We start from the raw sequence: 72,089 nt of genomic DNA, 5'->3' as shown, positions 1-72,089 counted from the left end.
ATAGATCTCAATGGGCGTTTCTTCCTCGTCAATTTAGTTGTTTAAAATACCAAATATATATTACTGAAACTCTATGCCCGTAACAGTCCCTCTGACATTTTGGTAGAGCTGTCTCAGTTATTGTCTCAAAGGGACACTTCAACTTTGATAATAGGAGACAAATTTAATAAAGTTGCCATTTAGGATAAGTCTCCTCCTGCCGATATACCACTTTCCTAGTCCTGGCAACTTATATTTAAATTAAAGACCCTTCATAGTTTAGTTGACCTTTGGCATTTATTCAATGCTATAGACCAGCTTTACACTCGCCTCTCTACAGTTCATCGCTCGTTATCTCGCATTGATTATATCTTAGTGGCGAACTCTCTATTTTCTTTCTAGCAGGATGCGACCTTGGGTCATATTGTGATCTCTGACCATGCCCCAATTAGCATATCCCTCCAGCACCATTTTACTGCTTTGACTTCCCGCCTATGGTGGTTCCCTACCATTCTTTCTCAATCCGAGGATTTCAAGAATTTCTTGGACCTCAAATGGAAATGAATTGTTAGAAAATAATATACAGTATTGGGACGATTTGGTTCTTTTTTGAGAGATGTCCAAGATGATGATGCAAGGACATATAATTAACTATGTTTCCAAAAGGAAAAGGGAAGAAAAAGCCCATTATGAGTCTTTACATGAAGCTATGGCCTCTGCGTTTAACCTCTATATTGCCCAACCGAATGATTAATTATTTGACTCTTATAGGCAGGCCCGTCGCTTGTTGGAATCTTTCCTTTTATCTTAATCTGAATTTAAATTAGATCTTATTAAAAATAAGTATTTTCGCTGGGGAAATAAGCCGGGTAAATTGTTGGCTAATATGTCAGGGGGTTGGTGTATGTACATACTCTCAGGGACCCGGTCACACATATAGCCTGACTCATCCTAAGATTATTGCCACCCAATTTCAGCAATATTACGAACAACTATATAGAGCCAAATCAGTGGATTCTGTTCTCCAGAGCAATCTTTTGGATGAAGCCTGCCTTCCAAAATTATCCCAGGCCCAGAGAGAGCTTTTAGATGAAGATACTGTATTTCAATGACAGAATTAACTGAAACTATTTCTGGCCTTCATCCAGTAAGGCCCCAGGCCCAGATAGATTCCCTGGCAAATATTATAAACTATCGTACCATGATATTTTCCCTATTTTATTGGACCTTTATCGATCAATTCATAATGCTCATATTATTTTTTTGCCTAAGCCCAATAACGACCCAAAATTGGTGGCCTCTTACCGCCCAATTACTTTGCTCAATTTGGACTTTAAAATTATAGCTAAAATAATGGCCAACAGCCTACAGTCCATTCTTGCTGACTTCCTTACACCATAGCATTTAGATTTTGTCAAAGGATGACATTCAGTTAGGGGCATTCGATCAGCCATTGCTGCTACTATATCTTCCAAACAGGATTCTTCTTATTCCAACATGCTTCTTATTCTCGACTCCCATAAAGCTTTTAATACCATCCTTTGGTCGCACTTGTATGAAATTTGTCTCACAGTGCTTTTGGCCAGGACTTTATTGGCTTAATACGCTATTTTTATACTGCACCACTAATGTCACTCTTATTGCATTGACTGCGGGGAGGTGACATAACTACGAGTAGAGGTACTCGCCAGGTTTGCCCCTTATCTCCGTTATTTTTTAATCTACCTCTGGATCCCTTACTCTGTCTAATCCAACAGTCTCCGGTAATTCATGACATTCGGATAGGCAGCAGAGAGATTAAAATTAGGGAATTTGCTGATTGATATTTGCTTTATCTTTCCCATCTCCTGTCTTCCCTGCAATATTCTATGTCTTTGCTTTGGGACTTTGAAACGATTTCTGGCCTACAGGTTAGTCTAGAAGTATAATTTGCTTTTTACTTGAAATCAGGCTTTATATGCCCTAGTTGGCATGCTACAACTCCCTTTGAGTGGGGGAGAAAAAGTTTTATCTCTTTGGGAGTGCAAATTACCCAGAACCTCTCTTTAAATATTTTCAAGGCCTTAACATCTCTGATTCGGGATCTTGATGGGTGGCGTCATTTGATGGGTGGCGACCTATTTGGGTCAAGTCAGTATGCTTAGAATGGTGTATTTTCCCAAATTGATGTACTTACTTCAATCTCTCGCTCTCTGTAGCAGACACAAAAAAACTCAACACAACCTTTAGTAATTTTATCTGAAAAACAAAAAGGCATAAAACTGGTCTGATTAATTTACAAGAACCAAAAGCCCCAGGGGAATCAATTTTCCCAATATCACCAATTATAATAATGCAGCTTTGTTGCGCCACCTTTGCGATTGGTTGCAAAGTTCTACTGTCTACAACACACTGATACGGAAATGGAAGCCAATTGTTTGAATGAATGTAAGCTATGTTCTTTTCTCCACCTCCAGTTAAGAGCGAATACCCTCCTATGGAATACAATCAGGGTGTGACACTTATTGTGACACAAATCTGGGTTGAATGCCTATAATACACTTGTTCGCCTCTTATGCAATCCAGATTTAGCCTCTAACCCCTTACTTTGGTGGTCAGAGAAGGGTTTTACCTCCATTTGTCATTTGGTTGATAAACCTAATAAAAGTCCCTCAAATTCCATCAGATGGTGGACAAATATGAGTTCTTAGCTCCCTACCTCTTTGCATATTTTTAGAATCATCATAAAATTAGTCATGTTGTCTGTAATTTCTCTGAATTGGATTGGGATAATCTTTTGTCCTGTCCCTCGCCTAGATACAAAGCTATTTCCCTTCACTATGATTTTCTATGGGATATTTTAGATTATACCGAACTTCAGTTAGGCCTACCTCAGTGGCTACAACACTTCCTGAATTTAACAATTGTCTAATTGCTCAATGCCTTTGATGACTCCTGTCATCACCTTCCCATGAGTTCTTATAGGGAGTTATTTTTAAATGTCTTCAATAGGACATATATTAGCCCCCATCTGGGTTTTCTAATGGCTTCTTCCCTATCCCATAAAATGTCCTCATTTTGGGGAAGATAATGCAGAGTTGGATCATTGTATATGGTCTTGCCCTGTGGTTAGAGCCTTTTGGCTCTGTATTCGTAGGTTCATTTTGTAGCATTTGTGCAATTATTGTTCCCTTTTCTCCTTAAAGGGCTACACTAAGGATTTCCCCTTCGGGTCAGTGGGTGTCTCTTGGGAGTTGAAAACTGCGATGCATCCTGCCACTAATTGCAAGCATAACACCCATATTCTTGAAGAAAATCACAATAGATTTTTGCAATAGAAAGTTTTCTGGTTCTAGGACTCAAAAGTACTTCTGCGATACATTCAGGGACTTGGATGCAACACTGCTATTCTCACTGTCCCTCTCACCCTCTGTGGTGCGTGTGGCACTCGACGCATGAGCCACAGAGGGTGAGAGGGAAAGTGAGAATAGAAGTGTTGCATCCAAGTCCCTGAATGTATTGCATTCCGGAGCTTGGTGCATATGCGGAAAGCGGCCAAACTTCCTAAAACTTAATTTTCGTAGGTTTGCGGCAAACTCTGCATTTTTGCATCTCACACTTGGTATTTAGTTATTTTTATGCACTGGAAGTAGTTGCACAAACAGTTCTCACTGCATTAGTAAGGTGAAACCAGTTTAACCAGTTTATCCTCATTTTTCCTTTAATGGTCTTATGAGTTGCTGAGTTATTTTAGGGCCCCATTTATCAACAAGACATAACCCCTTTAGCTCTCACTTTTAATATTTAACAAACAGCAGTAAGGGGGGAGTACGCCGCTTAGGAGGGGGATCGTCACTAGACCTCGCCCGAGAAGTAAGTAATGTTAAATACCAGTGTGATACTAAATGAAATATGTCGCTAGTACTAAAGTACATTTTTAAAGGGGGCCCTCAGTGTGGTTCTGGGCTACAGGACTCTTAGCTCATGCTTATGCTCATGCTTAGCTTTTCAGCTTTGTACTAAGGTTCTGATTCAGAGATGGACACAGTGCCAATATTTGGGGAGTTGGGTGATGTTTTGCTATTGCTCATTTACAAAAAGTCCAGAAATCCTTTACTGTACATATGCGAACCCAGGTGTCCACTGATGTTCACTATTTTATATGGTATCACTCAGTGGCGTAAGTTCATCCCAGATGCTAGGAGGCAAGTTATAATTTGGTGCCCCCCCCTGTCACAGCCGCTGACACTGTAATGTAGCAATTCACATGCAGACAGGCTATAGATAGAGGAAGGCAGAAGCTGGTGGTCTAACACGGAGCTCTCCACTAGTGTATGGTGGCTTCTCAGGTGCCGGGAAGGGGTGCCATGTATTGGGTTGAATATTTTATGAATAATGGAGGAGGTACCCCTTCAGAGATGGAGCCCGGCGGCAGGCACCTCCATTGTCTCCCATAGTTCTGTCCCTGGTATCACTAACACTTGAGTAGGATTTGAGATACCTGGGTGTATTAGGGTGGAGACTGGGAGGTGACCTAAAGCGATCACAAAAGGGGCCATTTCATGGGTGTGTTATGGAAGGGTCTAGAGTGCTGATTTTCAACTCAAGACACACTATACAAGATTTTAAAATTGCCAAGGCACACTATCCGGCGATGCAGCGTAAACAAAAAAAAAAATCACACTGGCTCCCACATCAAAAAATACACATACTTTGGCCTCCACAGGAATAAAACATACTACATTGGCCTCCACAGGAATTAAAACACACTACAGTACAAGTGCGCTGAGCTGACTGCCGCGGCACACTTGACAATTGTTGGCGGCACACTAGTGTGCTGCAGCACAGTGGTTGAAAAACGCTGGTCTAGGGCATGTCTGGGAAAGCTGCTACATTCCCAATTGCAAACCAACAGCTTCAGAGGCTATGTTTAGTTGGTTTCGAGGAGAGTCGATATAGTAGACCCTAGGCTACCGCAAATGTCTACATTAAGTCCGATGTTGCGTCAATATCTCCATCTCAAATGAACAGACTACACATCCTGAAAGTGGCATCTCACCGCTCGTACAGCATGTGCATATTCCTACATCCACTATAATGAGAGCAGCTGCGAGTGTGGCTGAGCCAGCCGGAGACTTGCCCACTCTTCCGGGAAACCTGGAGTGCCACCAGATTTTCAGGAGCTGCCAGTCCATATGGAGAGTATGGAAGAATGTTGTATTACAGTTTACAGTTAGTACTGTCTTAATACACTTGTTATGCTATTATAAAGAGAACTAATAGAATGTTTGTTTGGTTTATCTTACAGATATTGATGAATGCCGCTCTGACTTGTACTGTAGAGGTATGGGAAGACGTTGTGAAAACACAGAAGGCAGCTTTAGTTGTGTGTGTGAGTCAGGTTATGAACCAGACACAGATGGCTGCAAAGGTATGTCTGGAATTTTGTCTGTCACATTACCAAGCCTGGTGTGTGCTCCACTCTGTTGTCTACATGGTTCCTACTCTGTCCACATGACTGATACAGTGGAATTTGCACCAGACAAATCTTGAGTATAGTGGAGTTTGCATCATACAAACAAAAGTAATTGGTTATTATACATATATTTGTCAAATCAGCAAATATACTTGGAAGTGGATTATCAATTAATAATCCTCTGGTGTGTCCCTGGTCCCCACTCGTTTGCCGCCCCCCCTTACCCTGGTCACGTTATCTACTTACAGGCAGTGAGTGCTGCACCGCAATTTTTCCCCCTACAGGACACTGCGGATCGTAGGTGGAGATGTCACCCACCAAGTTGTTTTAGGGGGGGACCAACAGGGTGGCACCATAGAGCAGGTCACATTTTGAAATCGAGCAGGGAACGGCGCCTTGCTAAAACAGCTTAGCAGGAATGATACAATGGGTTGTGACACCCAATCCAGCACCTATAGCCCCTTGATTTGTGCCACTGTGGGGGTCAGACCACTTGTCATGCCCCATTCTGGTCATACGGGATGCTAGCTCAGCACTCCAGGCAGTGGCAAACACAGGATTTCTAGAGGCGGGTTTCCAAATGCTTGATTTTAAAGCAAGTGTGGCCAGTCCATGAAGAAGGCATAATAAGTGATTACACACTTATAATATACATCATGCAAAGTACAGTATAGTGTATGTAATAATTCTGATATTTACAGGACCAACAATCATAGTATGATATTATATGTGGCACTAGGGCCATCCTGCCTGAGCTGAATATTTTGTTATTTTAGATGTGGGCTCCATTCCAGATCATTTCAGCAAGTACGGGTATCTGGGGGGCAGAAAAAGAACCTTGCCCTGCCCTGGACATATATGTACAGATTGGTCTCTTTATGTACTGGCTAGTTTATTATTATTCAGTATTACTAATTAACCCTATAGGTGGTATATATCAGTGCACCCCTAACAGTGCATGTTTTCCAGATCTCCTAGTTGGTGAACAAATGTATTCATTACTGGCTCACACATTTTAAAAGATCAACAGGTGGTGCTAATTATTTAATTTGCGACACTGAAGGGCTCTTAAAAACATGCAACTTTAGTATTATATGCTATTTCTATTGTGGTCATCATGGTGTGGGCTGGAGAGGGGGGTTTCCAGGCAACCGGAACCCCCCCCCCTGTGTATGCCCATGCCAGGAGCTGTTGGGCAGCTCCCCGCATCTCTGGATACGTTGGTGTGTGGAATGAATGAAGCACACCGCTCAGTGACACTATCCGAGGGGGTGACACCAAAATAGCAGAGCAGCTCTTCTAGTTTGGTGTCACCTCCTCGGTAGGTGTCACCTGGTGCGGTGCGAGTTAGAACAATAATACATCTGAAGAAACTTCGAAATTTTGAAGTGCACTTGGGGTCTGATTCAGAGATGTACATTCATCCATTGATGAATGCACATCTCCGATGTTTATGGGTCTGCTCCTGCGCAGGACCCGTTCTGTGCAGGGGAACCATGCGGGACTATGGATCCCACGATTAGGCAATGCCCCATCCCCTGGTCCCGGGCCACTCTCTGCAGGGCCATGCCCCTTGGTGTAAATCTAGGTATACTTTAAATTTCAGGTGTACGATGAATCCAAAGCCGTTTTTACTCAGCATAGTGGACATATTGCACTTAGTAAATAGCCTACCCTGTGCAAACAAATGTGTTGGATAGAAATATGTTGCGTTTATTAATTATTAATGTACAAAAAAAATCACATTGTACTGTACATTATTTTGTAATTATCAAAGCATACTATTTTATCAATTTCTAAACTGTGAATGTTTGACAGATATCAATGAGTGTGCACTTCCAGAGCTTAACAAATGCTCTCTATACGCTGTATGCTCCAATGTGGCCGGCTCATTCCACTGTGATTGTATAACAAACTACACTGGGGATGGTGTGAACTGTACAGGTAAGTGAAACCTAGTAAATGAAGATATATTATCTCTCTGTGTGTATATATATATATATATATATATATATTTATTTATAGCTAAAGAATTATAAAAATGATGTTACTGAATTTAGTGACCTCTCCTGTCTGCGTCAGTGATATCACTTCCAGAGAGTTCCAGCATGACACACATATACAGTTTTCGTACACCTCTATTATTTCCCATACTTCCCATCACATATCACATCATGATGAAAACAAATTCCTGAAAATCAACCAATAATAGCATCAAAACATTAGCCCCAACCAAAAATGTATAACAGTCTATTAAAGAAATAAGAGGAACACAGGAAGCCATAGACCGCATACAGAGAAGAAAAAACACTCTGTAGAGGTGAAAAAGTGTTGGACCACCCAAAAAGTACAATACAGGTTGAAGCTCCCATGTCCAAAATGCTTGTGACCAGGTGTATTTTGGATATCGGAATATTCCATATTTTGGAATATTTGCATACAATAATTAAATCTCTTGGGAATGGGACCCAAATCTAAACACAGAATGTATTTATGTTTTATATACATCTTATACACACAGCCTGAATGTGATTTCATACATTTATTGCAATAATTTTGTGGCTCAAACAAAGTTTGTGTACATACATGAAATTAATTTATGTTTCATATACACATTATACACACAGCCTGAAGGTAAATTTATACAATATGTTTAATAATTATGTGCCTTAAACAAAGGTTGTGTACATTGAACCATCAAAAATCAAAGGTTTCACTATCTCAGTCATGCTGAAAAATTCTGTATTTCAGAATATTCTGTATTTCGGAATATGTGGATATGGGAGACTCAACCTGTAGTATAAATGAAGAGATACAATACAATGATAAAGATAATCTATATAATAAAATGAAGGGCTGCAGTTCCAGGCACCCTGCTAGCCAGATGCAGGAGCCGTGTGTGAGCGGTGGTGCCGTCCACAGGGGTCTGCTCTCTGTTCGGCCACACCACTCACAAACCCCTGGTTACGGTCCTCATAAGGGGGAAGAGAGAGATGGATTAAGAGGGGAAGAAAAAGGAGGAGAAAAAGAGGGGAGATGGGGAACTGGAGTGTCAGAGGTAGAAAGTGACAGAGAGAAAGAAATCATGGCAAAACCAAGGACAAGACCTAATTATACATAAGAAAAGAAGGTCAAAATCTTTCAGAAATTCTTTATGTGCATACAGTACAGCAGTTTTTGACAGTTTGACCCAAACAAATTTTAAGAATAGTAATGATGGTTATTTATTTGTTAATTATAGTTATTGATGAGTGCACCTTAAACACAACATATTGTGAACAGATCTGCACCAGTTTTTTGGGTGGACACATCTGCAGTTGTGAGAACGGCTACACGGTGAATAAACAGAACAGCTCCAAGTGTGATGGTAAAAAAACTCATACAGTACTTATGTGCATTGTTCAACGTGTGATCCAGAGTGTAAATAAGATTGTATTACTGCTTTTGATGCTCATTACATTGAATAAGATTATTTTGGATGCCCTAATGAGTTACATTTTCACTGGACCATGTTAACCCAGTTGCAGCGCATCATTAGGGAATTACTCTTGCCCTGGCACTTTTATTTCAGCATCACTCTTGCTCTTCCCTTCCTCCACATCACAACAGAGAGGCAAGTATCTCTCCTTAGATACAGACCGAAAGTCAGACCAAATATTTGCAAGAAGATTTTAATATCCACAAAAGATGATTAAGTGGGGGACTTCGCTTAAATTATTAACTGGCCGAATTCCTTGTACAAAATATAATACAGTTTTAAAGAACAAAATATTACATTAACAGATACAACCACTTTAATGTTGTATTGATCCTTACTGCAATTAACCACTTCAAGACTATAAATAACTCATTACACACAATAAACTGTAGAAATAATCATATAGATCTAGTGTTTCCTAAATAAATATGCTACCGTCCTACTTAAAATGTACTACATTACTTCTAAGTATCTTATGATCATTTCTGTTAAACTCCAAGAATGTACTTTTTTGAGAATTGCAGGTTCTTAACTTAAATAGTAATGACCAGAACTCTATATAATATTGGAATGCTTTAGGTGGCTAAACGGTAATAACCCAGGTCACATTTTAATATTTGTGTGCACATTGGGGCCCTTAAAGTGTACAATGTAATTGTCTCCTTAATAGTGCCATTTCAGTGAAATATTAAAGAAACTATGTGGTCTGTTTACTAAGCATTGGATGGAGATAAGTTGCCAACCAATCAGCTCCTAACTGTCATTTTCGAAACACAGCCTGTGACATGGCAGTTAGGAGCTGATTGGCTGGTACCTTACCTCCATTCACTTTATCTCCAACCAAGGCTTAGTAAATAGATCCCTATGACTGCCTCACATAAAAAAGGTAGATGCTTGTCTGCAGATAAATGGTTTGATCTCACCAACTTGTCATCTGTGGCAGGGTGCAACCAGGGCCATAATTAGGGGTGTGCGAACTGTGCCATTGCACAGGGCACAGGACCCTAGGGATGGCACCATCTCTGCACCATGGCACCTGCGTGTGACTTACAGGGTGCCTAGAACTGCACCCTGCAGTCAGTGGTGCTACTTCAAAGTTGATTGGATGCTCTAGACAGGCACCCTCCAGCCAGCAGAGCTGCCCTAAGTGTCTTTAGGATACTCTGGGCAGTGCTCTACTTCCTAGAGCTGGTGACCTTGCCTCATAGGTATAGTGTCAAGAGTTTAGGGGGTGGAGGCAGCACAAGGCGCACTGCTGCCCATTTACAGTGCTAGGCACAACCTCCCCTCTGAAGGTAGGTACAGCTTACACTGGACCACCAGAGCTGGCTTTGGTACTGCAAGTCCCAACCCCCCATTGCTTTCTACAGCTTGGTAGTCTAAATCTTTCTGCAGTTTGGTTGCTCTAGCATGGTGGGTCTTCTCACTCGCTATGTCTGGCATCGCTGTGTCTCTCTGTTCTCCCTGCTAGTCTCTCAGTATGGCTGGATGCACTGCTTCTTAACAGAATTCTCAGCATTCATGCTGGTCTTCTCTCTCTCACAGCCCACCAGCCCTTAGGAACCAGAAACTACAGCTTCTCTCCTGGGCTCTCCTGAACTCACTCTGTCTCTCCACTTTCGCAAGCTTCAGTATCAGTTAGCATGCTGTCTCTATAAACGTCTCTCCTTTACTGCTTACAAACATTATGGGACTTTCAGTCTTCTGCATGGCTGCTGCTTTTTGGCACAAAGTGAAGTGATACTTAGCAAAATGTGAGTTATCACATTACCAACAATTTATTCACATGTGTATTGAGTTATTGACATACAATGTCTTGTTTTCTGTGCAGTATTGTAGACAAATTTATTAATCAATATATATTGAAAGTTTTATTATTCACAATGATAAAAAAACCATTCCATACAACTAGTGATAAAACCATTGCATATGATAATGGTGCTCCAACCAATCAGCTCCCAACCGTCATCTGTTTGCAAAAGATATTTGGGAGCTGATTGGCTGGATCACCATTTATCATACGCAATGAGTTTTTCCATTCGTTGTGAATAATAAAACGCATTCATAAATGAGGCCCTCTATCTTCTATTAAACAAACACACACACACAAACACACACTCTGTATATACACATATTATTTCTTATGTATGTTTTGTACTAGAATAACACCATACTGATTTTGTATTACAATTTGCCACAGATGTTGATGAATGTGAGAACGTGGATATATGTTCTCCATACGCTGAGTGTACAAATTTACCAGGAACCTATAACTGCACCTGCTTTGAGGGATATACTGGTGAGTATTCATAACTGTTCACTAGATAAAAAGATGGGTTTACATTCTTGGGACAGACATTTAAGCCACAATACTTCGGTCAAATGGTCATCAGAGAAACAAGTGTATTAAAAGTAATTTAGCGAATTGTACATTCATTGTAATCCAGACGATTCTATAGTAGGTCAAGCATCAGTCGGTGTTATCGTATATCAATAAAATGTTCTGTGCTCCTCTTGTCTTATGCTCACTAATGTCTACATTTTAATTTGTATACAGTATATACAATTATACAGCATATCTCTCTCTCTCTCTCTCTCTCTCTCTCTCTCTCTCTATATATATATAATATATATCTGGTTCAGGGGTCTATGTATTTGGTCGGGCTAATCTCTTGAACCACTGGACAGATTTTAATGTTTTTTTTTACTATTCTATATGGCATTGGTCGATGAAAGTTTATGTGTATGAACCATTCATCTGTGACAAAAGGGAGCTAAGCAGTGACATCATGCAGCTGATGGTAACTGCAATACAATCTCTCATCCATGATCCTCCTACCCTTCCAAGCACATCCCAGTGGTTGGGACCCAGCCAGCTGCAGGGGGTGTTATGGTGACACTGGTGAGATGCAGGGAGCAGGAGTAAGAAGCAGGAGGCTGTTGTAAGATGCAGGGGGCTGTGGTGAGATGCAGGGGGCTGTGGTGACATGGCATAGTTTGTACTGAGATGCAGGGGGCTGTGATGAGATGAAATTGCTCCCGTGTGAAGCCAGGGCAGGTAACTAGTATTCTATAAGTATTGTAGTTGTTTAATATTTCCACATATATTGTTGCATTAGGTTTATAATGTCCATAGCTCATAGGTTCACAAACGCGGTCCTCAAGGTGCCCCAACAGTTAAGATTTTAGAGATATCCATGGTTGAGCACAGGTGGTTAAATCCAATTGACTGAGGTACTAATTAAGTCACCTGTGCTCAACTATGAATATCTCTAAAATCTGAACTGTTGGGGTGCCTTGATGACCACGTTTGGGAACCTGGGCCTTAGCTCATTGATCAGACTGCATACAGTATGTATGTGGGTTTTATGTCTTTACTGCCTCTTGGTGAGGTCCTTAATCATTGCTCTCAGGGGCGTATCTATAATGGATGCAAGGAGTGTGGTGCACACGGGCTCCTGGGTCCAGTGGGGCCCACGACACACACCCTGCACCTATATAGTCTTATACTTACCTGTCCATAGTCTCCAGAGTGCTTCCCCAGGTGACTTGCACATGTGTAGTACTGCTGTCCACGGAAAAATGGTGCCCCTCCTCTCTTAAAATTCCTCTGGTTGTTCTCAAATATCAAGTTGATGCAGAGTATGAGAACCATTAAATGGTTGATATTAAGACAGTTATAACCTTTAAAGATATACAACATACTTATCTTCTGAAATAAAAAAACAAACAATGACAACAGGATTTGACTGCAAATTAGGTCAAATTTTATTTGATACAATTTTTTTTCAAATGATTAAAGTTGGTATAGCAACTCATCTAAACATCCATTTTTACTGGCAGGCCTCTAAAGCTGCAGCACTGCCACCATGCAAAAACTTCTACAGCAACTCTAAAATACCGCTAAATATGTCCTCAACTGTAATATACCCACCATCTGACCTATATAAATGTATGTCTTTATATCTGATCAACCTGTCCTCCATGGTCACACCTTGATGTGACTTCTTTCAATCTTTCAATCTGATAAACCTGTGCTCCACAAGCACGCCTTGATATTACACCGTGCAGTGAGAAATCATGGAATTGACTTGCCGTCAAGCTCCATCAATGAGTTTCTCAGATCGCCACCTGAATCAGGGTACAATGGCTGAACAAATAAATCTATATAAGGCCAAAAAAGTACTTAAAGTCATGTTAGGTCACTCATTGTAAAGCCAAAAATGTACAAAGGCCCATATCATTACCACCAAAGTGGCATAAATCAATTCTAGAAAATCATATTAATGAAGTTATTACAACCTCAAAATAAACTAATGCCATAGAAAAAAAATACACCACCAAATCAACAACATAGAGGTGGACAGTGACAAAAACTGACATGATAACCAGACCAGAGGCAAAACAAAAATCTGCTAGTGTATTTTCTAAATAGTAGTGTGGCAAAGGGGATACTTTGCCACATTCTGATGTACAGAACAGGACTTGTTCCCCAGGAAAAGGGGCAGGCAGGGTTAAGGATCCTGCTTTTAACTGCAGAAAGGGTTTTACACACAGGTGCACTACATGGGTGTAAGTGGTTTGGGATGTGTGGGGGAGAATAAAAGGTCTGTTGGAGTAGGTGGGCGGAGCTTCCGAAGCTGAATAGCAGCCCGATGATAGCTAGAGCTGGTGGGTTCAGCTATGTCAGGCAGCTTTGGAATGTTTAAAGTGTTGTACCACAGTGTAACTGTGTCTGAATAAGGAGCCATCTGACTAAGGAGACCTGAATGAGAAGTCGTTTGTAAACAGATTCGTAAGGGTAAATTTACTAAGTTTCAAGTTTGGTCGAGTTAGCATTCTCTGGAGAGTTTGGGCACTTTTTTTCCACTCTCAAATTTACTAATGTCAAACTCGGGAGAGAAATCTCCTTTGCTACGGGAAAATTCTGGAGAGTTAGCAAACTCTCTTCACTTCACCATCGGCTAAACTTGAGTAACTTTTCACTAATGAAGATAGGATTCAGGAATTTACCAAGATGAGAGTTTCTAAACTCTCATGAGAACGGACAGCACTCCTGTAAAAAATTGTGAAATCAATTTAGCTGACTGTGAGCTGCGAGTTCAGCAGAAACTTATAAGATCAGTGTGATCCATGTATGTTTCTGATTGTAAATAATAACTTATGGGTTAGTAAAAAATAAAAAAAAAGACGTAAGGTCCCCCCCATAAAAGACATAACCAGCCCCAGACTGCTCGGCTAGTCCTGTTCTCTAAAATTATGGGGAAAAAAGGTAGGGTTCCACTGTAATTTATCAACCAGCACCTGGCCAGTCCTAGTTTTAAATATAGGGAAGAAAAAATCCGTAGGGGTCCCCCTATATTTAAAACCAGCACCGGACTCAAACTGACTTGGGTGTAATGCCACAGCTAGGAGACCCTATCACCGGGTCTGTAAGGCCAAAGCATTAACACCCCAAGCTGGGGATCTCAGGGGAGGTGGGGACCCCCAAGAAGGTGTCCCCTCTCTACCAAAACCCCAGGCTTAGGCTTCCCCGCACCTCTGAGCTGTGGGTATGGGGGGGTAATAATGTGGGAAATAGTTCAAAACTATATTGTATTTTATAGTGGAATTACAGGTGCCAGCATTCCTCCCCTTTTTCATTTGTGAAACTACAAGTGCCAGCAGGCGGCTAGAACTCGTACCTCCATTGTAAATAAATAGTTAAAAAATCACAGTACACACACACCGTCTAAAGTAAAACTTTATTACACACCTACCTACCTCACTCACACATACTTACCTGCTGCCAGATGTTTACGTCCACTTGTCCCATAGAACACTTTTGGAGTAAATGAAAAAAAGATCTTATACTCCCCTCCATCCTCGTGCTGGTCTCCGTAGCATCCAGGGTCTTGGCAAAAAAAAACCAGCAACCCGATCCAGATACTTACATTAGCTATGTATTTTTGCGACCACATACACCGCTACCTGGCTCCTGACTGATCAGTGTGAACTGTCAGGAGCCAGCAACCAATCAGTGGCACTAACTGTAGAGCGGCTGCTGATTGGCTCCTGACTGACTGACCAGCCCACGTTTGAACTGTCAGGAGCCAGAGCCAATCAGTGGCTGCTCTACAATTAGCGGGCACTGATTGGCTGCCAACTCCAGTTCAGTTCCCACTGATCAGTCAGGAGCCAGTTAGCGGTGTATGTGGTCACACACATTACACCGCTAAAGTAAGTATCTGGTCCGGGTTTAATTTTTTTTTTTTTACAAGACCTCTGAATGCTACAGAGACTGACGCTAGGAAGGAAGTGAGTATTGTTTTTTTTGTCAGGTACTCCAAATGGATTCTACGGGACAAGTGGATGCAAACATCTGGCAGCAGGTAAGTATGTCTGAGCAGGGTAGGTAGGTATATAATAAAGTTTTATTTTATACAGTGTGGTTTTTTAACTATTTATTTTACACTGGGGGTATGGGTGCCGGCTGCCTGCTGCACTTGTAGTTCCACAAGTGCCAAAGAGCAGTTGTGCTGGCACCTGTAGTTCCACTGTAAAATACAATAATTTTGAACTATTTACACCATTATTACTCCCCTATCCACCACTCCAGGGGTGCGGGGAAGAGCCCCGGGCTTCAGCCAAAGCCTGGGGTTTTGGGAGAGTGGGGACCCCTTCTTGGGGGGTCCCCACCTCCCCTGAGATCCCCGGCTTGGAGTGTGAATGCTTTGGTCGTGGAGACCAGGCTGTGGCATTACACCCCGGTCGGTTTGGGTCCAGTGCTTGTTTTAAATATAGGGGGACCCCTATGCATTTTTCCCCCCTATATTTAAAACCAGGAGTGGCCCTGTAGCCAGGTGTTGGTTCCTAAATTACGGTGAAACCCTACATGTTTATTTCCACGTAAATTTAGGAACCAGGACCGGCTGAGCATTCCAGGGCTGGTTATGTCTTTGGGGGGAGGCCCTACATCATTTTTTTTTTTTACATTTAATGCTTTTTTTACAGGTAGACCACACAAGCAGCCTTCACATATCTCACTGATATGTGCAGGCTGCTTGTTCGGTTGAGTTTGGCAGAGAGAAAACACTGCAATCTCAGGTGAGTAATCTCATCCAAATTTACAACTCGGGGGAGAAATCTCGATCTGCTTCACCATCGGCCTACTCACTTTTAGCTAAACTCACTTCGTAGTAAATTTGCAAGTTTAAAAACGGTAAAATCACCCGATTCCGGCGATGCAAATCGAGTTAAATTAACAAACAAACTTGTTTAACCCCGAATCTTAGTATATTTACCCCCAAGATCACGCTAGGAAGCACATCTGTCTATAACAGCTACCCATTGTTCCGTTAGAATTAGACGCACTCAACGGGACTTAGGATGCCACCAGGTCTTAACCACCTGGTTAGTAGTAACTTATATACTTAACAGGATATCATAGAAGCTGGAGAAGATGGATACAGGACAATACTGAGGCAAGACTGAGACCTCAGTTGCTAGAACTGGTAGTATGGTCACAGGGGTTAATCACAGGTCTGGACTGAGGCAACAATGGAAATATGTAATGTAATAGACACATCCACTGAGCAGGGCTAATGCTCGCCTAGCCTGCAAGTGTTATATGCAGCAGAGGTGAATGGAGTCAAGGTAGCTCAGAGACTAAATAGCTAGCAAATAATAAATGCAACAGAAACAAGGCAAGAGACAATTCCAGTACAGACTAGGACAACCGGGAGAACTACGCACAGAGGGACACAGGCAATAGAAGGGTCCAAGATACAGAGTGACAGGAACAGGACCAGCAGGTTTCGCTGAAGTATAAACTATCTCCACAGGAATTTCTGGGACTGACTGCCTAATAACAGAGAGTAGAATCAATGGGAGTGAGGCAGAGAGACTGGTCCCCTAATGGCAGATTCAAAGCAGCTGACCTGCATCAGTGATGAGCCGCTGAGATGGTGGTTCATAACATAAGGGTTGCACCCTAATGACGTTATATTTTTTTAACACACAAGTTTTATTATAATTGCAACTTTTAACAGTGCCTAAACACATAACACACTGCCTCACAGTGCCCCTATTAATGGTGGCAACCTAATGAGGTTATATTTTTTAACACACAAGTTTTACACAACTTTTATTTTTTTTAACAGTACCTGAACACAAGTGTTATTCATTTTTTTAGAACACTGAGATGTTCATCGCTTCTAGTAATGGAAGCATGGCACCTACTGAACGTTATTTTAGCCTAAAGCTGAACACACAGAAGCTAAAGTTATTTAATTTTCTGATAAACACACTGCAACTCACAGTTCTTCTAGTAATGGTGGCATCTAATGAATGTTATTTTTTAGCACAGTGCTGCAGCCAACAGTCTATAGTGCCTCGTTGTTTTTTTAAATGACAGTGCCCACACAGTGTCCCTTTAAGATAAACACATTGCTCCTAATGGCATTTTTTATGATACAGTTACCTGATCCTGACTTTACTGACTTGACAAACACAACACAGTGCTCCAGCTCTAGTTTACCTAATGGCATTTAGTGCCTCTGAGTGCTGCAGCCCACAGTCCCACAATGACACATGCCCCTAAATTAACAATGAATACAGTGTCAGTTACACACAACACAGTGCTTCCCAAACCCTTTTCCTTAGATATCCTTTGTGAAATGGCACCCGATCACAGTGGAGGAACTTTTATATGCAATCCACAACATGTGAGATCCAGTGTCGGGAAGATTATGAGCAGGGGCTCAGTTAAACTCAGAGCCCCTAAATTCAAGTGTGTTCGGTTTCCACAGAAACTGAACTGCACATATCTAATCTGTACCCATTTATCAATTTTTCTTCCATTGGACAACACACACGGCTGTTTGTATTAGTGCTAGAGTTGCTTGATCTCTGATTGCTAATTAAGGAAAGAAACAATGGGTTTGCTTTCTCATTAGACAATTTTTGCATGTTGGTCTGTCAGTGTCACTCTCAGTATTTCCTGTCACCATTCCATCAAGAAGCTCCTAAAGGTTACAATACCATAGGTGGCTTAGCCGCCTGTGCCAGAGTCCAATAGATTGAATTGAATAAGAGGCCATCAGCGCATAGCACTCTCATGTGTCTAGGACATAGAGCTTTTGACATGGGGTTGCTGTTGTTATCACAGTCTAGAGATGTGCGCATACCCCCATTTTTGTTTATAATTAAATGTATAACATTTCTAAAAACAGCTACAATCATTTAATTTGGACTTGTCTTTATTTACTATTATTAACATCAATAACATTGATTTCTAGTAATATACAGTCACTTTTGACCATCTCATATCACCTGAAATTACAAGAGATCTGGTATTTAAATTTGAGTTCCAAATTTCAAGAAGACCCGAGCTGGAACTCTGTTCCACTCAGAACCCCAAATGATTCTAAACTGGGACTCGATTCGACTCGGAACACCCAAGTTCTGGTGTGTTCATATTTCAAGAAAACTACACCGCACATCTCTATCATAGACCCTCATTTTTATCTGCACAACACATTTGCCCTCTATGAACTTGAAATTGAATGAAACCTTTTTGTTCTAGGACACTTCTGGCAATGAGGTTTTGTCCCCACCATATCTGGTATGAATAACACATCTGGATTATATCAGTGACTATGTTCTCACCTCTTATTTTTAGGTGAACCGTGATTGTCTTGACTTTCATGACAGTAACGACCTTGCCTCCAATCTTTGTCACCTTTTCCTGTCACACTTCTTTTGCTGCCCCACATTTGCATCTTTCAATTTATACTCTGAGGCCTTGTGTCCTACTTTGTGACATACGTAACTACTACACATGGGCTTGGTATTTCTTGTGTGTAATGCAGTATTCTCAGCACTTAGTTCAACTGGTATGCATTCTTGGAAATGCAACAGTTCTATCCTCTCGATCACTGTTGGTAGCTTAGACATGTTAGATTATAAAGCTACTATTGGAAAATCAAATTCAAATGTTAGATTCTGTATCATTACAACCTCCTAGTTGTTAACTTTGTAAATCCACAGATGTTAACTGTTGAGATATGGCCATCATCTTAACAATATAGTTATTCATGTCTCGGAATTCACTCAGTTTAGTACCATACAATGTATGCCTCAATTTTATCCTCCTCATGAGACCTCTGTCTTCATATGCTTTCTGCAGGACTATCTACATGTTGTATGCTGAAACTTTCCAATCAATTATTGAGTACACATGTTTCTCCACAATTAAGCCTATGATCCCCATGGCTCTACTTCATCAAGATTAGGATTGTCACCTGGATTAGATGTAGTCTTCCACAACTTCTCACTCTTGAGCTGCATGTCTATAGCAAACTTCCATGTGGCATAATTTTCTGAGTTTCATGAAGTTAATGCTGGCTGCTGTTGGTGCTGCACAGTGCATGCAGATCCAAACACAGGACTCACTGTATGCTTCACATGCCAGGATTATCTGGCACCTGTGGTGCCTGGGCCCAAAACCTGTTGATACTGTAAAATGGGTAATTTGAGGCACATTGAAGACAATCTATCCTCATCCCCAGTGTGCCACTCAGTAGCTCTGTTCCTGCCTGTCCCAGGGAACTGAGCTACTGATTATTATCGTCATTCACTATTATTCAGATGTAAAAAAATCTTTCTATGGGTCTGATGCAATGTTGATGTCAGATGCAGTTGAAACCTTTTTTTATGCGCATGCATATAAGTTGCACTGCGCATGCATCCAGAGTCTGTGTGCACAGATTTGCAGTTGCGATTGAGACGCATGGCCTCATAAATTTCTTAAAAATGTATTAGACATTGCTGGGCAGCAGTGACTGGGAGGTGATAGGGAGGTAGTTAAATGGTTGGAGATGGTTCATTTTATGGGTGTGTTATGGAAGTGTTGCAGTTGTGTTGCTGATGTGGATGCATAATCATTACATTGGCCATACTCTGACAGACAATCTCCACCTAGCATGGGGCTGATTTAAATTTTGATGGTCCGATTGATGATTGCTTCTAAGAACACACCAATCAGTATTTGAGCATCTACAGACGCTCAAAGTGGGCATTTGAGTACTTGCACATACAGTACAGACCCAGGGATGTCAAGGAGGAAAGGACTTGTAGCTGTATTTGCATAAAGTATGAGAAGCTAAACTGACAAAAGACACACACATGGATGCTGCAGCGTCTGACTCAGAATCAAGCTCTACATGTTTCTCCCAATGTGTTTCTCCCCTATGTACTGTGCATTTTGAAAAAGTATTACAGGGAGATCAGGGCTGGGTTAAGGGGGGGCGACAGAGGCGGTTGTCCCGGGGCTCCCACACACCAGAGGGGCCCCCATCTCTGGAGCACGCAGGGGAGGGGGTTCTGAGTAGCTAGAAACCCCCCTGACGGACCAATTCCCCCTGCTTCGGTGGCCGGAGGGGGCGGAGCCAATACGGCAAGCCCCATCCCCAAACAACCCGTGAATTACGACGCGAGGGGACGGAGTCTAAGGATGTGAGCAGCAGCTGCATAAAAAGTAAGTGTGTATACAGTGTGTACTGTTTTATTCTGTGTATATGTGTTAATGTTTACATATGTGTTGTGTTTGTGTATGCTGCTGTGTGTAAATGTGTTAGTGTGTATGTATGTGTTTATGTGTGTATGCTGTATGTGTGTGTGTGTGTATGTATGTGTGTATACTGTATATGTGTGTGTGTATACTGTATATGTGTTTGTATGTATGTGTTTGTGTGTGTATGTATGGGTTTGTGTACTGTATATGTGTTTGTATGTAGGTGTGTATACTGTATGTGTGTATACTGTATGTGTGTGTATGTATGTATGTGTGTATACTGTATATGTGTGTCTATGTATGTGTTTGTGTACTGTATATGTGTTAGTGTGTAGGTATGTGTGTATACTGTATATGTGTGTGTATGTATGTGTGTATACTGTATATGTGTGTGTTTATGTGTGTATACTGTATGTGTGTGCATGTCATACATGCCGACATTCAGTTCCCTCCTTCCGGGAGAGAGCCGAATGTCTGTGCACAGCAGGGGTGTGGCCGGCAAATGGTGCGATTTTAGAGGCGGAGCCACATGATCGCATCATCGTGGCTCCGCCCCCTCATCACAATGCCGAAAATATTGGCATTGTGAAGCAGGGGGCGGAGCTACAATGACGCGATTCAGCGCGAATCGTGTCATCGGGCCCCCCGCTGCGGCGGATTCTTGTAGTAGTTGGGGGGTGGGGGTCAGGCGGCAGCCGGGAGGCTTACCTGCCTTTCCGGGGGGTCGGGAGCGGCATCCGATTTTCAGGAGGCTCCCGACCAAATAGGGAGGGTAGGCAAGCCTGGTGTATATATGTGTGTATACTGTATATGTGTGTGTGTATGTGTTTGTGTGTGTATACTGTATGTGTGTGTGTATATGTATGTGTTTGTGTGTGTTTACTGTATTTGTGTGTATTTTATATATATTTTATACGTTTGCTGCATATATTATATATGTGTGAGTGTGTGCGTGCGTGTGCGCGTGTTTAATATACACGTGCATAAATAAATAAAAATAATAACACCCCCCCAGAAAATTCTGTAATTGCCCCTGCCCACACAGGGTCAGGGTGACCCTGCGGAGAGCAGGTGTCCATTGTCCCCTGTTCCCAGATGGGGGCTGAGCTGCCGCTGATCTGTGTTCTGAATGCAACAGCACAGTCAGCGCTGCCACATAGAGTGCAGAGCGGCTCCCGTGTCCCCTCATCAGCATCGCGTGACACATCCTAGCGACGCTGATCACTGATGTCGAGCTTCAGTAGCCGCTCTGCACTCTATGCAGCAGCGCTGACTGTGCTGCTGCATTCACAACACAGAGCCAGAAGGTAAGTAATCAGGGAGCGTGGGGGTAGGCTCTGTGTGGCGGGGGAGGGAGGGTAGGCTCCGTGTGGCTTGGTGGGGGCCCCCACAACTTAGTTACCCCTGGGCCCCCACAAGCCTTAATTCGGCCTTGAGGGAGATTATGAAAGCAGCACCTATGAGTCCGGTGATAAAGTGGGCGCGTACTGCTACATATGAGAGGCATGTCATAAGGTTAGTAAAAGCAGTTAGTAAAGATCTACTTGTTGATGAAAACACACTGATACTTTTTAGAAAATACATGTAACCATAAGGATCATTGGCCCTCATTCAGACCCACTCGCAAGCGGGCGCACGTACGTTAGGCGTACGTACAAAAATATTTAAATTCAATGGCTCGCTCGTATTTTCGTTCGCATCTAAAATTCCTCCCTAAACTCTGACGACCCCTCCTCTAACTAACGAGCGTACGAAATAGCGAGCGTACATCCCCGAAATGGCTTGAAAGGAACGCACGCACAAGTATAAACAGGAAGTGGCCTTGTCAGATGTCGATTACCTGCTCCTTTATTCTGCCTACCTCCATCAATCGTATCATGCCAATCAATGTATCAATTAGCTTAATTGTTTGTTTTTTTTCAACACAATGCAAGAAACTTTACTCTTGTCCGTGTTTGTGTTTACCCGCAGAATACGTACGGATGAAACATTCGCTTTTATTGTTCCAAAAACATGTGAACCACAATTAAACAATTGTTCTATTGCTGTGGATCCCCACATATTTCTCTGGGTTCATTTCTTTATTTAAATTTGCTTACGCATGTCACTGCATCAAGCCTATCATAACTCTCCAGAGATTTCTGGCCCTGTCGAACACATGACTCATACACTAACCAATAAAATTGCTCCTGTTAATTTCCAAAATACATTAGCCAATCAGTAAATTTTTACACACTTTATCAAAAATGTTTTTTAAGAAAAACACCATTGCCATCATGAGAGCCTCCGCATTCACCAGGCGCGAGCTGCTGGTGCTAACGGAGGTCATGGATCGCCGGATCACCAGCCAACCTCAACCCATCACCAACCGGCAGAAGCGCTCCGCGTATGCGGAGGCACGGTCCCGCCTGCGGTCCTTCGGCTCACGCCGCAACATCGGGCAGCTGGAGCGCAGGTGGTCCGACCTGCAACGGCGAACGTCCCGCTTGCTGGCATGCTTTCGCATGCAGATCCTGGAAAGTAAGTGTTATGTATTGTGGTTTTAATGTTTGTGTTTGTGGGGCAAACTGCGTGTGCATGTTTTCCTGTCTGTCCTATTTCTTATTTGTACTCATATCTGCGTGTGCATGTTTTCCTGTCTGTCCTATTTCTTATTTGTACTCATATCTGCGTGTGCATGTTTTCCTGTCTGTCCTATTTCTTATTTGTACTCATATCTGCGTGTGCATGTTTTCCTGTCTGTCCTATTTCTTATTTGTACTCATATCTGCGTGTGCATGTTTTCCTGTCTGTCCGATTTATTATTTGTACTCATATCTGCGTGTGCATGTTTTCCTGTCTGTCCTATTTCTTATTTGTACTCATATCTGCGTGTGCATGTTTTCCTGTCTGTCCTATTTATTATTTGTACTCATATCTGCGTGTGCATGTTTTCCCTCTCTTTCTGATTTATTCATTCTACTCCTATTTGGCTTATTTTTTGGGTTTTTTTTTTTTTTTAGTTTTGGTCCCCGGATTTGGCCATAAACTAACCGCAATTTCGTTGACATATTTTAGGGGGACAGCCAAGACTCCGCCGTCACCGTCCGTCCAGACGGCGTTCCCGGACACTATCCCCAACCCCCAGCCAACACTCCACCCCAAATCTTTCCCCTATTCCCCACTCCTCCCCATCCTTCCCAGACCCTCTCCCGGAAATGTCGGGCCTCCTTCCCCTCCGTCCCACTTCCCCCTCTCCTCCACCCACCCCTCTTCCAATTATCCCCTCCCCGGAGTCCATCATAACTCCTCCCCATTCTTTGGGGAATGACGGATCCTCCGAGGAGGATCATGGAGGCATTTCCGGAGCTCCCGTTTTGGCTCCCGGTATGTTTTTATTTTTTATTTTTTTAAAGCACAAACTGTTTGTATGTAATCATGTGTCGTGCCTTTCTTCGTGTTTTTGTGGCTTGACTTTTGGTGCTTTTGCAGTTTGCCTTTACCTCTTCCTGGTGATTTCAACATACACATATCACACCTGTGGGAATTTGTACATAGGCCTTGTATTTTTGGCAGCCCCCCCCTTTTTTTTTTGTTTTTTTTAGGTTTAGGAGTGATTTCGTTGTTTTTTTATTTTTTTATTGTGGATTCCCTATTGTTGTATTAACCCACACACTTTTCTCACCCACAGAGGAACAGAGGCGTCGGCAAGAGGTGGCGGATTGTGTGGGCCAGATGCGCCAACATGTAATTGGCATTCTGGTGGGCCTCGACCGGCTGTCTGGCCTCCTTCGGCAGTAGTTTTTTTATTTTTGTTAACGTTTCCAAATAAATTTTTTCAGACAAATATACGTTCTGGCTCATTTTTTACATCCAAAACCAAGATAGTTTAGCATGACATAAGTAGACTGTTCCTGCAAGGATTTCCCTTTTTTAAAAGTTAGATTGTGTTTTGTCTTTGTATGTCAAACAGACACAAGAAACACATAACAGTAACAATGTCATTTCCCTATTTGGGTGTAGTGTCAATTACATATTTCTACATTTTACAGGTTCCTAGTTGGTGCGCAAGCTGCTTAGGCCAATCTTACAAATCCCAAGGTTGGGCCAGGCTTCCTTTTGGTGTGGGTTGGGAAGCTGAAAACATATTTCAGTTTAGCTCAACTGGCGTCAGTACTGGATTACCCCTTAGTCAAATGTAACTTGTGTTAACCTGGTTACACTTGCTGTTAACGTCCCAAAAAAGGAAGACCATTTCACTCTCCAAACATTTATTCACAACATAACAGAGAAAACAAAGTGGTCACTCCCAAAAAAATAACACAGTGATAAATTCAAATACAACACATACCAAGAAATAATTAAATAAAAACTAAAAATCAAGAACTGGTTGACGAAGGACCATGGCAACATGATTCCACAAACATGGCGTTGCGATATGGGTTCCAGAATATATGCCCAAAAGGACCAGATCCAGGTTTGGTAAGGGTAGCAGGAAGTAGTGAGCGTTGGAGTGCCAAAGATTATGTGAACAAACAGAAGATGGTGAGAAAAAAAACACAAAATTAGATGTTCGCAAACAAACACAAACACATTAGGTATAAACACTGTAGTTTTGTTACAACTTACCTAAAAAATCGGGCCACCACATCATCGCGTATGGCCCCTCCACATACTGACCTCCGACCAACCTCGGGGGGGCCATCCTCAGGTAAGGCATCCTCTGGCTGCATTGGGACACCACTCCTTATGGCAATGTTGTGAAATATCCCACACAGGACCACAATTTTAGACACCATATCCGGCACATACATGAGCTCGCCACCAGAGCAGTGGAGGCATCTGAATCGGCCTTTTAAAAGGCCGATACAGCGCTCCACCACTTGCCTGGTGGCTGTAAGTGCGGAATTATACGCACTTTGTGGCCCTGGTGTGGGAGCCAAATAAGGAGTGAGCAGCCAGGACATGCAAGGGTATCCACTGTCTCCTGTGAAAAAAAATAGACAACATCAGGAACACTGTGTATCAAGCTTAACATTGTAATGTACTAAAGGTCTCCACTTACCCAGATGCCACGCATCACCAGCTTGTAGGTTGGTTAATTTCTGCCATATCCCTGATTGCCGGATGACGAAGGAGTCATGAGCACTTCCTGGTAATTTAGCATTCAGGGACAGGATCTGGAGGGAGGCATCACATACCACCATTACATTCAGGGAGTGATAGTGTTTCCTGTTTCTAAATATTGCCTCCAGCCGTGCTGGAGGCTGAAGTGGTATGTGAGTACCATCCACAACCCCTATGATGTGTGGGAAGCCAGCTATTTGGTAAAAATTGGCCTTGGCCACACTAAGGGCACCCATATCCAAAGGCATTTTAATAAAATGATGGAGGTGCTTGAAAAGTGCCTCCATCACTGCCCTCAGGATCCGGGAAAAGGAGGATTGGGAGATGCCCGCCACTATTCCCACCGTTGTTTGAAATGATCCTGAGGCACAGAAATGTAACACCGCCATAAATTGCGTCAGTGGTGGTATTGCTGTTGGACTGTCAATTTGCCGCTCCAGATCACTTTCTATTAATGAGAGAGTGTCTATGATGATTTTGGGAGGTAGACGGTAGCGTCTTAAAACCTCATCATCGGGCATTCCAAAAAGGGTGACACGTGTTCGAAATATCTGGGGCCTTGCATGCCTACGCCTGGGACGAGTTTGAGGTTGGTCGTCTTCCGGGAGCAGGGCCAGAACAATTCGCCCCAGATCTACCTGAAATTCAAAGTTTACAATGTAAGGCTTTTGAGCCACCCCAAAAGTAACATAAAACAACTTAGCTTTATGATACCATCCATAGCTGCTTACATGCCGGGGTATTGTCATGATACGTATAAACTGTAAAAAAGCCAAAAATGAGACATCAAAAATTTAGAGGGTGATTTTATGTTTGTCAAATTGGTGCAAGCCAACACATAAAATAGGCGAAACACACCTTTGGCCATCGATGAAAACGACATTGCACACCGTACGTCAAATAGGGGTCAAATGGACCCCAAACATGGAAAAGGGAAAAGCAAAACTGGTTTACATGATGAATAAGCCTCGAAAAATGCGTTAATTAGTTCGCAAATGCAAGTCACTACACCAACAGTCAAAAATGCGTTAATTAGTTCGCAAATGCAAGTCACTACACCAACAGTCAAAAATGCGTTAATTAGTTTGCAAATGCAAGTCACTACACCAACAGTCAAAAATGCGTTAATTAGTTTGCAAATGCAAGTCACTACACCAACAGTCAAAAATGCGTTAATTAGTTCGCAAATGCAAGTCACTACACCAACAGTCAAAAATGCGTTAATTAGTTCGCAAATGCAAGTCACTACACCAACAGTCAAAAATGCGTTAATTAGTTCGCAAATGCAAGTCACTACACCAACAGTCAAAAATGCGTTAATTAGTTCGCAAATGCAAGTCACTACACCAACAGTCAAAAATGCGTTAATTAGTTCGCAAATGCAAGTCACTACACCAACAGTCAAAAATGCGTTAATTAGTTTGCAAATGCAAGTCACTACACCAACAGTCAAAAATGCGTTAATTAGTTCGCAAATGCAAGTCACTACACCAACAGTCAAAAATGCGTTAATTAGTTCGCAAATGCAAGAAAAATAATGGACTTACCAAACTCGAATATATAAGATTTCCAACAAAAAGGTCTTTGGGTCCGAAAGCCAAAACAAACTAAAATAGATGAAATTAGTGTAAAAAAAAATATATAAAACCAAAAACCAGAAGTAGACACCAATTGGCCACAAATTAGACTGCACAAAACTTACCAAATCAGGAAACGATGGAAAAAAAAAAACCAAAAAAATGCGAACGGAAAACCAAAACAACTGTAGCAAAACAAAAAAAAAACAAACTCCGCCAAATCCTCCAACCGCAAACAACAAAATCCAACCAACTTAACCGCCAACAATCCAACAACGCAACCTCGACTCCACACACACCAAGCCATAAATAGTGTTTATTTTCCCGCACAAATTAAGGAGGAATCATAGGGACGCACAATCAATGATGCGGCCGCAAACTAAGGACGCATGTATAAATACGTCACGAAATCACATTTAATTTCTGGTTGATTTCATTCTGGAAGCAGAGACATGGCTTCAGACCAGGGAAACAATGGCCAAAATTCCGGCGGTAAGGCCTTCATGCATTTTGTCTCAATGATTCTTTTAAAACATAATATTGTGCAAGTTGTGAAGTGGCTAAATCTGCATATTTACCCAAATAGGTGAGGAGGATGACATGGAAGAGACTGCTGGCCCCAGTCAACCCGCCAAAGCTGCCAAAAAAAAAAGGCAGCCACATTTCACAAGCAAGGAGATGGAGGTTTTGATCCAGAAGTGCGTTGACATCCTGCCCCAGGCAGCCAGGAATATGAGCCAAAGCCAGAAGTGGAGAATGTGGGAGGAGGTCGCCGTTGCTGTCAATAGGGTGGGTGATTATGTCCGTCTAGCCCGGGATGTCAAACGGCGGTAAGTAAACACTTTCCCATCCTATAAACAAACCCCATTGTAAAAAAAAGGATAATGGTTCCAATTTCATTCCACAGATGGGCAGACTTCAAATATCGTCTCAAGCAAAAACTTGCCGACAGGGCTAGGCATGCAAGGGGGACAGGTGGGGGTCCCACCCCTGTGTCATTGGAGTTGACAGACTTAGAAGAGCTGGCACAGGGGTGTGTGCAGGCTGTGGAGGTGTTTGGCGTGTCCAACATGGATACGGACATGCCAGACTTTGCGGCTCCTCATGTTGGCCAAGGTAAGTCTTGTGATGTCACCAACTCTGAAATGCTATTGTGCCAATATGTAGATTCTAATGTGTCTTTGCGCATTTTTCCTAACAGAGACAGAGGCGGATGAGTCTGCTCCAGAGGGGAGCCTTGGCCGCAGAATTTCTGCTGGCTCTGCAGGGTAGGAACCAGTACATCCGGCTGAGGACCCTGCAGAAGCCAGTCCAGGGCGTGCCCCCTCGCAGGCAGTGGGCCTCCTCACAGAACTCAATTTTAAATCGGATTTCCATACGGAGATTCTGCAGAGGATGGACGCCAGTCTGATACGGGTGGCTGAGGCCCTGGAGCAAAATGCTGCGGCCAACGTGACCATTGCTCAGGCCCTGGCGGAAAATACCAGGGCCAACATCCGCATCGCCGATGCCCTGGAGCAGCTCGTTCGCCAGCACATGGTGGAGCCGACCTCCCTTCCTGCCGGAACATCCGGAACCTCCACCTCTGGCACAACATCAGCCAATCCTCCAAATGTGCCTAGCCCTGTGCCTAGTCCAGAGGCCACAACATCTGCCTCTGGACAGGCCAGCCCGATGGCATCCCGGACCCGGTCTGGCGCCCACCCTCACCCAGCCAAACGGGCGAGAAAACGGTGACAGCAATGGCGACTTTTACCACACTCCTTCTGTGCTTGGCTCATATTCCTTTCTGGTCAAAACTTCCCTCTCCTTTCTTGTGAAATTTTTTAAAATTTGGTATTTACGTTTATGTTACCAGTTATGGCTTTTTTTATTTTTTTAACAAATATCTTTGCCACAAAAAAAAGGCCAAAAAATATTAGGCCAATTTGTTTGTGTTTAAACAATAAATTTAAAAAAAAAAACTGAGATTGTATTGTGACATTATTGTACAAATGGGTTACATTTAATCCTTGCCCTAAAGGCAAAAACGGACCCTCTTAAAAAAAAAAAAAGGCCTCTTTAAGGAACGTTTAAAAAATCACATAGCGATGCAAATTCCACAGTAAACCAAAAAAAAGGGGAGCTAATTAAAACATGATGACATTATTGTTACAATAGGCCATAACCAACAAATTGTGGCCAAAATAAAACACCAAAAATGTACGCTAATTGATTGTGTAATCATGACATTAGCAGCTCTGATTTCCACCTGCGTACGCTTTTGTGCTATCCCAATAAACTGCTTTCCAAACACATACCAAGCCGGTTTTCAATCCAACACTAATTACTTTACTGACCAGCCGCGATTAATCGTAGCACCATCGTTGAGTCCCGGGACGGAGGAGAAGGCCATCGCCAATGTGGTCGAGTAATCCTGACCCTAAGCTGTGCGAGCATTTTGAAGGGAAAGCGGATGTTCCAGTGACGTATGAGACGGTCCGAACACATTTGACGTTCGCATCTGCTAATGTATGTACGCCCCAAAAACGCCTCGCCACGCCTGCGTTTTTTCATCTCCACCCCCGTCAACACCCAAAAACGCCCTGTTCTGTCAATCACATTTGACATGTCACTTCCTGTACGCTATTTTAGGAACGAGAGAAAAAAAAAACGCAATCTGCCGTACGCACATGCGCAGTGTAACACCGACGCATGCGCGGTTAGTCAACATCGGAACGCAACGAGCGTACTGTTGTTAACGTGCGGCTCTGAATGAGGGCCATTGTGCCTTATACCCAATGCAGGGATATTATAGTAATGATCCAGTTCGAATGTATATATTTTATTAATATAGCAGCTAAATAATGGGGGTAGTGTGCAATCAGGGAGATTGCTAGACTCTTCATGGAGACAGGGAGATTGCTGCTATTTCAGGGAGTCTCTCAGATAATGAGGGAGAGTTGGCAAGTATGCATTAACCCTATTAGATTATCATTACTACAGAGTACATTGTACTATATGCTATAACTGACTTAAATGTTTACATATCTATGTCCATGACAGGTATTCTCTAAGTCAGCAATGGATGAAACCTTCATTCAGAGGTAACTGACGGTTACATTGGCATCACTAGGCAGTTATTCATTGATAATAGAACTTTGTGCTGTAAATACTGCAGTCTGAAAATCCAGATGCCATTAAGGAGGTTAACATAGTTATTATAACGTTTATTTATTTAATGCTATAGTATTTTATTGCAAGTTAAAAATACCATGAATTATAGGATATAATGACTTTGGAAGGTAAAAGAGGATAACATGCTACACAAACAAAATACATAGTAGAGATGGACAGACTGGCGCTTTTTCAACTATAAAAAACAGAGCTCATGTTGTTCACAATACTCAATGGGGCACATTGAAAAATAAGGGGTATGTTCCATCCCTGTTGCATGAGAGTGATTAAGCTGTGAAATCTCAGCATACATACATGATATGCATCCCATCTACAGGATGAATAAGGGAAGAGGAAACTAATTAGAGGTAAGACCGTTAATGCAACTGCCCAAGAATTGGGCAGAGGGACACATAGTACACTTGGGATGAGTCACATTGAGGTACATAGAAAATAAAGTGAAAGTGGGTAGAGACAGGCAGAATGGAGCAAGAAAAAAGTAACAGACAATGTCAAGCAAAATAGTCAGTAGACAACAAGTGATCAGTGTAACAAGGAATAATTTATTCAATCGTGGAAAGAGAGATAAAAATGGAGAGAGATACAGTACCAACCAATTTTAGAGGCTGTACTTGAAATAATACAGAAACTGATTGGTTGGTACTTTGGGCCTGATTCAGAGCCGCTCGCACTGACAGAGCGCTCGCTCTGAATCAGGGCCGGGCTTTTTTATTTTTGGAGAGGCCTCTCGGCCGCTCGCATAGCTGTGGGTGACCACCCACAGCTATAGCGAGTGGCCATGATGATGGTCGCGATGGTCAAGACCATCGCGACCATCGGGCTTGCGACGAGACCCTTGTGGTAGGGTCTCATTCAACTTAAGCCCCAGAGAGCTTTCGGCTCTAACAGAGCCGGAAGTTCTCCACTGATATCACTTGTGATGTCAGTGGGGCCACCCCCAAATGGCAGGCGTTCTCATGGGAACGCCTCTGTTTGGGCAGCCACCCCCCCGGCCCGCCCACCAAAGGGGGCGAGCTGTCACTCAACATAGACAGCTCGCCCCCCTTTGGTGCGAGACCCGGAGCGACGGAGTGCCCATAGCTAGCCGGGTCTTGCGCATGCGCACGACTGAGCCGGCTCTGTTGTGCGCATGCGCTGTGGGCCACCATCGACCCGGTTGCGAGCGCTCAACGCTTGCGACCGGGTCTGAATCAGGCCCTTTGTCTCTCTCAACTTTATCTCTCGCCAAAATGTTTTAAATCTTCCCATATATATACAAACATGTCACCTTCTTCCATGCCAGTCCACAACCTCATCACCAAATTAACATATTAAAGGGAAACCACTAACATCTTAACAGGACCCCACGCTAACAAACTTGTGGTTTATTTATCCCTATGCATAAAATCTGAGTGCTGCTTTTCTAGTAACTGGCCCTGGAGTATGGGCATGGATGGAACTTTCACATTTCTTCTGGTCCTCTGCCTAACATTGCAGTTAGAAAAAAAAGTGGTCAACCACTCCAGCTTTATATGTTTAGGTTTCTCTTAGTGCCACATAGACAATGTTTTGCTATTCTATGGACCTTATTTAGAGTTGTATGCTAATAACATTGCTGCTGCATCTTTGGACAGCAGCAATGCTAAAATATTTTAATGCTGTAGGAGGTACCTGAAGAACAAAATATGCCTTCTGCCAGCTTCACAGATCTGAGTTCTGTGTCCAGAAATGCAGCATCACATCACCATCTTAACCATTGGTCTCGATGGCCAGTCATCACCCATCTGATTATGTCTAAACTTACACAGAATGGGTGATCCTGTGGTGGAGCCAGAAAATCTGTGTTGTAAGATACAGGCCCTGGTCTCGGCTGTTTCACAAAATGTAGGTGAAATGCCTGAATTTTGTCACAGTAGCATAGCAGTACATGTGTATTGCAGACCCTGCACATGTGTAGTCCACCCACCATCAAACTTGTAAGCATACTAGTCTGAACAGAATATTGATAATCTGAGCGCTTCACGAATATGAGGAAAATGCAGAAAAAGTGCAAGGTGTGCACCACCAAGAACACACCAAATAAACAGAAAAACGAGGATTGATGCACCTTGCGCTAGTCAGAATCAGGCCTTAAGTGCCCATTGAACTGGATTACTTACATTCAATCCTGGACAATATTTTCTAAGATTAGCTTCATTTTAATAAACAACTAGCAGGACATATTCCAGAGGGACTTGCAGCATGTGTAGGCCTTGACAGTTTGTTCAATGTCTAGTAGATATATTCTAAACCAGGGACCAATAAAGTACAATGGGCATGTGTACAATTCTATTGTTGGTCCCAGTCATCACAAAAAAAATTCCAGTCTATTTTGTGAAGACAAGATCCCAGACACATCATCAACCACCAGTGACACTCCCTAACTCTGCCCTCATCATTATCCACCAATGATCTTTTTGATATGTCCAAGGATTGCACATTATAACTGCTTCAAGCTCCAATCCACACTGTAGATCCAGCTATCACATCACTTCCTGTTCAGTCACAGTCACAACTGCCCAGCAACCATTAATGACAGACTAAGTTGCACAGAGTGACTGGGTGGATGAGGAAGGGGAGGATATCTTGTGGGTTCTCAAAAGAGCTGCAGATGTAAATGGAATCATGGCTGTTGGGCTGTTGAATAATGGTCTTGTGTCATACTTGTCTACTCTTAGGGAATGTTTGGGTGGCTCCCGAATCTCAGGTAGTTCTCCCAGATACCCAGAAGAATGGGCAAGACTCAGGTGGCCGACCCCCTCCCACTTACGTCTGCCTACTTCCTGAACAAAGCGGGTGGTCCAGTCAGTGGATGAGGCAATTCATGCCGATTTTCATCATTGTGGCCCCCCACTTGCTGGTATTGCGTAGCAGGGGGCGAGGCCATGTTGACATGATTGCACCATAATGCCTCTTGTACCAACCATTTTGCCATGATTTTTCCCCCACAGAGCAGGCCTGATTGACCCCTCCTGGAGGGGCAGACAAGAAATATGGCTTGTGTGCACTTCTTGCACCATGTCTGGGTAGATATACAAGAATGCTGAGATTTATCTGTTGTTACATCTTTAATATAGAGCCATAACTGGTGCCAGTTTTTATATGCAGGGGCATATTTGTTACCAAATTAATATGTGGAGCAATGTATAGCCAAGAATATTATATAATGTTAATATACGTGTGCTTACTCTACGAAGACAAAATTATCCCTTTTTTAAAGTGTTGTTACAGTACTTAAGGTGTAGCTTTGATTTAATTGCTACTTATTTTCCATTGTATAGATAACGGGACCTACTGTGATTTTGATGAATGCCTAGTCAACAATACATGTTCTCCTGATGCAAACTGTAGAAACACAGAAGGGAGTTACATCTGTATCTGTAAGGATGGATTCACAGGTTACTGAATGCATTACTTTTAAAATTATTTTCACAGTTGCAATTCTCATGCTGTACTTTCAATTACCATGAGCGTTCTTCTATCTATCTATCTATATATCTATCTATCTATCTATCCACTCTCAAGAATTGTATGGAAATATTCATCAGTCAATGCTCCCCCTAAGTTTAAATTTACAATGCTCAATTATCAATTTTCATTCTTCCCAATGATACATATGAATACAATACTTTTATTATTAATATCTTTTTATATTGTTAATATCTTTATTATTTTAATTATTATTATAATTGTGTATTATTTTTTTACATTATACCCACAGTATCAAATAATAATGCTCCAAATATGTTAGTAGAATTATATATATAACCAGTAAATACTGTATACAAAATAATTATTTTAAAAGGGAGATAGGTCACAGTGCTTATCATGCCCCTTTTCTCATCACACTGGGAGCTTGCCCAGCACTCTGGGAATCATTCACAGACAGTTTATGTAAATCCCTGTGTTTTTATGAATAAGTAGAGAATTTCTTTCTGTAAAAAAGGCTTCTCTTAACACTCTATTTAAAATTCCCTCTGGGTATAACTAAACAATAGATACAATAGTTAGCTCTGGTGCTTCTAAAAATACACTATAAATAGAACAATTGTGTCAAATGCAAAAATTGTCCTTTAGAGATATTGGGCCAAATGTAATAGGGTGATAGTTTAGAGAATGCGAGAGTTTAGCAGCAAACTCTCACACTTTTTAAACCCACCCAATGTGTTGGAGTCTGAGAAAATACAAACTTGCATGTTCTTAGACTCATAAAACTATCACCATTTAAACTCTCATCCAGATGTTGGTCGAGGTTTGTCTTCCAAATGTGAAAAACATCTGGATGAGAGTTTAAATAGTGAGAGTTTTTTTAGTCTAAAAACATGCGAGTTTACATGTTCTCAGACTCTATTACATTGGCCGAGTTTATAACTTGTGAGAGTTTACTGCTAAACTCTCACATTTTCTGAACTCTCACCCTATTACATTTGGCCCATTGTCTTTCTATATATGACAACTTGAATAGTTTAGAAAACTGTTCCAATCAACCTCCTTCTTATAGGTCATATTGCATAATTCATTGTTCCTGACTGAAAGGGCAAAATCTGCCATAGAGTGCCAAGTTCACCAAAATTTACCTATTCAAATATATTGACTCTCAAAGAGGCCCATAATTAGAAGCAAAACTTGCAGCAAACTTGGTGCCCATGGCAGTACCATGAATCTGCAAATAAAACTGAGAATCAAATATAAAATTGTTATGCGTGAGAATAAAGGAAATAGAATCAAGAACAAACTCACGTAATTTTGTCTCCATTTTTACAACAGAGCACAGGAAGTGTTCGACCGATGCCAGACATCCTTCATATTGAATGTTGTGCAAAGTGACTAAACATCACAAGTCAATAGTAGATAGCCTTCTCTCCACTTCACATCCCCTGTGAGGTTAAAAAAGTGGGTAGTACCACTGATGTGGAAACATAGAGAAGCACAGTGAGCATGCAAAAAAAATAAATCAACAAACGTAGAAAGTTTAGTGGAAAGGGAACCAATGCCTGAGGTAAATGGGATGACCAAGATGTGACAAAATGGACTTGTGGATCTTAGGAAGGTGATAGTAAGGTGGGGATCACAGGATGTGGATTAAAAGAAAAAAAAACTCTTCTTTGGAAATTGCCCCCTCAGTCAGGACTGAATTTAAAAGATGTTTAAGTTCTAGATGTTAACCATGTGTGGGGTTATTAGGTAATTTTTTGTAAAATTTGGAATAAGTGAGTTGCCTTTAAAAAGGTAGTCAGTGTTTTCTTTAATGATGGGACCTCCCTCTTGTTCTGTCACCCTTGTAATAATAATAATGTTATCATCTTTAAAATTCATAAATGATCTCTGTTCATTAATATTCATATAGCCTCTTTGTATTTTATTTTTCCCAGTTTTATTTCTCTCACATAAAACATGGAACATCTTCTAAAGTGGTGGTAAAAAAAACATTTCAATAAAAGAACATTTAAAATAACTCAGATTTTGTATTAGAAACTTATCCCTGTTGTGATTATTGCTATCAAAGACCTTATGGCCCAATGGTTCTTTTTCCACCTTCTTTCTGGAATTCATTTAGAGTCTCCAGTGCTTCCAGATCACCACCATATATATAATGGGGGTTAGTAGCCCCATTTTGTCTTAATACTTTAATTGCAAAGTACCTTTTGCAGAAAAGGTTTCTAACATATTTAATTCAGTGAATAGCTCAAAAACATTAGAGTTGGAGGCTGTTGCAGATTTAAGACCTTTGGCAATAACCGCCTTTTCATGTTCATCCAAAACTCTAGAGAATACATAAAAAAATCCCTTCTTTCTTAGTTTAATTTTACACTGTTTGATGGAATTCTTGATTCCTCCACCACATCCCCTCTCTTTGTCTCTGTATCTTCTTGGGAAGTCTTCACCTAGAACATTGAATCTGTTTATGATATCTCCTTGATTGGTTTAGGCTTCTGCCCCCAAGAAACTAGTAACTAGTTTTAGGTCTCACTCCCAAAACAAGAATCATTCTGGATCCAATTAATGTTAAGATCTTGTTGATAAGGCTGTACAAAATGTGTCATTCTAATGGTTTTTCTAGGGGTTCGTTCAACTCTATGGTTTCTATTTGAATTAGATCCAATCATGTTTCTTTGTATTTGATTAATATATTTCTCAGTGCCTCATTGTCCCTTCAAAGATCTCTCATAACTCTTATATTTACTATATTCCTTATTAAAAGTATGGAACCTATCATTATTGCCATAATTTTGGTTCTGATTAAATGTTTATTTTTGAGGGTCACTAGATGTTTCTCATAATCTTCTATCTACTTGTCTAGGGACAAATCACTGTCCTTAAATTCCATTTTATCTGCAAAAGGTTTTATTTGGACTTGGACTTTTTCAATTTATTCTGATATTTTAGTTATTTTTTGTTTTCTAAATGATATAAGAAGTTTAACAAGTGAAAAAGAACAAATAGCATAACTAGCAATTATACACAGTGCTGTGTAAAAAAAATTACTTTCTGTGCCAAACATACAGTATTTATCTTGTATAAATAATATACAGTAAATGGTCATGAAAAGGTTAAACATCCCATTCTGAATATCATGCAGAGTATAACCAGTAGAAGACAGAACTGAGCATTCTAAGCACAAAATCTACCACCTCATGGCAAGACGCCTGCCTCTTGGCTGGCAGCTGCTCTTGGGTCTCTGGTATGCTGCACTGATTTAGTGCTCAGATCCAAACACACAGCAGACTTGATAGTAAAAGCTGATGCCACTTTGCATGCACAAAAGCTCAGTTCCATCCATTTAACTGCATCATGTGGCTGCAGCTCTAGTAAAATCTGCTTTTGCTGTCATGATTTGAGCTGCTGGCTGGGCCAGGGGAAGCAGAGTTTCTGGGCAATTGGAATTCCCCTGCATTTGCCTATGCAAGGTCTGACATGTTGGGCCTGATTCAATGGTGCACTTAATTTGAACGCAATGCCGATGTTCACGTACTTAAGCATTTAGTTGCCACTGCGCATGCGTGCAACATACAGAGAACCCCTACTACACATGCATCACACATGTGTTACACAGAGTGTATGCTCAAAGATTCTGTTGTGATCAGTACAGACTGTATCACAAATGGGGGGGCAAAGTGATGGCCATTTCTGGGTGGTGATTGTGAGGTGGCCGGAAGTGAATTTAAAAAAAGTTTGTCTCATGGGCATGTTATGGGAGTGTCGCAGTTGTGTCACTGATCAGTCACAGAGGCCATGTTCAGGCGGAGAAACTGCATCTGCCATGGGAATGCTGTAAGTTCTGATTATGGCCCTGATTCAGAGCCAGGCGCTCTGACTAGAGCGCTCGCTCTGAATCAGGGCCCACCTCCATTAATATGGAGCGTCCTCCTGGACGCTCGTATATCTGTGGGTCATCACCCACGGCATATACGAGCGTGCAGGATGATGGTCACGATGGTCTTGACCATCGCGACCATCGAAACTGCGAGCAAAAGCCTGCGGTTGAGTTTTTCAACCGCAAGGCCAGGAGTGATTTTGGCTCTATCAGAGTCAAAATCACTCCCACTGACATCACTAGTGATGTCAGTGGGGCCGGCTTCAGACGGTAAACGCCTCTGTCTGGCAGGCACGCCCCCGGCACGCCCACCAAAGGGGGCGTGCTGTCAGTCAACATCGACAGCACGCCCCCTTTGATGAGACACTCAGAGCGAAGGAAAGTCCTTCGCTCGTCGCGTCTCGCACATGCGCACGACAGGGCTCCCTCCGTCGTGTGCATGCGCAGTGCAGACCATCGACCCACTTGCGAGCGGACAGCCGCTCGCGAGTGGGACTGAATGAGGGCCTATGTGCGCCAACAGTGGCATGTCAGGAACCACTTGCAGTATTACAGCATGCAGAGAAGCTGAAAGTGGCTGTTTCAGGGGAATTGGTAGGAGATACCGACGCTGGCGGCCGAAACGCCGAAGATCCCGACAGGGGCTGGTAATTAGCCTCCCCCCCGGTGGTGCCTAACCTTAATTCTGACTCCAGATCAGATTTGTTGCTGATGCTGAGAAAGACCTTGCATTATCAGAACTTGCACTAGCATTTACCAGGCGACATATACACTACCAACATTAACAAATAGATGATCATATATAATCAGTCCACAAATAGTGAACCGCTATCAACACAATGTGTAATCAAAGTGCTGATAATGCAAGTAATGCAATAATCACTATAAAGTATGTGGGCAAAATACATTTAGATAAAATTCCGATATGTTCCAAAAATGCATACTAGTACATAAAAAAAATCCACATATAGTAATCAACATTTTAACTTAAATTAAGACACATGCGCAGATTTAAATTATTGGTCAACTGCATGCAGCATCAACTGAGGATTAGGTCCTAAATATTCCAGGTGCTGTACAGTCAACAGCAAAATAGCCTACTTAACAGAATATCTGATGTCTTGTCCAAATATATTTTGTGATTTGGGCACAAAATTTATTTGGGCACTGCATGCAAAAACTGACAGTCTCCTGAGTTCATGGGGTAAATTTAAAGTGTCGTTTTGGGCTTGAACAGCAGGTTTGCTGAGAACCAAATTAACCCAAACTTTGGGGTTCCAAGTCGAACGAGACCAGGCTCTGATCACTTTGGGGTTCCAAGTAGAACAGACTCCCGACTCGGGTCTTCTTGCGAAGTTTGTAATGCTGATCTAAAAACCAGATTGCGTGCATTTTGAATTGCATGCAAGTCCCTCCCTCATGATTTCAGGTTCTGCAAGGTGGTCAAAATTTACATGAAATTAATGTTATTGATGCTAATAATAATATAGAAGCAAAAATACTGTAGGTTCAATTTAATTATTTTAGCTGGTTTTATAAATTTTTTAAGAAATCCTAAATGGAAACTGAGTCAAAACACTTGAGGGTGGTTTTGCCAAAAGCAAAACATGACGATGATTTAGAACCAAAACCACAACACCAGGGTCTGCACACATCTCTACTAAGAATCGGTTTTGACTGTCATTTAAAATCCGTAATTTATGCCCATCGGTTTTGAATCACCTATCCTGCTCCAAAACCGTTGAAAAACAGATGGGAATCTGCCGTCAATCTGTGGTAGATGTAAACACTGCACAGATCAATAGGATCTTGCAGGATTTAATGTTAAAATACTTTAATGTTAAAAAACTGGAAAAATAGAGAAAAAATTATGCAGGGTGCCCCAAAAATTATAACCAGCCCCAGGCCTCTTAGCCTAGATGGTTACTTAAAATGGGGGGGGCAAAATAGCCTGGTGTACCCCTTATTTTGAGTAACCAGCACTAGTCTGAATCAGCAAGGGCTGGTGATGCTGTAGCAGGGATCCTCGCAGCGTGGGATATCATAATGTCAACCGGCCCTAAATTAGTCAGCCCAGGGCTAGAATCCCTAGGGAAGTGCCCCCCCCCCCCCAAAAAAAACAAAATTGGGTCCCCCCTCCCTTCTCCACACAACAGGGGATGTAGAGGTGATGGAGTGTTAATATTATTATTTATAGGTGAACTACTGGTCCCACCAAGGTTACCAGGGTATGATGGCATTTAAAAATCAACGAGTGCCAGCATGCCTAGACATCAAGGGCTCACTGGTAGGTGTAGTTCACCTGTAAAAAAAAAACTTAAACAATAGATAGTGCACACCAACTTTTGTAATATTTTATTAAATAAAGACACCCCCAAAACCCTACTTTTCCACTTTATTACTTTCAAATCATTGGAAAATTTATTATTTTTGGTCCATGTACAGTAGCATCCACGATCTTGGCAAAATTAAAAAAGTAACACTACTGCTCCTCTGGGAGCCCAGGCTCGGCTGAGTGGTCACTCAAGGTCAGTCTACATAAGAATGATGGGGCAGAGCTGATTGGTCAGAGATTGCTTGCTGCAAACTCCCATGCAAGAGGTTGAGTTGCTGTCAGTTTTGCTGCAGATAATAAACCTGCCACTTAGTAAATCCAGTGTTTCTATGTAAAAGTACCAATGTTTTTCCGATATTCGATTTTGAGTGGGATTTGAGTGAAATTCGGTTTTATGTTCGTTTTGACATTCGGTTTTGCCTTAATTAAATCTCCAAATGCAAAATTGAATGAAAATTGAATGTTAAATCACGCTAAAATCAAAATCAAACATTAGTAAATATACCCATACATGTGAGTCATTCCAAAAAGTCAGCATTTATAGATAAAGGACCCACTAAATCTGGGTCCAGTCAGGATGTTAAAATATTGATAATTAAAATGCTGACACCATTATGTCAACATATACTGAATGGGTACAATTAGGTTTAGCCTGCAATAGGGTTAAGGTAAAGATGCAGTTAGCTTTAGGGTTAGGCTGCAGTTATGGTTATGTTTAGAATGCAGTTAATATTAGGGTATGGCTGCAGTTAGGATTAGTTTTAGGTTAAAATAGCAGTGTCTACATAGATTGTAGAACATTTACAATGTCAAAATTTTAATATGTAATATGTCAGTGTCAATAATGTGGATGTCAACATGTACTCTGTTGACATTCTTAACATATCAACATCTTCAATGTTAACATTCAGAACATGTTGACATTATGGTGTAGACATAATGAATGTCAATATTCTGCATGTTGACGTACAGTATTATATACAATCCACTTATTCAAATAACATTAATCATACTGTGAATCTGAAGGAAATCTGTGATAATAAAGAACAAAGAGCATTCTAAGAAAATTAAAGATAAAGTTGTATACATGTACAAGGAAAAAGCTACAACATGATATCAAGTGCTTTATATACCAATGAGCACTGTTGGATAAATTGTTAGGAAATGGAGGTTGCATCATACCACCCATGCATAGACCAAGAAGGAGACTTGTAAGAGAAATCACAGAGAGTCCAAGGGGTAGAGCTGGATTTAGACCTCATGGGGCCCTAGGCAAGATACCAGTTTGGGGCTCCCCTCCCTCAAACAATCCATAGCACAATATTTTAATTTCTGATTCATGCCCCTGTACAGCACCCTGAAAAAAGGTCAGCTACAGCCTTGAAACGTCGGCTATGTAGGTATGGGTTGGGTATGGGATGCCGGCTCTCAGAATCCTGACGCCAGCATCCAGACAAGGTTATGATACAGATACCTGCCGGTAAGTATCCTAACCCTACCCCTAAACCTAACCCTCCATCCCCACAGCCTAAAACTAACCGTCTGCCTCTCAGCCTAACCCTAACCTTCCATCCCCAGCAGCCTAACCCTAATCCCTCTCAGCACCAAACCCCACTCCCCTCACAGCACATACCCCTTCTTTCCCTACATCACTGACCCCTCCAAGCACAGACCTCCCTCCTCCCCTCGCAACTCAGACCCGCTCTTTCACCGACCCCTCTCAGCACAGACCCCCCCTCATAGCACAGACTCACTCTTTCCTCACAACACTGACCCCTCTCCCATCTCAGCACAGACCCTTCCCACTCTTCACGCAACACTGACTCTTTCTTCACAGCATGGACCCCCCTCCCCTCATAGCACACACACCCTATTTCCTCATATCACTGACCCCTCTCAGCAGAGTACCCCCTCCCATCACAACACAGAAGACTCCCTCTTTCCTCACATTATGGACCCCTCTTAGCACAGACCCCCCCTCCCCTCGCATCACTGACTCCTCTTTCTTAACATCACTGACCCCTCTAAGCACAGGCCCCCCTCCCCTCTCAGTACAGACCCCCCTCCTCTCACATCACTGACCCCTTTCAACACACCGTAATGCCCTTATAACAAATTATGCCATGTCATAATGCTCCTTACAATACATTATGTCACACAGTAATGCCTCTTACACATTATGCCCCTTATAACACTTAATGCCACAGTAATGTCCCTTATAACACATTATGCCACACTAAGTAAAACCCCTAATATCACATTGTTCCACACAGTAATGCCCCTTACACATTCTGCCACACAGTAATACCCTTATACAGTGCCCCCTGTAGCAGTCCCTTTGTAGTTGTACCCCTTATGCAATGCCCCCTGTACTAGTGCCCCCTATGGAATGTCCCTTGTAGTAGTGCCCCTTATACAATGCACCCTGTAGTAGTGCCCCTTATGCAATGCCCCCTGTTGTAGTGCCCATAAGCAATGCCCCTTGTAGTAGTGCCCTTTATGCATTGCCCCCTGTAGTTGTGCCCATATGCAGTGCCACCTGTAGTTGAGCCCATATGCAGTGCCACCTGTAGTTGTGCCCATATGCAGTGCCACCTGTAGTTGATCCCATTTTCATATCTCCCTATAGTTTTGCCCATATGCAGTGACCCCTGTAGCTGTGCCCATATGCAGTGCCCCTTGTAGTTGTGCCTTTATGCAGTGCCCCTGTAGTGGTGCCCATATGCATGCCCAATGTAGTTTTTCCCCTTAAAGTAGTGCCCTGTATTTGTGCTGTGCCCCTGAAATTAGTGCCCCCCCAGTACATACTTGACCCCACGCGGCCATCGTCCGGGCTGTTGGTCCTGCTGCCGTGCTGACTGAATCTAACTTGATACAGCAGGCACGGCATCGCAGGCTCCTCACGTCTGGGTAATGTCATGACGTAACCCACGCACTGCATCACTGAGAACGCTGGCCTCTTAAGCGATCGGAGGCTTCCTTATCCTAGGATCACTTCAGAGGCCAGCGTTCACTGGCACGGTCCTGAAACTCCACCCTCTCCTCCCCCCACCTGGTAGGGGCAGGGCTTTGGACATGCTGCTGCTGCAGTGTCTCCTCTCGCCGGCCGGTGACAGCAGCAGCATCTTAAAATGCAGGTTCTCTCCAGGGCCAGATTCCGAGGGGCCCAGCTACAGGCCTCTTGGGACCCGTAGGGCCCTAGGCATCCGCCTAGGTTTCATAGTGGTAAATATGGCCCTGCTAAGGGGTAAATTTATTAAGAGTCGTGTCTGTCCGAGACTGTATTACTGTGAGAGTTCCCCTGGTTTTATAACACAGAGATTTACTAAAGGCAAACACGTGTGTAAAAACATGATTCTGTCTGCAAAACCGTCCGAACACACAAATAGACTTTTATGCACGCCATCAAACCAACTCATAAATGTTTTCCATAAGCAAAAATACAACATGGGCATTTACCAATAATCGTGTCTGCAAACATGATTATAAATGGAGAATCAGGCAAATTGATAAGGTCAGGGTTGGCAATCTTCAGAAAGTAGGGACCCCAAAAATAAAATTGGGTCCTCCTTCCTGAGTATCAACCAGCTCTGAAGTATCTTTGGGTAGGGGACCCCTATTTTGGGAGGGTCCCAACTTTCTAAGAAATACTAGGGCTGGGACAGGAGACTGCTTTGACAGAGGAGACCCCTTGCTGTGCATCCACCCTGCTGTGGCATTGCCCCCCAGCTGGTTTAGTCGGGTGCTGGTTACTGGAAATACGTTAAAACCCCACATCGTTTTTTCCCCATTTTTTTAGGACCAGAATGGGCTCAAAAGTTCAATGCTGTTTATGCTTTTGGGGTGGAACACACATCGTTTTTTTATTTTTTATTTATTTATCCATTTTTTACTCTTTAAAACACAGAAGCCTGCACTGATCATACTGTCTGTGCACTGCTTCTGCTAAACACACAGTTTCACAGGCAGGTCTGTTAATTTCAGTACAAATATGACTGAACACACAAGAGAAACCTCAGCGCTAATGAGTCAGAGAATCAAATATCAGTGCAGCAGTAATAAAAGAGGTGATTGCCAACCTCACAAGCACAAACAATGAAGGAAAAAACTGCGCTCTGATATTAATGTTGGAACGTAGGGACAACACATGTATATAAATGAATAAAGTTTAATACCTTAAAAGAATAAACAAAAACACACATATATAAGTACATAAAAATATATGACATAGACCACTGCTAATTAGCTCATGTAAAACGTGGTAAGCAGGAAAACGTATATCATACAAATTAGGGAGTTGATCAGGCTCCAACAATCTGTAAGACAATCTCCTAAAATAGATAAGGTGGAGACTACACCATATCCCTAAATAAAGGTGACTATAAACCCTTGTAGCAAATTGCAATAATATAAGGCAACAGTGTAGCCTATAGCTAATTGATAGCTCTCCCCAGCAATATATCAGTATTAAAAAGCATGTTGAAATGATGCCGGTCAATAATATCAAGGACACAGGCAATGTGACAAGTCTCGGATGTAAATACAGAGGCTGAGCATATGTTCCAGATATAGGTCTGTATATAGAATACAAATAAGTACCCTTATGAGCGATTAAGAGTCACACAAAGGCTAATTTATGCACACCCATGCAACAGCGTTCAAACGGACAGGCACACCCTCGTTTCTCCGACTACTCCCCCGTCAACACCCCCAAAAGCTGTTGTCCAGTCCCACAATCTGCAATGGCTTTGTATCCGCTTGAGTGATCGCAGTGCGATCACAATGCCAACTCACGCACGTGCACTGTGGTGCATACGCAGTACGCACCATCAGACAATCTGCATATGCTGTTGCAATTGCGATCAATGCTGAATCAGGCCCATTGTGCCTTATAACCAATGCAGGGAAAATATACTAATGATCCCAAATGAAGGTATGTATTGCTACACAATGGGGGTAAGGTGCAATCAGGGAGATTACTAGACTCTCCGGGAAGTCAGGGAGATTGCTACTATTCATTGAGTTTCCCTGACAATCAGGGAAAGTTGGCAAGTACAGTATGTTTGAAATGTGGGATGAGGTTTTGTGGTCATATGAGACAAAAATAGAGCTTTTTGGTCACAATTCAACACATTGGGCTGAATTTACGAAGCAGCGGCTTCTGTAAGTCGCTGCTTCCCAGCGGGTTGCAGGTACGTATTTAAATGGCTCCCGGAGTCAGTGTAAAGTGTGGCGTGCTTTACACTGACTCCGAGTGCCGTTTAAAATATTCACCTGCAACCCGCTGGGAAACAGCGACTTACAGAAGCCGCTGCTTTCGTAAATTTAGCCCATTATGTGTGTAGCAAACCTAACACTGCCCATTGCTTCGTAAACGCCATTACAACATTGAGGTATGGGGGATACAGCATCATGTGAAGCAATCTGTGTGTAATTTGTAATCCACAGAAATCTGTTGACTTTTTTTGGTGCTGAATGCTTCTACGTATTACTGTATAGATTGATATTAGATACATATGTCAGAAGGTCAACAGTCAGTAAGTCAAAATGTAGAATGTTGATATTCACAGATGCTGACATGGTCAAAATATCAACAAGTTAAAAAATTTAACAGAATGTCTACAGTACATTTTATTTTTAGGTTTGGTTAGGTTTAGGTTTAAGGATAGGGTTTTGGAGAGGATTAGGGTTTGGTTAAAATATGCAAAAAGTGGTTTGTTAACATTCTTGTGTTGACTTGTTAAATGTTGACATTAGGACTATCTGTGAATGTCAGCATTTTTTATGTCGACCTAACATCCACATTGTATTTCAGACTATCGACATTCAGAACATGTTGACATTGTGGTGTCGACATTCGGAATGCTGACATTGTGAATGTCCACTTTTTTAATACCACACCCTGTGAAATGAAATCTTAAATCACATTGTTTTACTCATAAGCCGCATGAACTGATGACTTCTTAATCTAAAACAAATGAAACAAAATGACATACCCTTTCTAACCCCCAACTAAAATAATGACACAACACAAAAGTTTGGTAGTGAAAGCTCATTCAAGTTATTATTGTTATTGTTATTATTATTGAATGAATAAAGGGCAGCTAAGAAAGCATTGTTTTACTATCACATGGCAGAACAGGTAGAATGACAATAAGAGTGCACATCTCTGCCCCCCTCCTCCCTCACATGACCTGGTTTGTAAAAACAGCTACAGTACCTCCTCCACTGGGCCAGCCAAAGTTCTAGAAATGCCCAGGTCCCCTCACAATGGCTTACTACAACAGGAAAGGTGACTCGCAATCCTGGATTTATACTACTGCAACTGAAAAGCAAAGCTTTCCCACAAACATAAATCCAGTACTGTAGCTGACAACAAGCAACACAGACACACCAAACAAACAACAAAGTGAGGGAGGGTTGGGAACACTAGAATCAAAGAGACAGATCCCACCTCCTGTCCTACAAGATATACTAACCTCACTAAAACCACCCATACTACCTGATACAGTAGCTTGACATGGAATGTGGATTGTATGCTTTCATACTGTGTATATTTCACAGCTGAGCACATGCAAGAATGGGCAATGCAGAGTTCTGCACATTTCAATTGTATCTACTGAAAAAGTGTAACTGGGTGGTTATGGGGCATTCTCAAATATGCAGCCTTCAGTGAGGGCATGCAGACACAGTTGTGTCTATGCAGAATTGGATGTAAGTGTCAATATGTCTATCTGGAGATGTATTTTATGGGGGGGGGTACTATTTACCCTGGGCTGCACCCCCCTCTCCCTGTACCCCACAGCAGCCCAGCACACGCTGTAATGGGAGACTGCTCGCAGCAGCAGTCTCCTATGCCTGTGGGGGGGAGCGATCACACTGTGATCGCCCCCCTAGCTGGGAGCCGGGCTGAGGGGCTCACAACGCCCCCCTCCGCTTTGCGACACTACAAAAATGATTATTTACAGGTTTTTTTAACCCTGATGTGGCGTGGCCTCACCTGCTCAGTTGAGCCACGCCCCCTTCACCCAGGCAAGTGTGCACTGATGAGCCAGGAGTACAGATAATGCATGATGCATTCTACTCTGCATATGGGCAAATGTACAATATTTTTCCATACACTCAGTTTGGTAGCAATACACACCCAATTTATTTTAAACCCTCTATCATGCCCTTTTATTTTCTATGCACGTTTCTATTTCAAATATTCTATTTTAAATATTTTATTCAGTTCTATTTCAAATAACTGAAAAGTTCATGGCATGAGCAAAGTTCTCTTATTTTGTGAGCAACTGCACAAATAAGTTATACTGATGACCGATGTTCACACAGATGAAGATCTCATCTGCTGCCTTGCAGTACAGAAGATGAGAAGTTACAAGGAACGATGCATGGGCAAGCGCAATAGTGCGTACACATTAGATGTTGTGAACGATTTGTCATTCCAATTCGGCTCAAATCGACAAATCATCCAATTTATTGACCAATTTATTGTCCAATGTGTACCCAGTTTTAGGCACCTAGTCTTGACTCTTAGCACATTTGTAGCAGACTTTAGTGGGTGATGGTAACCAACTTAGAGTTGGTGATTTTGCAATGTTTTTTTTTTAAGGGAGGACTTTGGTCCCTCACCCTATTTAAAGGTAAGATAACCATACCACCTCCGGGAACAAGGCAAAAGCAGTCAGAGAAGGTAACCCGTTTCTGCCCATGCATTGGACACCCTATATGGATTATCTTCTCCTACCCTGCAGCCAATTGGGATATTTTCAGTTGAGCTCTCCAGATTTGTATAGTAAGGTTCCAGCAGCTGCTATTGCTGTTAATCTTTCTTAAATAAGTATAAACTGTCTTGGCATTTAGCGATGTACAGCCACTTACAGCACTGAGACAGGATGCAGCCATCGTTTAACGGATGCACCGTGGGACTCCAATGAATAGAGCCTGATCACACTGGTAAAGTGGTCCACACTCATGTGATACATCCTTGAACACTATTTTATTACCGGGGGTTTAAGTTCCTCACTTTTCATTCATTCATTTACTACTTTTAGCGCCGTTTTTTGCTATTTCAGTTGTGCCTGTCTAACTCCAAATAGAGCTCTATATTGATTAAAATTTCATCCTGGAACCTTCAGTCAATTGTCAAAACTTGTGATACTTGCATTGCAGTTTTTCACTTTTATATTTGAAGGAGAGATAATGGACAGATTTGCATGATTAGAGTGGTATGTCAGACCCAGGGGGTGCATCAGCACTGGACGAAATTGCAAAGCTGCATGTAAGCAGCTTTGCAATTCCATCCTTGCTATTACATTAATGCAGCAGGAGGCCTCATGCCTCCTGCATGTATTAATGATCCCATCTGTGTTCATGGACGCAGCATTGGATCGTCCTTGGATGATCCTTGGCTAGCTGAGTGACCATGGGGTCACACAGGCCGGCCATCGCAAATATCCAAAAGAGGCCAAGAAATCTCCATCTGCCCACAGAGAAACTGGCCTCTTTCCTCCCGCCAATGGCGGCGACACGCCTCCGTTTTGGCATAAGGAGGCCGTCGCTGCCCCCTCCCCGCCCCCAAACGGTAGCAGACTGTCAATCACTGACAGTCTGCTGCTGCTCTGCGTACAATCACGCAGGATCCGTTCTGCACATGAGCACGCGCAGATTCCCAACTATCGGTATAGTGCATACATCTGCACGCTACCGTGCGCTGCTGAATCACCCCCCCAGGTGTTAGTTTACCTTTCATTGTTATTTATTTCTATGTGCTTAATTATTACAAATTATTTTTTAGATAAAGATATTACCTGTTTTAAATTATTTGGATGTGCCTTGAATCTGTTCTGCCACATCAATATACTTTTATTTATATAAGCGCATTTCCGCTAGCAGTATTTATTTGTTGCATTATTAATTTGAAAACTGTGCTTTTTCCAAATACTCATAAACAAATAATGTGATATTGCTATTAAAAGTATTAGTGTTCAGTATGTTTATATTAATTAAATGAGGTATGTGTAGTTCATACTGTATTTGTCCATCCTGTTACTGGATAAGGGTAGAGGGATCTTCAGAGTCCCACACACAGGTTGCGCTTGTATGCACTGCTCACACCACACATAACTAGATATACCAGTGTACTGAGCCTTACCTGTTGCTACATTTGTAATGTAGAATTATAACTATGTCAAGTATAATATACACATCTTTTGCCAAGTCATTATACAAAACATCTTGACAAGTCTGCCAAGCAAAAACAGAATGACAATAAAGGTGTGTTTAGTTTACTGGAGGTAATAGTACTGTATTTCTTTGTGTTAATATTTAAATTGTATCTTTGAGTTAATTGCTATCCATTTTGCTTTGAATAGGTAACGGAACCTACTGTGAGGATATTGATGAATGCCTAGATGTCACAGCATGTTCACTTAATGCAACCTGTTATAACACAGTAGGGGATTTCTACTGTACATGTCACGATGGATTCACAGGTAAATGAATGAATAAAAAAAAAAAGTCATGAGTAAATTAAAATGAAAGAAATATATTTTAGCAATATTTATTTATGGTTTGAAATAAACCTTTCAATTTGGGGTAAACTTATCGTGTGATGGCTTCTTGTACTCGGTAAGGTCAGATGAGTTCAGCATATTAGGTCGACAGTTACCATGTTGACATAATTATGTCAACATGGTCACAATGTATCCAATCTATTACTGTAGTTTCTTTAGCCCTAAAGCTAACCCTAACCTTAATCCCTAACAGAGCCGTAACTAGACGTTTTGGTGCCCTGTGCCGGAGAGAGCATTGTGCCCCTCCTCATTTTTTTGCACCTGCAAAAAGGGCCATTGCTTCATGGGGAAGGGCCAGGGAAGAGATAGGGGAGGCCAGGAGATGCTGGGGATAAAAGAAGAGGAAGCTGCAAGTGAGAATGATAATAAACAGGTAAATTGAAAGGCCCAAAAAGCGCCCCCTTGCCCTCCGGTACCCAGTGCTATGGCACTGGTTGCACCACCCTAGTTACGGCCCTGATCCCTAACCCCAATATGTACATTTTTGCTATGCTGACAATTTGTATGTGTCAAAGTTTATGATGTCGACATTTAAAACATGTCAATATCATAACTGCTGATATTAAGGTGTTGACATTATGAATGTTAACTGTCGTTGTTAATCATCAATGGCCATCCCTAATTTTAGGTTCTGGATAACAGTCTGTGCCATAACTTCTGCAGCGGGCCTGTCCACGGGTGGACCACTATTATCCACACAGGTTTAATAATTAGAATTTGTTACCATAACCAATGGTCTATCCTGGTGATAAGAGAATCACCAATTCAATAACCTATCTCTAACTACATCGGTGTATTGTCAATTTTAATCAACAGCTGTCACTAGGGAGGGGGTGCTCTATTTTTATTGCTCATAGCCTCCAGCCTCCATAGTAAGATTCCTACCCTATCAGATGGTTGTTTACAGGTAAACTCAGGGGTATGAACAGAACATGTGTCCCAGGTGAGAAAGGGGTGGGGCGTGCCAGCAGGGGAGAATGATCCACAGCACCAGAAGAGATCAAATGATGAGTGATGATTAATGATCACTTTTCAGATCACCAACTCTGCAGCCACAGATTGGTCAGGCTCAGTGTGTCTGTTGATACACTGGCCATGCACAGTGTGCAGTGAAGTGGGGGCCGGAAGGAGGTGCAGCCAGGAGGATGAGAGAGGCAGGGGCTGGGCAGTGCCAAGCAGCTGAGGAGCTACTGCATTACCGGAGTCAGAGACCTAGGTGCTGGCCCTGGATCTGAAATACTGGCAACCCAAATTTGAAGAAAGTGGGGGTTTGGGAACAAGGCATCTTTACCTTTTTTTTTGCTGTAGTAAAACAGCAAAATAAACTCTGTGGCCACAAAATTTCGATAAATCAGCATAATTTCTTGTCTGCTAAAGCAAATGGATATATATTATATGTTTATACTTATCTACAGTACTATAAACAAAGCATAGATGATGTGATCAGTATATATATATATATATATATATCATCATGGGGTATATATATATATATATGTATATATATAAACCATATATATATATATATATATATAAACCATATAACCATTTTCAAAACATGACAGTAAAGTTCCCAGATGCTTGCAAGTGACTCAGACACCCTAAGGCCGAGGCTAATGGTTTAACTGTTTGCCCTCAGTGGCTAGACTGTTTCATGTTCCCCAGTCTCTGGCACTTCTACTGCTCACCAATGGTCCTAATATTGTGTTTTCCTCTACAAGTGTATGGCCGCATGATAGCGGTCTCCCCTCTATGCTTCCTGTGTGCTTACATTTAACACTGGACACTGGGCCTGATTCAGACCCGGTCGCAAGCGCTGAGTGCTCGCAACCGGGTCGATGGTGGCCCACAGTGCATGCGCACGACGGAGCCGTCTCCATCGTGCGCATGTGCGAGACTCGGCTAGCGACGGGCATTCCGTCGCTCCGGGTCTCACACCAAAGGGGGCGAGCTGTCGATGTTGAGTGACAGCTCGCCTCCTTTGGTGGGCGGGCCGGGGGGGGGTGGCTGCCCAAATGGAGGCGTTCCCATGAGAACGCCTGCCGTTTGGGGGCGGACTCACTGTCATCACAAGTAATGTCAGTGGAGAGCTTCCGGCTCTGTTACAGCCGAAAGCTCTCTGGGGCTTGCGATGGGCGAGACCCTACCACAAGGGTCTCGTCGCAAGCCCGATGGTCACGATGGTCTTGACCATCGTGACCATCATCCTGGCCGCTCGCAATAGCTGTGGGTAGTCACCCACAGCTATGCGAGCGGCCAAGAGGCCGCTCCAAAAAAAAAAAAGCCTGGCTCTGATTCAGAGCGAGTGCTCTGTCAGAGCGGGTGGCTCTGAATCAGGCCCACAGGACCTTGCCCAGATAGATAAAATGGCCCTGGAATCAATGTAGTTCTCATTAAGAGCCCTCTGGGGGCACATGAATAGTCAATAGTAATGTTATGAATAGAGAAACAGGGCTTCACCTTCCATTGCCCAATTTTTTCCATAATTTTATGATAATATGATATCACCATTGTTAAATAATCACTCTCAAACTCAAGTTATAGACCATATCTAGTTGAAATATTCAGTTATTTTGTTATTGTAGATTAAAGCTGACCCCACATTTTAAAATAAAAAAATCAGTGCTTGTGAAGTGAAAAAGGATCATAATTTCTTTAGATGCAGCTCTAATAGATGAATTGCCATCCTCTAGAGACTGACATACGTAGAGAAGAAAATGGAGCTGTGCTTGAAGAAATTAGATATACTGTATAGAACAAATTTTATGCAATACCCGATGAAATTGCAAAAAATATCAATACATTAAGTTTAAACGTACATTTACACCAATCAGCTATGACATTAAAACCACTGACTGGTGAAGTCAATAACATTGATTATCTTGTTACAATGGCACCGGTCAAGGGGTGGGATATATTTGGCAGCAAGTTAACAGTTGACCAAAACTTATTGATGCATGTGGGGAGCGAAGGCTGGCCTGTCTGGTCCTATCTCACAGAAGAGCTACAGTAGCACAAATTACTGAGAAAGTGAATACAGGCTATGTTACAAAGATTTCAGAACACACAGTGCATCGCAGATGGCTGTGTATGGGGCTACGTAGCAACTGACCGAACAGTGTGCCAATGCTGAACCCATGTCCTACAATGGGCACGTGACCTTCGGTACTGGGCCATGGAGCAATGGAAGAAGGTGGCCTGGTCTGATGAATAACATTTTCTTTGACATCATGTGGATGGTCGGGTGCGTGTCCATTATTTACCTGGGGAAGAGATGGTACCAGGATGCATTATGTGAAGACATTGTTGAGAGGAGTGTGATGATGCAATGTTCTACTGGAAAACCTTGGGACCTGACATTAATGTGGATGTTACTTTTGTTAGAGAGCACTCCTGCACTGTTTCCTGTCTGTGTATACATGCTGGGCAGTAGGACCCAGGGAACCGCAGGGAGGCGCAACCTCCGACCTGGTGTTTTACTGCACATGTACAGGCTGCAGTCATCTTTACTGTATAGAGTGATGTAGTACTGTGTAGAAAACAGTGCTTAGCTCTTAGGGGTAAATTTAGTAAGATTCACGTTGGTCCCGATTTGTCCCGTTTTTCAATTCAGATAGGATCGATCAAAAAGGGACGTTTTTTTTCACTTAAAAAATTGGGAATTTACCAAGCTCCCGGTTTTGACAGGATCGTTTAGTTTGATGGTGCATTTGATTTGATCGATCCTGTCCCTGTTGAAGCCCCGAGTTCCTTGCCCGACTTTCTCTCCTGAACAAGCAGCTTGCACATATCAGTGAAATATGTGCAGGCTGCTTATTTTTTTTATAAATATGTTAAGGGTAAATTTTTCAAAAAAAATTAACATGGGGTTCCCGCTCCAAAGGGCTAACAAGCCCCGTACTGGTCAGCCAGTCCTGGTTTCTGAAAATTATGGGGAATAAAACATCTAGGGTTCCACCATAGTTTAGGAACCAGCACCTGGCTGCAGGGCCAGTGCTGGTTTTAAATATAGGGGGAAAAAAATGCGTAGGGGTCCCCCTATATTTAAAACCAGCACCGGACCCAAACCGACCGGGTGTAATGCCACAGCCAGAAGACCCTATTACTGGGTCTCCATGGCCAAAGCATTCTCACCCCAAGCCGGTCAGGCCAAGCCAAGGATCTCAGGGGAGGTGGGGACCCTTCAAAAAAGAGGAAGTCATATGTACTTCCTCCTCATCTACTGCTGCCTCCACAGTTCTCTGACTGGAAACCTTAAGGGCCGGGTCATGACAACCATCTATAGTTTTGCCAGCTGTCATCTGTATCCTGCTGAGCAGCAGCGATCCTGTGTCTGCAGTCCTCAGCAATCTGCTATACTGCATTCCTGGCATGCAGTCGCAGTTACAATCATTTACTGTTGTTCCAGGAGATTCATAAACATCAGTATATCTGGACTCTCGCTCTGTCCCTCTGGTTGTTAACCATAGGTTGGTATTGGGGTGTAGTTTCTACTGTTCTGAGTTTCTACACATGGGCTGTTCCAGAGTCCCACGGTCCGGTTCCAGGGCTGAGGTGGGCTGCAGCTCTGTCTGGCTGGTTCAGTTGGAGGTCCGCTGTGCCATGCCTCCACTTCTAGTTTCTGAGTTGTGGATTCTGATTCCAGTACCATGCCTGTGAATCGGGTGTGGGTTCCAAGTTAAATTCGACCTTTGTGATTGTTTGCTCTGAGGCTGATTCAGATCCGGACGCTCTTTGAGAGCGCTCGCTCTGAATCAGGGTGTCCCTTTTTTTTTTAAAAGACTGCCTCCTGGCCGCTCGCATAGCCGTGGGTGACCACCCACAGCTTATGCGAGCAGCCAGGTAATGGTCGCGATGGTCAAGACCATCGCGACCATCAGGCTTGCGACGAGACCCTTGTGGTGGGGTCTCGTGGCCGCAAGCCCCAGTGGACTTCCTGCTCTAAGAGAGCAGAAAGTCCACCTACTGACATCACGAGTGATGTCAGTAGGGCCACCCACAAATGGCAGGCGTTCCTGCAGGAACGCCTCCGTTTGCCCAGCCACCCCCCCTGCCCGCCTCCAAAATGTGGCAAGCTGTCAATCACCACAGACAGCTGCCCCGCTTTGGTGCGAGACCCGTAGCGACGGAGCGCCCATTGCTGGCCGGGTCTTGTGCATGTGCACGCCGGAGCCGGCTCTGGTGTGCGCATGCGCAGTGGGGGACCATTGACCAGCTTGGGAGCGCTGTGCGCTCGTGAGCAGGTCTGAATCAGGCCCTGAGTTCCTTCATTCTGACACAGATTCTAAGTTTCTAGACTCCAAGTTCGGTACTATGCATCTCTCCGGTCGTGTTAGTCTGAGTTCATAGTAGTGGGTTCCCATCTTTAGCTCTTTTGTTGGGAGATGGGGTTAAGTTCCATGAGAACGGTTCTAGGCCCTCTGAGCTGGGGTTTCAGTTCTGTATCCTTGTGCAGACTCCAGTCCACAATTCCACCCTGTATGTTCAGGTTAGCCATGAACGTCTGAGCTTGTCGGCTATAGTCCATATCTGCTCCATGAGCAGACTACTCATCAAGTCTCCTAGTTTCACCCACACTCCTGCTTCAGCTGGTCCCAAGGGTCCAAAGATCTGTAAATCGTGAGTCCCATGTCATATTTAGCGGTATATTACTAGTAACAAGATAGCCTCCTTTACCGGAGTCTTTCTGCCAAACCTTTTAGGGCATTGATTAAGTCTATTTAAATAGACAAACATGTCTTAACTTAACTTTTATATTAGCGGACCTTGGAACCATGCCATTCACTGCAGGGAACAGCCATCCACTTTACATTGTGGCTTACATCACAACAGAGGAATTTTGTGCTCAGCAGGAGTTCCCGGATGACAAGTCTACAGCTACACCTGCTTATAGCAGTGTTCTTAGCAGTGCCTGCCGAGTACCAGCACAGACCCAAAGGCTACTGCCAAAAAAATACTTTCCTGCCCGACTCATAGAAGCATTCTTAGCATTGCACGCCAACAAGGGACCTAGAGGCTCCTGCCGACAAGATATGTACTTTTGTTCCAGAGAATCGGACCATTCCTCTTGGTAATACAGACTCTGGCAAAGGCGACTTTCTTGTTCCTACTTATATACCGCTAAATATAATTAAAACGAATTCTTATAACGGCTGTAATTACTGTAAGACAAACTAATCTATCGACTATACTGGACTGACTTTAGTAGAATTATACTGCAGTTTCATACTAATTCATTATTAACAGGTTATGCTTGCAAACGAATTTGCATACTTACTGTAGTTTGTTGGCCGATATAGGGCTTGATTCAGAGATGCACGCAAACCATCGGGCAGGGTACTTATCGGCACATGTGCAGCATCTGTACTACAGATGTGCCAATCAGTTTCTGCGAGATCGCTCGCAATGCCTCCAAACCGCTGCATGATTGACATGCTGCAGCCGTTTGGGGGCAGGGACAAGGCGCTGCTCCCTGTGTTTCCAGAAAACGGGGGCATGTCAGCCTTATTTTCTGGGAGTGCCGAGGACAGTGTCTACGTCTGCTGCCGCAGATTTATTGGCCTTGCAAATGGTCAGGAGGTGACCATTCTGAGTAAGCTTAGGCTTACTCAGATGGCCGATGCCACAAATATCGCAACTGATGGTCGCAATGTTGATCCAATCCTGAGTCTTCGGATGCAGGCATTGGATCTGAGATGCTGGCTGGAGGTTTCTTATTCCTAAAGCATAATTGTACATAGCAGCTGCATCCAAAGACACAGCTGTTGTGTGCAGGGCCGGATTAAGGCTTGTGGGGGCCAAAGGGCAACTAAGTTTGCGGGGGGCCCCTTCAAGCCACAGAGTCGAGCCCAGTCCAGCCATGCCCCCAGTAGCAGTCTGCCCTAGCAGTGCCCCCAGTAGCAGTCCCCCCTCAACGTTAGTCCCCCCAGGAGTACACCTAGTAGTAATCGCCCTCTAGGCTGTGTCCCCCAGTAGTGGTCCCACCAGTGTGCAGTGCCCCCAGTAGTAGTCCCCCCAGCAATGCCCCTAGTAGTCCCCCCTTCAGTGCCCCTAGTAGTAGTAGTACCTCCTGCAGTGCCCCTAGTAGTAGTACCCCCCCAGCAGTGCCCCATGTACTACCCCCCTGCAGTGCCTCTAGTAGTAGTACCTCCAGCAGTGCCCCTTGTAGTACCCCCTGCAGTGCCCCTAGTAGTAGTAGTACCACCCCCAGCAGTGCCCCTAGTAGTAGTACCCCCAGCAGTGCCCCTTGTAGTACCCCCTGCAGTGCCCCTTGTAGTACCCCCTGCAGTGCCCTTAGTAGTAGTAGTACCCCCCCAGACACACACAAAAAAACAACAACTTCAACTTACCTAAATCCCCGCTCTGTTGTCTGTTCTTCCGTCCGGCGTCCTCCCAGGCCGGGCCGGTCCGCCTGCATGATGGAAAATCTCCCATCAGCCACTGCGAGAGCCGGAAGACGGAGTCTCCGGCAGTGGGAGCAGCAGCCGATGAGAGTCTGACTGACTCTCATTGGCTGCTAAAACAAACACACAGCTGCCGGCGCTGATGGCTGTGTGTTTGTGCTGTGTAGTGCGGATGGGACGTATGTGCTGTCCACACTACCACCCTGCCCCAAGCTGATGCAGCAGCACTGACTGTGCTGCTGCATGCAGCTGCAGAGCGCCCTCCTCCGGCACCTGTTCTCGGCAGGGTCACATCGACCCTGTGTGGGGGCCCAGGGATGACCGCCCCTGTCGCCCCCCCTTAATCCGGCCCTGGTTGTGTGCATAGCAAACAACTCTGGATCAGATCCATGATATGCTTCATGTGGCTGGTGTGCAATTCTGATTTTTAGTTTATTGTTACTGATGGCAACTAGCCTTTTTTTATATAAAGATATGTATGTTTTTTTTAAATAAATGAATTGATAATTTGCAATTTCATTGGTTATTGTTGCATATAATTTGTTTTATTTAGCTAATTTCTTCATGACCATACATTTAACAAACTTTCATCTACCTAACCAACTGCCCAGGGGCGGATCCAGGAAAAAATGACAGGGGGGGCACCGTGATTGAGAGAGCGTTGATGTGGGTCCAGGTGTGGGAGTGGGGATGTAGCCCTACATGTCCGCTGCGACATGGTGTTGTTCCATATGTTATAGCAATTGAACAGTCCACTTATATTTTGACGTGAGTAAATATAAGTGCTAATATGTACCTAGGCCCCCAGAAACTTTATGGATTACAGATTTTGATAGTGTGAAATTATTTTAAAATGCATTTTCTGCACTTTGCCACCTTCTGAGACTCAAATGTTAGGCCGCTTAAAAAGAAATATAGCTACTACCATGTTTCCCCGATAATAAGACACTATATTATTTTTTTGTTTGGTCAAAAAAACTCCTTAGGGCTTATTTTCAGGGTAGGGCTTATTTTAATTAACATTGACAGCAATTTCAATAAACAGGTAAGTGTGAACAAAAAAATCTACCTTTATTCAAAAATGGTCATGTCATCTTCTTCAACATCATCATAAGTGTCCATACCCCGCACGCCAGCTGCCGCGCGCTCACGGTGAGAGAGTGAGACGTGGCAGCTGTGATTGGATGCCACTGTTAAATCTTTACAGCAGCATCCATTCCATGTGGGGGGCGGAGCTGGGGGCATTTTAGTGTAGCACAGGGACCGGACAAAATGGGGATTTTGTTAGGGCTTATTTTCGGGGTAGGGCTTATTTTGGACCGTTTTTCAAAAGTAAGGGTAGGTCTTATTATCGGGGAAACACAGTACCTACTATGATCACAATCTTCAATGGACAAAATGTGCTGATCTTACCCAGGAACTCTATATGTGCAAAGTATTTAACCCCAACTGTCCTGGGGATTCTGCATGTTTGTGGCAGAGCAAATCGGAATCTCTGACCAAACAGACAAGGGAAATAAAGAGCAAACATTGCATATCATGTTGTCTTTTTATATATAACACACATCACAGAGCGGAATCGGTATGTAATGCTGGCTGTCGGGAGGCCTACTGTCAATATACCGACAGTGGCATCTCGATGGTTGGTATCCCGACAGGATTCAGGTAAGTATACTTACCCTCCCCCCTTCTCCCCCTAACCCTCCACTCTTGTAGCCTAACCCTAACCCTCCCGTTTAGTGCCTAAACCTAATACTCCCCCCTTTGTGACTAAACCTAACCCTCCCCCCTTAGTGTCTAACCCTAACCCCCTCCAGGGGTGCCTAACCCCCCCAAAAAACCTAATGCTAACCCCGTAATGCTGCCTAAACCTAGCCTTCTCCCCTCTGCGGCTAAAAGCTAAGACGCCCCGGACTTACCTGGTTTGGGCTGGTGTCTGTCTTTGTTCTGGCGTCGGGATTAAGATTATATTTTGATGCCTATCTTAAATCCTGTGTTGGATTTGCAGCATCAGGATTCAGACCGGTGGCATACCGTCCGCCGGTCTGATAACTACATCCCCACAGAGCAACCTTAGCAGAGATTCACCATTTCCATTATAGAATAAGCAGTAATAAAAGAATGTCACTCCTGTAATGGTTAATCGTAAAGAACACACAAAATTGTAGTACAGGTTCAGTCTCCCATATCCAAATATTCCAAAATACGGAATTCTTTGAGCACGACTGAGATAGTGAAATCTTTGCTTTCCCATGGTTCATTATACACAAACTTTGTTTAATGGACACAATTATTAAAAATATTGTATAAAATTATCTTCAGACTGTGTGTATATGAAACATAAATGCATGTTGTGTTTAGACTAAGGTCCGATTCCCAAGATATCTCATTTAGGTATACAATTATTCCAAAATATGGAAAAATCCAATATTAAAAATACTTCTGGTCCCAAGCATTTTGGATATGGGAGACTCAACTTATATACATTGCGAGGCAATAACTTGATATACAATGTAGTGTCCTCCATACAATACAGAGGACATTCTAGTGACCACAATATCATACAGAGCACATTTTAGGTTACACCATACAAATAACCCACCTAGTAACTTTTATGCAACATGAACATACCAATGACCAATATCTAATACAGAAGGGGGATTTCTAAATGCTGAATTTCACTATAAACCAGGAATTCTTAACTCCAATATTCAACTACCATCAACAGGTCATGTTTTGTGGATGTCTTTAATCATATACAGGTGAGTTAATCTATTTTTCTGGGTCAGTAATTATCCCACCTGCTTCCACAGACAGAAATCCTCAATAAATGACCTGTTGGGGGTACTTGAGGGTTGAGATTGAGAACCACTGTCATTAAGCATTTAAAAAAGCAACAACCATATAGCAAGACAATATAATGTACATACACTGTACAAGTCCTATACAAGTTATGTCCCTCTGATATCAGATAAGTCTTCGATCCCTACTTCACTTATTTGAACTATATGAGTTCACTTGGCCTTGAAAACCACTCTACAAAAAGAATGTCAGGGTGATCGGCCACCGCCAGGAATGGGAAACCTGCGGTAGTGTACTCACACAAAATCCTTGTTTTTTAGCATCCATGGGGCTAGCTGCAGGCCATCCTTGGTGCTGATTGCTTAGCAGCTGCACCACATTTGACAGCTCCTCTTCACATTATGTGCGACGTAACATCATGACGTCACATTTGCATATTACAAGCAGACGGTCAGCTTGAGATCAAATGGGTGGAGCTGCTCAGCCTTCAAACAAGCTGTTGCAGCTGATATGTATCCGAGGTGGCTGCCAGTGGCAGCAGCTGAAACAGCCGCCCAGCAACACCACAATATAAAATAATTTTAAAAATGCCAGAAAACAACAGGGGGGCACGTGCCCCGGTGCCACCCCCTGAATCCTCCACTGCAACTGCCCAACTTATCTGTCTAACTAGTGTGCTCTACACACCTAACTAACTTTTTCATCTTATCAGCCAATCATCCAACTTTTCATGAGACCAGCCAACTTCTCCCCAACTTGATGTCACAGAAGCAGACAATTTCCACCTACTGTACTACTTCATGTTAAAAACAGAAAATAAATAAATTATTATTAAAAAAGTAAAAATCGTGGGGCTTCCCCCACAATTTTTAACTAGCACTGGCAATTATAGCCCAGTGCTGGATTTTCCCAAAATTAGGGGAAAAACTGACATGGTGTCCTCAAGTACTGGGCTTAGCCAGCATTACCTCGGTCACCTCACCATGGTTTCAAGCCAGCCCCAGTACAATTGGCACCAGGGTATAGGGAAAATCTCTGTTGCTATTGGCACCAGGGCTGGGTATACCCAGGAGGGGTCCCTAATGCATTTTTGCAGAACTGATTCTCCTGGAAAAGCCTATATGGTGGCCAACTGGGCTAGGACTGATGGTAGCCATATTATTCCAAAAACCAAGGCTGTAAATGCCAGTCCTGGTTATAAATATGGGGTGTTGCCCATGCTTACAGTGTGCCTCTTGTTCTGACAGTATAATCATTCAGTTGTGGGGGAATGTATCCAACTTTCCTCCTACACTAGATCGATTATCATTCCAACTAGTTGGTAAATTCAAACATGTTTCATTTAACCAACTAGTTGGAACAGGATATAGTCACCATCCCGGCGGCACAGTACCAGTGCCGGTATCCCGACAGCAGTCGGTATCCTGGCTCTGGAATTTTGAATGCTGGCATCCCAACGGTAAGTATTAGGGTTTGGGGAGAGGGTTAAGTTTAGACTTAGGGTGAGGCATTAGGGGGAGGGTTAGGGTTAGGCTATGGTGGAGGAGGGTTAGAGTTAGACTGCGAGGGGTGAAAGTTAGTTTTAGGCTGCGGGAAAGGGGGGTTAGGGGGAGGGGTTAGGGTTAGGATACTTACCTTCAGGTATCAGGATTTCGGTATTCTGACACCGGTCGGTATCCCAAGTGCAGAGATCCTGTACCCAGCCCTTTGGAGCAACCTGATAGAGCCAAAAGCACTCTGGGCTTGCGGCAGACGAGACCCTACCACAAGGGTCTCGTCGCAAGCCCGATGGTCGCGATGGTCTTGACCATCGCGACCATCTTTTTGGCCGCTCGCATAAGCTTTGGGTGGTCACCCACAGCTATGCGAGCGGCCAGGAGGCCGCTCCAATTTTAGGTAGCGTCCGGCTCTGAATCAGGCTCTGAATACGGCCCATACTGGGAAATTTATTTATTTATACACATTTAAATACAATGTAATGTATTCATATCTGCAAGCCCAACCAGGGTTGTGTGGCGTTGGAGCACTTGGGGCCTGATAAAGAGTTGTAAGCAGGGGCGGATTGGGATGGAAAACCAGCCCGGGATATTTCTGAAGCAGCCCTAAATGGGAGGAGGTGGAGTCTGTGAAGGAGGCGGGATCTGATGGCTTATCTAGATGGTATATAAGGAGCATGTGGAGGAGAGAGAGCAAGAGATGGCAGAGAGAGATGGGGGAGGGAGAGAGAAAGAGCGACAGAGATCCATAGATGAAAGCTGTTTTATTCCTCATAATTTATCAATGTACCGTCCCCTCTGCTCTACAGTGCATCTGGAAAGTATTCACAGCGCTTCACTTTTTTCACATTTTGTTATGTTACAGCCTTATTCCAAAATGGAATAAATTCATTTTTGTCCTTAAAATTCTACACAGAATACCCCATAATGACAACGTGTAATTTTTTTTTGAGATTTTTGCAAATTTAATGAAAAAAAAACACACTAAGAAATCACATGTACATAAGTATTCACAGCCTTTGCTCAATACTTTGTAGATGCACCTTTGGCAGCAATTACAGCCTCAAGTCTTTTTGAATATGATGCCACAAGCTTGGCATCACAGCATATCAGTGTGTGCTGGCAGCTGTGTTATTTCTCCTCATATACAGTGATTGTACAGTCCTCTCTTCTCTATATAATAATGCCACATATCAGTGTGTGCTGGGAGCGTTTTTCTACTGCGCATATGCGGGTCATCGGGAAAGTGGCGTGGCAGCAATTTTTCTGGTGATTTCCTACTGCGCATGCGCATATCGATGGGAAAATGGAAGCGGCAGACATTTTTCAGGCGTTTCCTGTAGCTCTACTCCGTGGGCCTTCGGAGAGGTAAGTATAAAAAAAAAATATATGGGTGCTGGGCGTGCAGTACAGGACCACCCTGCACCCATTATAAATATGCCCCATAGCACCATGCAAAGCAGGATACTCATGTGATGCTGCTGTGCTGTCTAATGAATAAGGTGGCCGCACTGGGGTGAGTGGCAGAGCATAAGAATGGGCGACACCTGGTGGTGGGGAGAGGTAACTGCAAGACAGTGTTTCTTGCAGCCGTCAGACACTGTGTAGCCTCTGCACAATCCAGTCACCTGTCATATCCGGCCCTCTCCTCAACTGCTGTTCACACATACGAACGCACAGGCACAGCTCAGAGAGCAGTGGCCTAAGCGTGGCCATGGCAAAGAAGGGGCTACTAATGAGAGAGACATATGGCCCAGTGGGTAGTACCCCGGTTTCCCGGCAGCAAAATCCACCCCAGGTTGTAAGCATTTAGCTTTAGACACTGCAGTGATGCTAAAATTTGATAATGCTACAGCAGGCGTCTTGTGTAAATCGACACCTCCTGTGGCTTCTGTGGTTTGCTGCTGTACTCTAGGATGCAGCCATCTTATCACTTGTGTGAACATCCGCCATCTGAGTAACCCTCAGGTTACTCAGGATGGCCATTGTTTTCACACAACCAGGGCCAGCGATGGTGTGTCATCTATTTATTAACATCATTTGGTTTGTAAATATATATATATATATATATATATATATATATATATATATATACACAGTGTGTATATATATATATATATATATATATATATATCAATGATATAAGTGGCGCACAAAGCTCAAAAACGACACAGATAGTACAGTGCAATAGTAATGAAAAAACAAAATTTAAACGTAAACTTAAACACTCCCAAATTGAGGTGGCAGCCGATATCTTCCCTAAGATAGTTAAATCAGTAAACCATCAAACTGTGAATATGAGAAAGTTTGTGGAAGACTGAAGCCTTCAGTGTACCAGTCAGTTGAACAATGTTCAATGCAATATGAGTCATATATCAGATTCTTTGATTATCCTGGACTTCTTTCATTTCCATAAGTATAACACCTCCGTACAGGACGCTGGCCTGGATTCCATTCCACTATACCAGCGAGACCACAAGTGTGAGGTCCCCTAATGTCTTCTTTCTCCTAGCAGGTATCAAGCTTGATAGTAGGAAGTCCAGGATAATCAAAGAATCTGATATATGCTAAGTCACAAAGACAGAAAGTCGGTACGAGTCTTTGATATCATTGGTGCGGGAAACTTGCTTGTTTTGAGCACGTTTGGAGTGCTTTCTTACTGAATATATCCTCACTATTTCCAGTGTGATTGAGCACTGTTTGCACTTATTCATTACTAGCTACACTATGTTTTATTCTTTCATCTTTTGTCTATTCTGAGTCACACATCGAGAAGGTCGTAATGTGAGGACACCTCAGGAATTATCCGAAAGGATCCTGTGAACTAAAAATCCTCTATGAACATAGGGTCTCAATCAGACCCGCTCGCAAGCGGGTCGATGTTACCCAAATGCACATGCGCACGATGGAGACGCCTCCATCGTGCGCATGCGCGAGACCCGAATAACGACGGGGTTATGGGTCTCGCACCAAAGGGGGCGTGCTGTCGATGGTGAGTGACAGCTCGCCCCCTTTGTTGGGCGTGCCGGGGGCGTGGCTGCTCAGACGGAGGCGTTCCCATGGGAACGCCTACCGTCTGGGTCCGGCCCCACTGACATCACTAGTGATGTCAGTGGGAGTATTTTTGGCTCTGATAGAGCCAAAAGCACTCTGGGCTTGCGGCAGACGAGACCCTACCACAAGGGTCTCGTCGCAAGCCCAATGGTCGCAATGGTCTTGACCATCGCGACCATCTTTTTGGCCGCTCGCATAAGCTGTGGGTGGTCACCCACAGCTATGCGAGCGGCCAGGAGGCTGCTCCAATTTTAGGTAGCGTCCGGCTCTGAATCAGGCCCATTGTTCAACTGACTGGTACACTGAAGGCGCCTGTCTTCCACAAACTTTCTCATGTATATATATATATATATATATGCATATACAAACCTTTATAATAGATTTTATAATTACTATAAACACCAACTTTTAACACCATTTTTATACATATACTACCAATTCCCATTGATATTCTGAGTTATTCACAGTTGCTTCTTCTTGTAATCACATCCCACACATTTCTCCCTTTGTTACTTTCCTCACATTCCCATGTTTGATGCAGGACGGGACTTAGGCGACCAAAAATGGGGACGTGGCCTAATTACCGCTGTAGCAGTGCCCCCTATAGTGAAGCCGCTTATGCGAAAAAAAGAAAAAAAAATGCATCCACGTCCGTCCGACTGTCCGCTCCTCGGAACTATGGGAGAGATGTCATGACGTCTCTCCCACAGTGCACTGCGGGAGCCGGAAGCCGGAGTTCAGGTGTGAGCTCCAGCCTCTGGCTGGTGCTGAGGGAAGGAAGCGGGCGTCTGCTGGTAACAAAATCTCAGCGGACGCCCGGCTAATGGAGCCTCCCTGTGGCGCCGTGGTTAGGTGGGCCGGAGGAGGCGAAACTGGTTCCATCTCCCATTCTGGCCCACTTTAACCCCTGGTGGGTGTGGGGGCTCGGGACGACTGCCCCTGTCACCCCCCCTTTAATCCTGCCATGCCTGAGTGCCTACCGTCCCACAGCCAGAAGTCAGATGCAGGATCGAGTTAAGCCCCGGATGCTGGCTTGCATGAGAAGGTTAGTTGAACGGTCCACTGTGAACCCCAGTTGCTCGCAGTGACGGCGGTGTGCCCGCTATCACGGCGTGCACTGCAGTCACTCCAGGGTCTGTGAACACACCTTCCGCAGCCGGTGTTTGAAGGGGAAAGCAAGGTCACTACGGTGCTGACTGTTTGTGACCAATTCAACTCCGGCGAGCTAACCTCACTGTACTAACACAGAAGCTGCTTCCAGCAAGCTGCCTAACACTTGTGTTTATTTCAACAAAAATTCTGTGAAAATGACAACAAAATATACACAATTAAATGTGTATATTTTGAGGAATTTTCCCTTATGCTTCAAAGGACTTCTTTTTTTACTTTTTAATTTATTTGTTTTTATTTTAAAAAATATGTATTTTTGGATTTTTATCTGTTTTGACCCCCTATCCTCATTATCCCACTCTGAGACCCCTTTGTATTGTGTAACCCCAGTTTGTCTCCCGTTTATGTACATACACATTAAACCTTTGCATGTCTTATATGTATTTTAAACAATAATTCAAAATAAATTGAATATGTTCATCAATATATCTGTTTATAAAATATAAATGTAAAGACACATACACATGCTCGCACATAACATAGGGTGAGCGCTTTATGGGCCTGATTCAGACCCACTCGCGAGCGGCTGTCCGCTCGCAAGTGGGTCGATGTTATGGACTGAGCATGCGCACGACGGAGGGAGCTCCGTCGTGCGCATGCGCCAGACGCGACGAGCGAAGGAAAGTCCTTCGCTCGTTGTGTCCGATCAAAGGGGGCGTGCTGTCAATGTTGATTGACAGCACGCCCCCTTTGGTGGGCGTGCCGGGGGCGTGCCTCCCCGACGGGGGCGTTCCTAAGGGAACGCCTCCCGTCAGAAGCCGGCCCACTAACATCACTAGTTATGTCAGTGGGAGTGATTTTGGCTCTGATAGAGCCAAAATCACTCCGGAGCTTGCGGTTGAAAACCTCAACCGCAGGCTCCGGCTCGCAAATTCGATGGTCGCAATGGTCTCGACCATCGCGACCATCACAATGCACGCTCGTATAGCCTGTGGGTGGTGACCCACAGCTATACGAGCGTCCAGGAGGACGCTCCATGAAAATGGAGCCCGGCCCTCATTCAGAGCGTGCGCTCTGCTCAGAGCGTACGGCTCTGAATGAGGGCCTATATCTATATATATTCTTTAGCATGTAAATCATGCTGCGGGTTAGGGGGCACTGTGAGCGATCTCACAGACACTGATTGGCACATGTGCAATACAGATCACCATCGGAATTAGGTCCTTGGTACTTTGTAACCTGTTCACTGTCTGTTACTATGTAGGTGCAGCCAGTATTCATTCTTTGGGGTCAATCCAATTAAGTGCATGTTTGCAAAAGTGAGTTTGCTTTATGAAGCTCACAAGCATCGCACAAATGCGCACTCCCGAGAAACGCGACATCCAATAAGATTGTCTATTTGCTCTATTTGTGGCAAAGGTGTGCACATTTTCTATAGTATGCAACTTTAGAGAAGGGTATGAAAAAGTGGGGAAACCATCCTGGACCACAAAAACGTGACAACTTTGTAAACAGAATTATATAGAAGGCTGTTAGAGGGCATGAGGAAAGAACTAGAGGTTTTTGAAACTGTCGAATGACTGATTTTGGCATTTAAAAAGAAAATATTTTTACAAATATGATAAAAAGCAAAATTTTTTAATTTAATCTTAAATTAATTAAATGACCTTCCCGTCGCAAAGGTGACCCGGCATATACATATGGCATTGGTTCCTCTGATTGGCTGCTGCATGTGAAAGGGGCGGGGAGAGCAGGGAGTATTCAGTGAGACAGCTGTCTTCCTTGCTCTTCTCCCCTCAGGAAGCTCATTACAATGTCCTGAGATGGAGAAAATATTCTTTAGAAGTGAAATGGAAAACTGAGCTTTCTATGCTTCTATGAATTGCTGTCCACATACTACTGTATGGGGAAGCAATGTGAATACTTAGCAGGGGCACCACTGGAGAAACCTGAGATTTCTCCACTGTGACCCGTTCTATGAATAAGGAGAATCAGTGAAAAGCTCTGTTATCACTCAAAAAGGGATTTTCACTGCTACATGAATAGATCCCAAAGTGCAGGGGTGAGGGCTGAGTGCTGTTTGCCCATGCAATGCATGCAATCTCCTATGTATGCTTGTTGCCTCCACTGTGGTCTCTTTTCTGTCTATGTAAGCAAGTGAACTGTAGGGTTAATATTTCCCTGATATCAGCTCCAGTAATGGGCTGAACAAAACATAGTATTATGTCTTTGCTGTCTTTCCTCTCTGATTATATTGGTACATTTTGTTGGTATGCAATCGGGAAGCCGACTGCCTAAATACCGGCAGCGGGCTTCCCGACTGTCATATCCCGGCAAGGGTGAAATGCCGGGCGTCTAGATGGGGCTGGCGGTATTTCATACCGATTCCCGTTTTGTTTGCCAGGGCTCTATCTGTGCATAATTGGTATGTTTTCCCTAACAAAAAAAGGTGTACAGTACTCTCACTACTATGTTAATGGAGTAATTTCACTCCCATGAAGCTGTATTTTTATCCAAGCATTTCTGTACTTGGTGACATTGGCTATCCTCCTAATTTCATCACCTACACCTCCGGTCACATATTAATATCTTAATTGGTTTGTACATTGCACTCTCCAGGGACTACCCTGACACAGCGTGAAGGCTACCCCTGGTTCCTCATTTCTATCCTGGTGCATTACACACTCTTTACATGTACCTAAGGACCTAAAGCACAGGTTAGGAGCTGGTACTTACCAGGAATTCCTTCCTGCATACTTTGTTTTTTTTTTTAAACCCAATCCTGAGCCCTTTTTATATTTCATGTTACTTAGCCTCCTGCTGGTTTCAGTTTAGCACTTTTCTTTTTCCCTATTCCCTATAAGCTTGCCATAGTTCATGTAAGCTTACGTCCTGCTCCATATTTACAAAACGATCATTAGTTGCCCATATGCAGCAACAGAGCTAGATTCTGATTCTTTGAGTGTACACTGTGTGAGCTACGCCATATTATTTACATACCGCTGTCATCAGTGGAGGGTATAGTGTGGGTGGAGGTGTTGCTTACAAGCCCTACACCTTGGTGTGACATCTGCATATGAATTGGGGTAGATGTTTGATTCAGTTCCTAAGGAGCCCTTAGTTTCCATAGACTTATGCTTTTACAGACTGCTCCAACTATTGTGAGATGTTTCAGTGGTGTATTACAGTATATTTTGTCAGGAGTTCACATGTATAACATGTTGCTCAGCTGCAGTTGTGAGACTGTAAAGTGTAATTGCATTTTCTTATGCCAGTTAAATGTTGGATAAGCTATTCCTAAGACAAGAACCAGCCCACTGACATGGCATGCTTTAGCATATAGATCTGCTTGGTGTTGTTGCCTGCATTAAGTTGGTGATGCACCACAGGTGGGTTTTTTCTGTACTAGTGGAGGTGGGATTTCAGCCTGGCCAAGTAATAATATGGTTCAGGTCACTAGGTCCTTTGTGTACATTGCATTGTTCTATAATGGTCCATAGGTGTCGGGGTCATTGGATTCTCTGGGCGCCTGTAGTGACATGATGATCACTAATCACCTATCATTAATTTGTTGGTGCTGCACCGACGTATCAGGGGTTCCTTTTAGTACTCCTGGAAGCTCAATGTTTTTACCAATTTCCAAATTCGTTTGGCATCAACACTGACGCTGCTTATTCCACCACTGCAGGAGAATTCTCTATTGTAGAGATGAAAGTTATAGGCTGTTGGAAGTCAGACTGTTATAAACATTATATCTGACTTATGTAGTTGCATGTTGCCTGCCCTTGCATGGTAACCTGATGTTTCCTTGCCATGGCTTACACAGTGGAGGCATTGAGAGAATTTTTTTACCTGTTGGATAGCTTCAGGGGCCTGACTGGCTGTGGTTCTCAATATGGTATTCAACGTTTGTTCATCCCTGCACCCTTCCACTTCTCACACACACACACACACACACATATATACACACACACACATACACACACAAAGCCAAATGTAATAGGATGAGAGTTTAGCAGTAGCAGTAAACTTTCACACTTTGTGAACTCGGCCAATGTAATAGAGTCCAAGAACCTGCAAACTGGCATATTTTTAGACACAAGAAACTCTCAAGACTTAAATGCTCATCCAGATGTTTTCCCGTTTTAAAGATAAAACTCAACCAATGTGAGAGTTTATTGCTAAACGCTTACATTTTCTAGACTCTCACCCTATTATATTTGGCCCATGGTGTCAATAACTTAGGCAAACAATTTAGGTTAATAGTAGGCCATTTGGCCTTATAGGGTTAAATGCTGATACATGGGGCCAACCCTTATGAGTCAGATGGGACTGTGCACTTGATTGAGATCTCTTCAATATATACTTCCCTCCTTCTATAATGTTTGTTGTTTTTTTTTTGCTTTTGCTGGTTGGAATGAGCATCAGATCAGCAATTAGCAGTGCAAAGACTGTTATGGATTCTTTCTCAGAAGGGCATTGGCCGACAGACCATAACGGGGGTCAGTGACACCACTCTGCCAAGTGGGTCATCATCTAAGCATTATTAAGAAGTAGTAGATGGAAACCACTGGCAGGCACTTTTGAGGTTCTTGGAGGCTGCTGCTATATTCCAAAACCTCAGAGATTGAGCCTGAGCTGATTGCTTTTCTACTTGCCATCATACTAGTTATGCATATATATTGGTAGCAATACATTTATGACCAAATTTAACGCCAACTTCCATTCCATTATATATTAGAGTGTAAAGATTGAGTAGGATCTGCTTAACTTTACACAGCCAGTATTTGTCATTAAGGGGATGTACTACAGTACAGTATGTTGCAGATCTCCTTTATCCAACAGTTATTATAATTATTCAGACCTACCAGTGAACTGATTGTACTCATTTCCGTCTACAGGTGATGGCACATCATGCTTCTGTCTTGCGTGTGATGCAAATTACTGTAGCAATGGTGGAACGTGCACCAGGATTGGGCCTTCTTGCACTCCTGAATGTAAATGCCGTCCCGCATTCTCTGGTGATCAGTGCACAGATACTACTGACAGTTTCTTTGCAGAATTCCCATCAAGTAAGTTTTAATGATGAGGTTGACAGTAGGACATTTATTTATTTTTTTTAAGCTTGGGAACATATACAAAAATGTATACAAAGTCAGAGTTACTGATAAAAATTCTGTGATGTTTCAGAATATTCCTGCATGACACACAGACATGTACATAGTCATGCAGACACACAGACACAGACATGTACAGAGTCTTGCAGACATACATAAGGAGACACACATACAAAATCACACTGAGATACAGACTGGGGCACACAATATTGTAGTCGCCCCCCCTCTTTCACTCTGAGTATGCTAAGTCATCCCTTTCTATAACCCATAGTGCATGCATGAGCAGGACTAGGGTTGGCCATTGACCATGGATAGTTAACAATAATCAATTGCTAACTACCAATGTCCAATGGGTTTGCCATCAATGGCAGAGATCCAATGGTTCTCTGCCATCGATGGCAGACTAGGAGCCGATGGTTCCCCCACCACAATCCACACACGGCATGGAGCTTAACCTTGCAGCCTGCTATGTCCCACAACCCCCCTTTACTGATTGGCCCACGTGCCACCATGCCCGCCAGCAGCTGTGGTAATCGAGGGATGCAAACCATCGATAGTTCACCGTATATGGTTTTGTACCATCAATCATAATAATCGATGGAACCATCAATGGACTGCCCACCGATGGCCATCCCTAAGCAGGACTGCACACAGCGCTGTGTAGCCCCGGCCCCTAGTCAGACATCTTCCCCAGTGCGCCACACTTAATCCACCTCTGCAAAGTATCCTATAGATCCTATGTAGGCCATTATGTGGCAAGCATGAATAATTGTGATTGTGCTGTCTAATAAACTCAAAAGTACATTTAGAAATAATAAATAAATGAGATTAATACATTTTCATTGTATTTTATAAATAAAATTTATGGCAAAAATAAGATGTAATGACTCTATCACCAGGGAACACATTAGTATGTTCCATAACATTATAGCAGTTAGAGAAACTACGTCCACAAATTGTATTTTATGTCAGTGCAGGGCAGCTGCCTAAGGGTGCCGGCTCTTGAGGGGCGCCCTTGAGATAACTGAGATCGCCAGCACTAATTTTAAAGAGACATCCTTTTGCTACTTAGTACTGACAGCAGAAGCAGATTATATAGACAGCTGCTGGACCCGTACTTTTCCCCTGCTCTTTTATTTATGTATAACATACCTGGTTGGTTCAGCATTGCAGGCAGGTAGCGTTGTCTGTCCTCTTCCCCTCTCCCCCTCTATGAAATTACACAGGTGACCTGATGTATTTATAAACATGAGTGGTATATTGAGCCCAAACTACAGTCAGACACTTTCTGGGGCAGCTCACACATGATGTGGAATAGTAGTATTATAGAAGTTGCATTGAACAATGGATGGATCATAACTTCATGATCCATCGAATATTCAGTATGAACTATGGTGCTGACGCGGTGTTAAATGTACACCTGTTTAGCATATGTTGTGTAAATTTACACTGTGTATACTCAGAAAATGAGCGTGCGCAAAAGCGTCTGTGCACAGCCATATGCACTCTGGACCCTTATGACTAAAGAGGGAGTGTGT

This window comes from Taudactylus pleione, unplaced genomic scaffold, assembly GCF_031769625.1.
Source record: "Taudactylus pleione unplaced genomic scaffold, aTauple2 ptg000372l, whole genome shotgun sequence".
NCBI lineage: Eukaryota > Metazoa > Chordata > Amphibia > Anura > Myobatrachidae > Taudactylus > Taudactylus pleione.
Note: the sequence above shows the minus strand (reverse complement) of the source record.